Source organism: Salvelinus alpinus, chromosome 14 (assembly GCF_045679555.1).
Source record: "Salvelinus alpinus chromosome 14, SLU_Salpinus.1, whole genome shotgun sequence".
Taxonomy (NCBI): Eukaryota; Metazoa; Chordata; class Actinopteri; order Salmoniformes; family Salmonidae; genus Salvelinus; species Salvelinus alpinus.
The window spans coordinates 45,384,589-45,456,677 of NC_092099.1; the positions used below are offsets into that span (position 1 = coordinate 45,384,589).

General features: G+C 43.8%; 2 protein-coding genes across 5 annotated transcripts; both read right to left on the reverse strand.

Moving 5' to 3' along the window:
• Positions 1-10,378: 10,378 nt before the first annotated feature.
• On the reverse strand, positions 10,379-32,448 carry LOC139538952 (cyclic AMP-dependent transcription factor ATF-2-like). 2 transcript variants are annotated; one of them, XM_071341541.1, is made up of 11 exons: positions 32,398-32,448; positions 32,159-32,226; positions 31,576-31,666; positions 30,830-30,948; positions 30,587-30,715; positions 29,511-29,674; positions 29,030-29,135; positions 23,096-23,131; positions 22,299-22,534; positions 17,976-18,078; positions 10,379-10,422 (listed from the first exon to the last, which is right to left on the reverse strand). In XM_071341541.1, exons 3-10 carry the CDS (start codon positions 31,622-31,624, stop codon positions 18,069-18,071), a joined length of 849 nt encoding a protein of 282 aa, XP_071197642.1. In that variant the 5' UTR covers positions 31,625-31,666; positions 32,159-32,226; positions 32,398-32,448; the 3' UTR covers positions 10,379-10,422; positions 17,976-18,068. The 2 variants fall into 2 exon arrangements, with proteins under 2 accessions (XP_071197642.1, XP_071197643.1); XM_071341542.1 differs by lacking the exon at positions 32,398-32,448 and having other exon boundaries at positions 32,159-32,387.
• Positions 32,449-33,688: 1,240 nt separating this feature from the next.
• On the reverse strand, positions 33,689-35,870 carry LOC139538953 (ATP synthase F(0) complex subunit C2, mitochondrial-like). Of its 3 annotated transcripts, none has more exons than XM_071341545.1 (5): positions 35,737-35,870; positions 35,446-35,541; positions 34,451-34,525; positions 34,094-34,284; positions 33,689-33,974 (listed from the first exon to the last, which is right to left on the reverse strand). In XM_071341545.1, the coding sequence occupies exons 2-5, from the start codon at positions 35,482-35,484 to the stop codon at positions 33,860-33,862; spliced, it is 420 nt and encodes a 139-aa protein (XP_071197646.1). In that variant the 5' UTR covers positions 35,485-35,541; positions 35,737-35,870; the 3' UTR covers positions 33,689-33,859. The 3 variants fall into 3 exon arrangements, with proteins under 3 accessions (XP_071197646.1, XP_071197645.1, XP_071197647.1); XM_071341544.1 differs by having other exon boundaries at positions 35,650-35,776; XM_071341546.1 differs by having other exon boundaries at positions 35,698-35,743.
• Between the last annotated feature and the right edge of the window lie 36,219 nt (positions 35,871-72,089).

Here is a 72,089-nt window from a genome sequence, read left to right on the forward strand (position 1 = left end):
AAGTGCATCGACAATATCTTCCACAGAGTGACCGTAAGTACATATCCCAACCAGAAGCCATGGATTACAGGCAACATCCACACCGAGCTAAAGACTAGAGCTGCTGCTTTCAAGGAGTGGGACACCTATCCAGGCACTTATAAGAAATCCCGCTATGCCCTCAGACGAACCATCAAATAGGCAAAGCGTCAATACAGGACTTAGACTGAATCCTACTACAGTACACCGGCTCTGACACTCGTCAGATGTGGCAGGGCTTGCAAAATATTATGGACTACAAAACGGAAACCCATCCACGAGCTGTCCAGAGACGCAAGCCTACCAGACGAGCTAAATGCATTTTATGCTCGCATAGAGGCAAGCAACACCGAATCATGCATGAGAGCACCAGCTGTTCCGGATGACTGTGTGCTCACGCTCTCCGTAGCTGATGTGAGCAAGACCTTTAAACAGGTCAACATTCACAAGTCCGCGGGGCCAGACTGATTACCAGGACATGTACTCAGAGCATGCGCGGGCCAACTGGCAGGTGTCTTCACTGACATTTTCAACCTCTCCCTGACCGAGTCTGTAATACCTACATGTTTCAAGCAGACCACGATAGTCCCTGTGCCCAAGAAAGCAAAGGTAACCTGCCTAAATGACTACCGCCCTGTAGCGCTCACGTCGGTAGCCATGAGTGCTACGGGTGCATTGAAAGGTTATGGCTCACATCCACACCATCATCCCGGAAATCCTAGACCCACTCCAATTCACATACCGCCCCACCTGTTGTACAGATGACGCATTCTCAATTGCACTCCACACTGCCCTTTCCTACCTGGACAAAAAGAACACCTATGTTAGAATTCTGTTAATTAACTACAGCTCAGTCCCCTCCTGTACTTCCTGTTCACCCACGACTGCATGGCCAAGCACGACTCCAACGCCATCATTAAGTTTGCTGACGACACAACAGTGATAGACCTGATCACTGACAACGATGAGACAGCCTATAGGGAGGAGGTCAGAGACCTGGCAGTGTGGTGCCAGAACAACATCCTCTCCCTCAATGTGAGCAAGACAAAGGAGCTGATTGTGGTCTACAGGAAAAGGAGGGCGGACCACGCTCCCATTCACATCGACGGGGCTGTAGTTGAGCGGGTCCAGAGTTTCAAGTTCCTTGGTGTCCACATCACCAACCAACTATCATGGTCCTGTCTCTGGCTTGTCATTAAATGTGAAGACTGTTATTTTATCAAATCAGTTCTCTGTAATTATTATTATGTGATTAAACTGATCATGTACATTTAATTAAATAGTTGTTCAGATTACAGATATTTTAATATCTGATCAATTAGTCTTCTATTAATTAATTATTACCTCATCAGTTCTCATTCCAAACGTCGTAAAATTCTTGACTATCTGCACGAACCCAGCCTTTACTTATGAATCATTCATACACAAATTGGCTACATTATTTATTTACTTATGAACTAAATAATCACAGAAATACATAACAAACAAATAGTAGATATTGGTTACTAACAATGATAGGAAATAGTCTCTATTGGGCTAAGCCGATATGACGGCTTGGTAGACAAAGGAAAGGGGGTGTGGACTGAGAAGGAGCGGGAAAGACAAATGGATTCATTACACACGGTCTATAATTATATTAATTGAAATGCTAATCCTTTGCCCATGAACAGCCGCTCATTCGAAAAGAAATTGCAATAAATATTTACGCCCGGATGTCGTTGTTGTCTTCTCTGTTGGATTCCGGTCCGTCTGCTGGAGAGTTCATCAGAGTCTCTCATTGAAGTCACAAAGTCTTTCGTGGTTAGAATGGATACTTCAGAGTACCATTCAGAAATGTTCTCATAGAATAGGTGTTTCGACGGTTGTCTGTATTCTCATCCTCGGTTTACATAATTTCTAGCTGCAGACTAGTAATTATTATCTAAGATTTGCTCTTATTTTGTAGGGATTGATAGTCTCAGAGTTTAACCATTTCCAGCCGTGTAACCAATGCTCCATGTGGAAAAGTCTTGTCCTTTGGTAGAGTTGTAGTTTAATCCACTTCACACACCAGCATCACCCGGCATGTTTTGGTCTTAGAAATTCAACCATTTGCAACCTTAGCTTACACCGGGGTTTGCGTGGTCTGGTGTGAATTTCATCAGGAGTGGGTTTTATACGTTTCAGTAGAAAAGAGCGGTCCATGACGCATAATGTGATGTCTGGGCTCACGGGGGTGTGGCCACTGACTAGTTAATCTTTATATGAAAATCCATACTCTCACTTTGAAGGTTAATATCATATTAAATATTTTCACAAATAGTTTCATGTTAATCACATACTTTTCACAATATTTAGATGTGGACCTGACAGCTGGGAAATGTACACTTTAAGAGATACCGTTATGTGTGTTTCCTGTCCTTCATGAGATCACCAAATGTAACACAGTCATCATAACTGCCCCTATAGTGTCCACGGACCCTTCCCACATTCTCAAAAGTAGAAATTGTTTAATTCTCCCATTTTGGGGATATAGGAGTTTGGCCAAGTGAAGTCCTTTGTTCTTTCTCTGTGCTCTCTCCCTCTCTTTCTGCATGACCAGGGGGAGAGAGTCTCTGCCAGGAATTTATGACCTGAGATAACAAAACCTTAGGAGAGAGGGGGGAAGCCACAATCTACACCCAGAAAGGGCCACGTCATGACATGTGGTATATGGCCAATGTACCACAGCCCTTAGCCGTGGTATATTGGCCATATACCACACCTCCTCTGGCTTTATTGCTTAAATATAACATGACATTGTCAAATACTCCTTTCTGATTGGCTTGATTGGGCATCCTAGAGTGTACATTCTTTCCCTATAATGCATTGTATTTTTGCATGGTAGAATTCAATAACTACAGTTCATTTTTACATGTCTAGTTTGAGCTGCTTTTGAAAGCAAAAGTCGAATTGAAAATTGAATTTTATTTTCAAAATAGCAAGCTAGGAATCATGGTTTGGTTAGCTAAACTGTCACACCCTGATCTGTTTCCCCTGTCTTTGTGATTGTCTCCACCCCCACCAGGTGTCTCCCTTCTCCCCTCATTATCCCCTGTGTATTTATACCTGTGTACTCTGTTTGTCTGTTGCTAGTTCGTTTTGTTCATCAAGCCTACCAGCTTTTTCCCCTTCCTCCTGTCTGTTTCTAGTTCCTGTTTTCTAGTTTTCCCGGTTTTGACTATTCTGCCTGCCCTGACCCTGAGACTGCCTGCCATTCTATACCTTGTCCCACCACACTGGAGTATTTGACCTCTGCCTGCCCTGACCCTGAGAATACCTGCTGTTTTGTACCTTTTGAGACTCTGATCTGGATTACTGACCTCTACCTGCCCTTGACCTGTCTTTTGCCTGCCCCTTGTTCTAGTAATAGACTTTGGTTACTTCGACACTGTCTGCATTTGGATCTTCCCTAAAACATGATATAAACTAGCAAGTCTGTTTGTTTGGTTACCACAGCAACTACTGTATCTGTCACGCCCTGGCCATAGAGAGGCTTTTATTCTCTATTTTGGTTGGGACAGGGTGTGACTAGGGTGGGCATTCTAGTTTCTTTATTTCTATGTTTTCTGTTTCTATGTTTTGGCCGGGCATGGTTCTCAATCAGGGACAGCTGTCTATCATTGTCTCTGATTGGGAAACATACTTAGGCAGCCTGTTTTTCCACCTTAGTTGTGGGTAGTTGTCTTTGTTAGTGGCCTGTATAGCCCTAGTCAGCTTCACGTTCATTTTTTGTTGTTTCGTGTTTTTGTTGGCGACATTCATAATAAAAAGAAATGTGTACGCTTACCACGCTGCACCTTGGTCCGGTCATTTCCACCTTGATGACGATCGTGACAGAACTACCCACCACAAACGTACCAAGCAGCGTGGTAAGGAGGAATGGACATGGGAGGACATCCTGAATGGGAAAGGATCCTGGACGTGGGAGGAGATCCTGGCGGGAAAGGATCGCATGCCCTGGGAGCAGGTGGAAGCAGCGAGGAAAGCGGAGGCAGAGAGTAAAAGGGCCCAGGATTACACAGGGTCACGGCTGGCACGAAAGATCGGGAGGCCACTCCCCCCCCAAAAAATGTGGGGGGGTACACGAGGGGATTGGCTGAGTCAGGTTGGAGACCTGAGCCAACTCCTCGTGCTTACCGTAGGGAGCGCGGTACTGGTCAGGTACCGTGTTATGCGGTGGAGCGCACGGTGTCTCCAGTGCGCGTTCACAGCCCGGTGCGCTACATTCCAGCTCCCCGCATCGGCCGGGCTAGAGTGGGCATTCAGCCAGGACGGATTGTGCCGGCTCAGCGCATCTGGCGGCCAGTGTGTCTCTACGGCCCAGGATATCCTGTGCCGGCTCTGCGCACTGTGTCTCCGGTGCGTCTGCACAGCCCAGTGCATCCTGTGCCAGCGCCCCGCCTTTGCCGGGCGAAGGTCACCATCCAGCCAGGACGGGTTGTGCAGGCTCCACGCTCGAGACCTCCAGTGCGCCTCCACGGCCCAGTGTATCCGGTGCCTGCTCCAAGAACCAGGTCTCCTGTATGTCTCCCCAGCCTGTTGAGTCCTGTGCCTGTTCCCAGAACCAGGCCTCCTGTATGTCTCCCCAGCCTGGTAAGCCCTGTGGCAGCTCCACACACCAGGCTGTACATACGTCTCCTCACTCCAGTGATGATACATGGCACGAAGCCTCCAGTGATGATACATGGCACGAAGCCTCCAGTGATGATCCATGGCACGAAGCCTCCAGTGATGATCCATGGCACGAAGCCTCCAGTGGTGATCCATGGCACGAAGCCTTCAGTGGTGATCCATGGCACGAAGCCTCCAGTGATGATCCATGGCACGAAGCCTCCAGTGATGATCCATTGCACGACGCCTCCAGTGATGATTCATGGCACGAATCCTCCAGTGGTGATCCATGGCACGAAGCCTTCACTGATGATCCATGGCACGAAGCCTCCAGTGGTGATCCATGGCCCGGAGCCTGCAACGAGAATCCATGGCACGAAGCCTGCAATGAGAATCCATGGCACGAAGCCTCCAGTATTGATCCGCGGTCCGGAGCCTGCAGCGACGGTCTCCAGTCCGTAGCCTCCAGCGACGGCCTCCAGTCCGGAGCCTCTAACGACGGGTCTCCAGTCCGGAGCCTCCAACGACGGCCTCCAGTCCAGGGCTTGCAGCGAGGGTCCCCAGTCCGGGACCTGCAGCAAGGGTCCCCAGTCCGGGACCTGCAGCGAGGGTCCCCAGTCCGGGGCCTGCAGCAGAGGGTCCCCAGTCCGGGGCCTGCAGCAGAGGGTCCCCAGTCCGGGGCTTGCAACTAGGGTCCCCAGTCCGGGGCTTGCAGCGAGGGTCCCCAGTCCGGGGCTTGCAGCGAGGGTCCCCAGTGCGGGACCAGCAGCGAGGGTCCCCAGTCCGGGGCCTGCAGCGAGGGTCCCCAGTCCGGGGCCTGCAGCAGAGGGTCCCCAGTCCGGGGCTTGCAGCGAGGGTCCCCAGTGCGGGACCAGCAGCGAGGGTCCCCAGTCCGGGGCCTGCAGCGAGGGTCCCCAGTCCAGAGGTGCCACCAAAGTGGGGGGAGCAGGAGATGGAGCGGGGTCTTCGTCCTGCACCGGAGCCGCCACCAAAGTAGATGCCCACCCGGACCCTCCCATATAGAGTCAGGTTTTGCGGCCGGAGTCCGCACCTTTGGGGGAGGGGGGTACTGTCACGCCCTGGCCATAGAGAGGCTTTTATTCTCTATTTTGGTTGGGCCAGGTTGTGACTAGGGTGGGAATTCTAGTTTCTTTATTTCTATGTTTTCTGTTTCTATGTTTTGGCCGGGTATGGTTCTCAATCAGGGACAGCTGTCTATCGTTGTCTCTGATTGAGAATCATACTTCATCAGCCTGTTTTTCCACCTTAGTTGTGGGTAGTTGTCTGTGTTAGTGGCCTGTATATCCCTAGTCAGCTTCATGTTCGTTTTTTGTTGTTTCGTGTTTTTGTTGGCGACATTCATAATAAAAATAAATAATCCCTCACCACGCCTCACCTTGGTCCGGTCATTTCCACCCTGACGACGATCGTGACAGTATCTATCTAGTAAACTTTCTAGCTACTTCAGTGGGTGTTGAGCACATTTCTACCAAAAATGAACACATTTCTAGTGGCAAAAGTGTTAAATTATAGCCATGGTAGGTCCAAGGGCATTGGAAATCAGGCTTCAGCTGTCATATTTCAACTTGGATGAGAACCCATGGGACTGCAACTGCAGAATATTTTTTCCTAAAAAGATGTCTCGAGACAAGCAGTAACAGACGTCTCAGTGTTTCTGTGAGGTGCTCCAAACCTGAAACTCTGAGAGGGCACTACCTGGGTGCCATAAGCACTTCATTGATCGACAGCATGTGCAGTGATGCACTCCCCCATGTCAGTTCTAGTTTAGCTAACCAAACCATGATTCCTTTGCCAGCATGACATGGCTGTCAGAGCTAAACATTGTCAACAGTGAGGAAACAGAGGGGAGAACCAGACTGCTACTCCTGTTGTGATCATCATATAAACATTGAGTTGTTATTTTACCTGAAATGCACAAGGTCCTCTACTCAGACAATTAATCCACACATAAACCAGTCAACCGAATCGTTTCTAGTCATCTCTCCTCCCAGGCTTTTTCATCTTTGAACTTATATGGTGATTAGCATCTAAACTTTCATAGTATTATCATGACGACCGGCAACAAAGTTCGTATTTCAATCACCCACGTGGGTATAACCAATGAGGAGATGGCACGTGGGTACCTGCTTCTATAAACCATGGAGGAAATGGCAGAGGCAGGACTTGCAGCGCGATCTGTGTCAGAAATAGGAATGACTTCTATTTTAGCCGATGGCAACGCAGACGCTCGTTGACACGCGCGAGCAGTGTGGGTGCAATAATTGAATAACATATATTCCTAAATTTATTTTGCGACGCGAGCGGTGTAGTCAGGGTATTAGCGTTGGGTGAGTAGCTACCGGAATTGTTGTTGAATCCAATGGGTTGCTTTAGAATTAGCTAGCCTAGCATGCTGACAAAAATGGCAGTTTAATTAAAAACAAGCAGTATTTCAATCTTCTCGATTCACTTTTTAGAATTTCAGGATAATTAGGAGTACAACGACATATTCCATCCCTGGATTAGGGTATGTTTTCCTAGCCATATACCTTGCCAGGTTCTGGCTGTCCACATTCCAGCATCGCACTGTTTCGATTCGAGATAAATGAATGAGTGTCAGATCCTTGTGGCTGCTCCTGTGTGCTGGGATACCAATGTCTGATGGCAACTTGGATTCAAACTAACAGTTCCCATACTGGCACCTATCAGGTTGATGCCATAGACCTGCCACCTGCACACTAAACATGAATCTATCTACATGTTACCATACTTGGGTTGCAATTACCATTTATTATCATATATGTTTTCCATAGTGTATGTGATTTAGATCATTTAAAAAAGTATCTGTTATATTTGTCATTGAAACGTATACTTCACTGCATGTTTTGAGGGAGTTTGTTGCAAGTTTTTCTATATTCACTGACCCATAGCAGACATAATAACCACTATCCACCTGGTGGCAGAATGCACCACAACAAACTTACACAGAGAGTCTACTGTCAGCCAGCAGTAACTGTACATACACTAAAGGAGCAAATTATGAAATGTTGATATGGTCCAAAGAAAACATGCTTGAATCAGAAAGAAGCAACTATCTAGTGGTTGTATACAGATAATTCAATGATTCCCTGCTTGACATCTCTGCCTGTCACACCTCCAACAGGTGCCTGTAGACACCATTTGTCCTGACAGGTAGCCTCGTGGTTATTGTTGGGCCAGTACCTGAAAGGTTGCTGGATCAAATCCTGAGCTGACAAGGTTAAAAATCTGTTCTTCTGAACAAGGCATTTAACCCACTGTTCCCCAGTAGGCTGTCATCGTAAATAAGAATTTGTTCTTAACTGACTTGGCTAGTTAAATCGACCAGCTACACAGGGTCATTAGCTGAGAACCACCTCTCCTCATTCACTCCCTGTGCCATTATACCTCCTGGTGGTGGAGCAGGGGCTTGCCACCCTCTGCAGCTGGCCTTCCTTCAGATGTTAGATATTTGTTCTCACCTCCTGTCCTTCCTCTTTACAATAAACAAGCAAATAATGAAATGGTCAAAAGAAAGCATGCTTTGAGTCAGAAAGAAGCGATCATCTGGTCTGCACTCCAACTGGTTCTATCCCATTAATACAGAAAAACATAGGAGGCAAAAATGGATTTAAAGAGATATTAAAATATTTATTACAACATCTTATCCATTTATAACACTTTATTCACAACCTAAGTTCTCCTGAGCTAAGGAATGCCTTACCACAGATGCTACATACCTTTCACAAGTTTACTGCCAACACAATTTCACACACCTTTTAATCAGTTAAGCAGAGGTAAAACAATGGACAAAATATTTTATAAAATTAGGACCATTTAGTTTACAACTCAAGGTGAAACATGTTCAATGTTACTTCTTGACTGAGACATTATTTAATAACAGTTTAATTCTCTTAAAAAATAATGATTTAATCATGCAGAGAGAGCACACAACAGTGAGAGTACTTTAAATGAGGAACAGATGAAACCTGCTCCTGTGTGGCTCAGTTGGTAGAGCGTAGTGCTTGCAACGTAGAGTACTGATCTGGATTACTGACCAGTATGAAGAAAAACAAAAATGTATTCACAACTGTCAGTTGCTCTGGATAAGAGTGTCAGATAAATGACTAAAACCTGAATAAAGTTCACTTCAAAACTACACAGTATTAAGCCAATACTTGAGAGCAGGCCATTTGATTTAAAATAATTGTGTCACTATGCCTAAAAGCAGTATTAGTAAGTAAATTATTAACTTAAAAACATACATCCTGGATTCCTCGTTAAGTTTCTGGCGTGGCGGTATGTGGTTCAATGTTTTTAAAGGTACTGTACAACAACAGACGAGCAGGCCAATAAAAGGTTGATCTTTCATTGATCATTTTTAATTCTTATTAGGATAAAAGATTAAAACTATTCGATAAAAATAAAATAAAAATCATATCTGGAAAGGTAATAATGTTATTTATAATGTTTCCTAAAAGTGTCATGTTCTGTTCTCAAGGAGTAACTGTAATATTTCCCAAGAGTGTTCAGGGTCGAACATGAAAGCAATAGACTGTCACTTCGTAAGTAGAAACATTACTCAGAAGCATGATATCTCTATACCAAGCAATTATGTACATTGAAACGCCCTGTGTGATAAATAACTGTAATGGCACATGGTTAAGTCAACATCAACATGTTTGTGTAATGTAAAATGTACTGCATTCCTACAATCACTGCTTCATGGAACAATCAGACAACAGATGGAATGTTGGTTAAAGAATATACACAGAATTCTACCCAAGCTCCCCCCGAAGAAGACTATTTTACAAGTGGAGGAATCTCTGAACATTCAAACCACATTATGCTACCGGCAGATGCAGCGAACTTACTCACAAAAAAAAGTTGCCTGTTCAGATCTAATCAAATCACTGAAGTTTTGTAATGAGACAGGTATTTCAAATCCACCTCTTAACACTGCCAGTACTTTGCATGAACAGTCAAACACTACAAAACGTAAACCCTAATCTTTCATTATGTGCAAAATGGAAAAGGCAAAACAATAAAAGTTTCTTACGTCTCTTCATAAAGATACTTATAAAGGGACATTAAAAACCAAATACATTCCAGGCGAGCCACAATACACTTTTGGTAAAGTCTCATTGACATTGCACTGATTGAGTCATTACAACTTCATAGGTCGCAGAGGTCCAAAACAAAAAGTATGGGTATACAGTCAATAAATTAAATAAATACAAGAGAATTAGACAATCAGTTCCATTTTCAACAACAATTTCCTAAAATGATTTGTTCTCTCGCATATTTACCAATTTTCCACAAACTATCATGTTGTGCTTTTCAGGAACGTTGCATTTCAAGAAAATCAAAAGACAGGAAAAGGCGCAACGCTCGCTCACCATTAAAAATCCATTGTTTTATAAGACAAGTTTTAAAAGTCAAAAGAAACAGAAAGGAAACAGTATAGTCCAAACTGAAGCGGGGTGAGAGTTCCTTTCCCCAGTGAGGGTGGGCTTGATCAGCTTCCCGAGGGCTGAGTCTGTGTGGTGAACAGGGCAGCACCCCCCTGTGGCTGGTCTTCCTCTGTGCACTGGGCTGCTCTGGTTGGGACGGGGGCCGAAGCGAGGGCGGAGACCGCAGGGGTCATGGAGGAGGAGCTGACTCCGTTGGATATGGTGACGGAGCTGTGCTGGATGGCCTCGCTCTGAAGGCTGTCTGGGACTGACATCTCCTCACAGCTGTCCTCCTCAGACGCTGCAAACACACAGTGAACACACAGTGAACACACAGTGAACACACAGTGAACACACAGTGAACACACAGTGAACACATACTGAACACACAGTGAACACACAGTGAACACATACTGAACACACAGTGAACACACATACTGAACACACAGTGAACACACATACTGAACACACAGTGAACACACATACTGAACACACAGTGAACACATACTGAACACACAGTGAACACACATACTGAACACACAGTGAACACACATACTGAACACACAGTGAACACACATACTGAACACACAGTGAACACACAGTGAACACACAGTGAACACACATACTGAACACACAGTGAACACACAGTGAACACACAGTGAACACACAGTGAACACACAGTGAACACACAGTGAACACATACTGAACCACAGTGAACACACATACTGAACACACATACTGAACACACAGTGAACACACAGTGAACACACAGTGAACACACATACTGAACACACAGTGAACACACATACTGAACACATACTGAACACACATACTGAACACACATACTGAACACACAGTGAACACACAGTGAACACACAGTGAACACACAGTGAACACACATACTGAACACACAGTGTGTCTAAAAAAAGCCTATTTTGGCTTTGTGGTTTGATCATTACGTTTTTTTATACAGTACATCTACTGCAGCAATAGTGCTTGCTAAAGTACAACAATTAATCAAAATGGATAGCTTATATTCAATACACTGTGCTGATATTCCAAAACAGGATCAGGAGTAGGGTTGCTAAGGCAGGATATATTACTGGAAACTTTTAAAAGTTAATCAGTCAACTACAATCATTTTTTTTAACTTTCAAAAACATTTCAGGAATTTTATCAGTGGCCTGTTTGGGAACTACAGATTATCAAATCAAATCAAATTGTATTTGTCACAAGTGCCGAATACAACGCCTTTTAAGTGAAATACTTCCTTACAAGCCCCTAACCACCAGTGAAGTAAAATTTTTTTTAAAAATACAGATAAAAGTAACAAGTAATTAAAGAGCAGCAGTGAAATAACAATAGCGAGACTATATACAGGGTGGTACCTATACAGAATCAATGTGCGGGTATGTGACTGTGGTGGTATGTAAACAGCTACAAAGAATACAGATGAAAACCCTCTCGGTAGGTAGTGTGGTCCACAGCTTATCATGAGATACACGGGATGCTGGCCTTCGAGGCAGAGTTGCAAAGAAAAAGCCATATCTCAGACTGGCCAATAAGAAGAAAAGATTAAGACGGGCCAAAGAACACAGACGAACTCTGCCTAGAGGGCCAGCATCCTGGAGTCGCCTCTTCACTGTTGACGTTGAGACTGGTGTTTTGCGGGTACTATTTACTGAAGATGCCAGTTGAGGACTTGAGGCATCTGTTTCTCAAACTAGACACTCTAATGTACTTGTCCTCCAGTTGTGCACCGGGGCCTCCCACTTCTCTTTCTATTTTTGTTTGAGCGGTCCTGTGAAGGGAGTAGTACACAGCTTTGTACGAGATCTTCAGTTTCTTGGCAATTTCTCGCATGGAATAGCCTTCATATCTCAGAACAAGAATAGACTGACGCGTTTCAGAAGTTCTTTGTTTCTAGCCATTTTAAGCCTGTAATCGAACCCACAAATGCTGATGCTCCAGATACTCAACTAGTCTAAAAAAGGCGAGATGTATTGCTTCCTTAATCAGAACAACAGTTTTCAGCTGTGCTAACATAATTGCAAAAGGGTTTTCTAATGATCAATTAGCCTTTTAAAATGCTAAACTTGGATTAGCTAACACAATGTGCCATTGGAACACAGGAGTGATGGTTGCTGATAATGGGCCTCCGTACGCCTATGTAGATATTCCATTAAAAAAAAATAAAAAAATCTGCCATTTCCAGCTTTGCTTTTCTTTCAAAAACAAGGACATTTCCTCGTGACCCCAAACTTTTCAACGGTAGTGTACATGAATACAATGTTACCATAGATTGCAATGGATTTTGGTAAATTACTGGGATCTTTGCAACCCTAATTAGGAGTAACCTCCGTTGGCCAATCTATTTAGAACTGATACAGTGCATTTGGAAAATATCTTGACTTTTTCCACATTTTGAAATTTTTGCAAATGTATAAAACATTTTTTTTACTGAAATATCACATTTACATAAGTATTCAGACCCTTTACTCAGTCATTTGTTGAAGCAACTTTGACAGCGGATACAGCCTCGAGTCTTCATGGGTATGAAGCAACAAATCAAAGTTTATCACATGCGCCGAATACAACAGGTGTGGACCTAACCAACAGCGCAATATTTAAGTAAAAAATAGGTATTAGGTGAACAATAGATAAGTAAAGAAATAAAAAAACAACAGTAAAAAGACAGTGAAAAATAACAGTAGCGAGGATATATACAGTAGCGAGGCTATAGCAGTAGCGAGGCTATATACAGGCACCGGTTAGTTGGGCTGATTGAGGTAGTATGTACATGTAGGTATGGTTAAAGTGACTATGCATATATGATAAACAGAGAGTAGCAGTAGAGTAAAAGAGGGGTGGGGGACACACAATGCAAATAGTCCGGGTAGCCAATATGCGGGGGCACCGGTTAGTCGGGCTAATTGAGGTAGTATGTACATGAAAGTGACTATGCATATATGATAAACAGAGAGCAGCAGCAGCGTAAAAGAGGGGTTGGGGAGGGGCACAATGCAAATAGTCCAGGTAGCCATTTGATTACCTGTTCAGGAGTCTTATGGCTTGGAGGTAAAAGCTGCTGAGAATCCTTTTGGTCCTAGACTTGGCGCTCCGGTACCGCTTTCCAAGCATGGCACACCTGTATTTGGAGAGTTTCTCCCATTCTTCTCTGCAGATCCTCTCAAGATCAATCAGGTTAGATGGGGAGCATCGCTGCACAGCTATATTCAGGTCTCTCCAGAGATGTTCAATCGGGTTCAAGTCTGGGCTCTGGCTGGGCCACTCAAGGACATTCAGAAACTTGTCCCAAAGCAACTCCTGCCTTGTCTTGGCTATGTGCTTAGGGTCGTTGTCCTGTTGGAAGGTGAACCTTCGCCCCAGTCTGAGGGGCTGAGCACTCTGGAGCAGGTTTTCATCAAGGATCTCTGTACTTTGCACAGTTCATCTTTCCCTCGATCCTGACTAGTCTCCCAGTCCCTGCTGCTGAAAAACATCCCCACAGCATGATGCTACCACCACCATGCTTCACCGTAGGGATAGCGCCAAGTTTCCTGAGGATTTGTATTTATTTAATCAATTTTAGAATACGGCTGTAACGTCACAAAATGTGGAAGTCGTCAAGGGGTCTGAATACTTTCAGAATGCACTGTATGTACTATCCTAGGCCTATTTTGTCAAGGCCTCTTACAATTTTTGCCTTTAATTAAAGTTAAACTACAATGTCAATTTAAACCAAAGTCATAAGGGGACGTTATATTATGGGGTTCGTGGCAGTGATTCCCAATCCTCACTGCGTTCTCATTCGTTTTTTCCTACCTTGCCAACTACTGTAACAGATGATTACAGCACCTGATTTTAATGATGCTCACACTGGAAAATACACAAGGCTTAATCTCGAAATGCCACCAACTGCTAGGCAGTTGTATTGAATTAACTGGATCCTGACTCAATCATGCTCTGACTCAAAAAGGAATGAGGAAGACCACTATGATAATTAATATAGCTTATGATAGGTAGTCAGTTGAAATGACACTAGGTAATTAATGATTGGGCTTGGTATTTGAGAACGTAAGACACAGATCCCGAAAAGTTGCAATAATATTGCATTTAAAAAGGCCCTCTGTGTGGGAGGGCTCCCGCTGCCTTCGTACTGACCACACTTTGATCAGGTGATTTAGTGCAAATCGCTCTGACATTTGTCCCTGCATAAGGCTGACCCCAGAGTAAATCATAAGGCTGACCCCAGAGTAAATCATAAGGTTGACCCCAGAGTAAATCATAAGGTTGAGCCCAGAGTAAATCATAAGGTTGAGCCCAGAGTAAATCATAAGGCTGACCCCAGAGTAAATCAGCCTGGTCTTTTTGTACATATTCCATTGTGTATTATTACTCTTAATGGCATTAAGCACAGGAGCGGAAGGCTGATATTTTATCATACGCAGCTTTACTGGTTCCCCTAAGCAGCCCTTTACATTATTTCTGATGTGGTTTTTACCAGAAGCAAATGGACAATTTGGTGTGCCAAGAGGAAGCACGGCCTGGTATGTTTGTAGGGTAGGCTGGGTAATTTCCTCCCACCTGCTGTAGCTGAGTGCCTGGACCTGAGCCTGGGGTTGGATAATGAAACATGTTACCAGACAGAGACGGAGGATGCTGGGAGCCCGGGGTTGGATAATGAAACGTTACCAGACAGAGACGTAGGATGCTGGGAGCCCGGGGCTGGATAATGAAACATGTTACCGGACAGAGACGGAGGATGCTGGAGCAAGATTGAGCTTTTCCCTGATGTGGAAACTGCCTGGAAATTCTTTCATGATGGTTTTTCCCAAATAGTAAACAAACATGCCCCATTCCGCAGGTTCAGGGTTAAAGGGCGGGATAATCCATGGTTTTCTTCGGAGCTGTCTGTTATTATTCATGACCGTAATCTAGCCTGGGCTAAAGCAAGGAAATCTTGTTCTGATGCTGATTGGCTTATTTTTAGGCAGTTAAGAAACAAGTGTTCTTTTCTTCTCAGGAAGGCCAAGTCTGAATTGTTATGTCTGTTACCACTGATAACCTGAATGACCCTAGAGTTTCAGACGGCTTTTAAGTCTATGTCTGGAAACAGTGATGTTAACGAATTACCGTCGTGTGTATTGAAGGACTTTGTTGCTGTATATGACAAAACTGAAATTCTGAATTGTTTCAATGAGCACTTTGTATCATCTGGTAGGCAGTTTGATTCAGTGTCCGCTGTCTCTGTACAACCCTGTGTGGATGAACCAGTGAGAGCTGGTCAAACTTGTAGCTTGTTGCCATTCTCAGTGCAGGTGGTACATAAAGCCCTGAAATCCTTAGATCAAAGAAAGCCTGCAGGTCCTGATCTTTTGGATCCCTGCTTTTTAAATCTGGCAGCTGATTTCATAGCTGAACCACTTACATATCTGTTCAATCTAACCCTGGAATGTAATGAAATTCCAAAGATCTGGAGATCAAACTCTTTAAAAAATTATAGGCCAATCTCTAAGCTGTCACCCCTGGTGAAAATACTTGAAACCCTTGTGAGTGAACAGCTAAAAGAGTTTTTATTTACTAACATGTTACCAGACAGAGACGTAGGATGCTGGGAGCCCGGGGCTGGATAATGAAACAAATCAAATCAAATCAAATTTTATTAGTCACATACACATGGTTAGCAGATGTTAATGCGAGTGTAGCGAAATGCTTGTGCTTCTAGTTCCGACAATGCAGTAATAACCAACAAGTAATCTAACCTAACAATTCCACAACTACTACCTTATACACACACAAGTGTAAAGGGATAAAGAATATGTACATAAAGATATATGAATGAGTGGTGGTACAGAACGGCATAGGCAAGATGCAGTAGATGGTATAGAGTACGGTATATACATATGAGATGAGTACTGTAGGGTATGTAAACATAAAGTGGCATAGTTTAAAGTGGCTAGTGGTACATGTATTACATAAAGATGGCAAGATGCAGTAGATGCATGTTACCAGACAGAGACGAAGGATGCTGGGAGGCCGGGGCTGGATAATGAAACATGTTACCGGACAGAGACAAAGTATGTAGGGAGCCCGGGGCTGGATAATGAAACATGTTACCAGACAGAGACAAAGTATGTAGGGAGCCCGGGGCTGGATAATGAAACATGTTACCGGACAGAGACGGAGGATGCTGGGAGCCCGGGGCTGGATAATGAAACATGTTACTGGACAGAGAGAAAGTATGTAGGGAGCCCGGGGCTGGATAATGAAACATGTTACCGGACAGAGACAAAGTATGTAGGGAGCCCGGGGCTGGATAATGAAACATGTTACCGGACAGAGACGGAGGATGCTGGGAGCCCGGGGCTGGATAATGAAACATGTTACCGGACAGAGACGGAGGATGCTGGGAGCCCGGGACTGGATAATGAAACATGTTACCGGACAGAGACAAAGTATGTAGGGAGCCCGGGACTGGATAATGAAACATGTTACCAGACATAAGGAAGGATGCAGCATTTTTTTGTCACAGTATTGACAGTATAGTAGAGCATGTACAGGCTGATGTTGTCTACCACAACCTCACCTTTCAAAAATAGAATGCTTCCGTAAAGTAACAGGATGAGTCGAGTCTATTTTCTCCACTGTATCAACTAGCTGCAAGGGATCATCCTTCACAGAGGTCTAAGAAGCTGGGGGGACATTCTATATACCTGAGAAAGATTATTATTTTACCTTTATTTAACTAGCCAAGTCAGTTAAGAACAAATTCTTATTTACAATGACGGCCTAGGAACAGTGGGTTAACTGCCTTGTTCAGGGGTAGAACAACAGATTTTGACCTTGTCAGCTCTGGGATTCAATCTAGCAACCTTTCGGTTACTGGCCCACCGCTCTAACCACTAGGCTACCTGCCGCCCCAAAAGATGACCCAATTCATCCACAAATCGTAGTCGAGAAACAATCTCAGACAACCAAATGATTCTCGTCTGTGACAGGTCAATACAGCCTGGGAGCCATTCAGCCATCAGTCCCAGAATAAGCACGAGGCGTGTCAGCTATGGTTAACAATAGGAACGCAGGATGAACAGCAGAGCTGCGGCATCTCTCATTGACAAAGCTCCACGGTCTTGTCAAGCTCTCCTCTCAGCAATAATGGACTCATCTTGGAGGAAATCATTGTCAATCCAATCCAGACGTGGCTCTGGATTACACATTCTGCATATTGACCCATCAAAGAGAGATGGTTAGGTATGAGCTCAAAGCTGACAAAAAAAATCTAGATTCTAAAACACAGAGAGGCAAATGGGGCTGAAATGGTGGAAATTAAAAAGTATAACATGTTCTTACAGAAGTGCTTACACAATGACTGATGACACCTGGCAGCCAATATGTTTTACAACAAGCACCTGAGAAACAGGCACTGCTGGGCAAAGTGAGTCAACCATCGTCTCCCAACTGACAACAGCAAATTTAAATGAAGAGGCTGGATATGACAGACACGATGCACAGATTTGCAACATTAAAGAATAAAAACATAAAAAATTGGAGCTTAACGTATATCTGCTAATGCCTTCACTCATGTAGGCTTCCATAAAGATGAAGGTAAACCACATTTAAAACAATATGACACCTCAAAACACATGACTTGCCTAGATACAAAAAAGGCATACGAATAGCTCAATTTCTCAGAAGTTTTTCAAAGAGAGAACGGCCTTATGTGTCAATAGCTCAGGAGGTTTTGGCCCTGGCGATGAGTGAGACGTGTCCCTCTGGCGAGCGGTTAGCAGGGCTGGTTTTGGATGTATTTAGCGGGCGGCCCCGGGGTGAGAGTAATGGAACATTACTCACTGTGATAGGCAGATTTCTTCTTCTTGGCGGTTACAGGACAATCTTTATCAGCCAGAAGATACTTCAGCTGATCCACTTCATTTCTCAGCAGGGTCACTTCATTCTGCCAGAGGGGAAACAGACAACACACAATCAATAAAACATTCTCATACAGACTTATAGTACATTAGGAAAGTATTCAGACCCATTGACTTTTTCCACGTTTTGTTACGTTACATCCTTGTTCTATCCCACAGCTGAAAAAAACTTCCATAAAATAAGCCATGAAGTCGAAGGAATTGTTCGTAGAGCTCCGAGACAGGATTGTGTCGAAGCACAGATCTGGTGAAGGGTACCAAAACATTTCGGCAGCATTGAAGGTCCCTAAAAACACAGTGGCCTCCATCATTCTTAAATGGAAGACGTTTGGAGACCACCCTTATCTTCCTAGAGCTGACCAAACAGGGGAGAAGGACCTTGGTCAGGGAGGTAACTAAGAACCCTACGGTCACTCTGACAGAGCTCCAGAGTAACTCTGTGGAGATGGGAGAACCTTCCAGAAGGACAACCATCTCTTCAGCACTCCACCAATCAGGCCTTTACGGTAGAGTGGCCAGAAGCAACTCTGCAGCAAAAGGCACATTACATGCCGCTTGGAGTTTGCCAAAAGGCACCTAAAGGACTCTCAGACCATGAGAAACAAGATTCTCTGGCCTGATGAAACCAAGATTCAACTCTTTGGCCTGAATGCCAAGCCTCACGTCTGGAGGAGACCTGGCACCATCCCTACGGTGAAGCATGGTGGTGGCAGCATCATGCTGTGGGGATGTTTTTCAGCAGCAGGGACTGGGAGACTAGTCAGGATCGGGTAAAAGATGAACAGAGTAAAGTACAGAGAGATTATTGATGAAAACCTGCTCCAGAGCGATCAGGACCTCAGACTGGGGCGAAGGTTCACCTTCCAACAGAACAACGACCCTAAGCACACAGCCAAGACAATGCAGGACTGGCATCAGGACAAGTTTCTGAATGTCCTTGAGCCAGAGCTGGCCGCCCGGCCAAAACTTCCTAGAGCTGGCCGCCCGGCCAAACTGAGCAATCAGGGGAGAAGGCGTTGGTCAGGGAGGTGATGGTCACTCTGACAGAGCCCAGCCAGAGCCCGGACTTGAACCTGATCAATAAATCAAATGTTTTATAAAGCCCTTTTTACATCAGCCGATGTCACAAATCTAACATCTCTGGAGAGACCTGAAAATAGCTGTGCAGTGACGCTCCCCATCCAACCTGACAGAGCTTGAGAGAATCTGCAGAGAATTGGAGAAACTCCCCAAATTCAGGTGTGCCAAGCTTGTAGCGTCATAACCAAGACTCGAGGCTGTAATCGCTGCCAAAGGTTCCTCAACAAAATACTGAGTAAAAGGGTCTGAATACTTATGTAAATGTCATATTTAAGTGTTTTAATTTTGAAAACCTGTTTTTGCTTTTTCATTATGGGTATTGTGTGTAGATTGATGAGGGGGGAAAAAACAATTTAATCCATTTTAGAATAAGGCTGTAACGTAACAAAATGTGGAAAAAGTCAAGGGGTCTGAATACTTTCCAAATGCACTGTACATACTGGAACTTGGGTCTGATAACCATTGGTATACCATGTCTCTGATTGAAACACAGAGGCTAAACCTTCACGATCCCTAACCTTATGAGGAGCGTGATTTGCCAAACCATCAGCCAGCCATTTCCCAGTTCTGAAAAGTGAAAGCATTCAGGCTGTGATGGGACTTTAGCTACTATTTTCCCAGTACCAAAACCATAATTATTTTTTATTTGACAAAGGGAGATGAACCTCATTTAACCACAAGTTATTTCTTTCTCCTTGTCTGGTACATATGACCATTACATTACCTCACACCAGTCTGTATGAGAGGTCCATACAACCCATTACATTATCTCCTATTCCCCCCCAAACCATGAAGAAGAACAGACACTGGGAAAGGTAACTGGATAACGGATGGCAGGTGAATAAAGGACGTTGTTAATTATTATTATAATTATGTCCCTTTACTGGCTCTAAACACAAATTGTCAGGTGGTCAGCTCTTCAGAATGTCAGCACCACTTTGTTGATTCTGCTGTAAGGACTCCTGTGTCCTTACAGCCCCTGTGGGAGCGAGGGATTCAGCATGCCGTAAAGAGAGGCCACATTACGCTCACGGTGACACCCAGCCATGAATAAAGAATGGTACCAACACATCTCCCGAGAGCAACTTCTCCCAACCATCCAGGAACAGTTTGGTGACGAACAATGCCTTTTCCAGCATGATGGAGCACCTTGCCATAAGGCAAAAGTGATAACTAAGTGGCTCGGGGAACAAAACATCGATATTTTGGGTCCATGGCCAGGAAACTCCCCAGACCTTAATCCCATTGAGAACTTATGGTCAATCCTCAAGAGGCGGGTGGACAAACAAAAACCCACAAATTCTGACAAACTCCAAGCATTGATTATGCAAGAATGGGCTGCCATCAGTCAGGATGTGGCCCAGAAGTTAATTGACAGCATCCCAGGGTGGATTGCAGAAGTCTTAAAAAAGAAGGGTCAACACTGCAAATATTGACTCTTTGCATCAACTTCATGCAATTGTCAATAAAAGCCTTTGACACTTATGAAATGCTTGTAATTATACTTCAGTATTCCATAGTAATATCTGACAAAAATATCTAAAGACACCTGAAGCAGCAAACTTTGTGGAAATTAATATTTGTGTCATTCTCAAAACTTTTGGCCACGACTGTACATACTTTAACACAACGGGGATGTGTTTTGATATGGCATTACAAACAGTTCTGAGGTCGTAACGTTAACGGGGAGAAAAACGACAGGCCGAAGCAAGACTATGAAAGAGTCACAGGAGTGAAATGAAAGCAATCAATCCAGCGAGATTTAAGTGAGAAGTGGACTTTGCACCTCTCAAAACACAGGAAATGGATGGCTGAAAAACACAGGAAATGGATGGCTGAAAAACACAGGAAATGGATGGCTGAAAAACACAGGAAATGGATGGCTGAAAAACACAGGAAATGGATGGCTGAAAAACACAGGAAATGGATGGCTGAAAAACACAGGAAATGGATGGCTGAAAAACACAGGAAATGGATGGCTGAAAAACACAGGAAATGGATGGCTGAAAAACACAGGAAATGGATGGCTGAAAAACACAGGAAATAGATGGCTTAAAAACACAGGAAAAGGATGGCTTAAAAACACAGGAAAAGGATGGCTTAAAAACACAGGAAAAGGATGGCTTAAAAACACAGGAAATAGATGGCTTAAAAAACACAGGAAATAGATGGCTTAAAAAACACAGGAAATAGATGGCTTAAAAAACACAGGAAATAGATGGCTTAAAAAACACAGGAAATAGATGGCTTAAAAAACACAGGAAATAGATGGCTGAAAAATGCGCGTCGCTAGTGTCAGTGATAAATAGGAGCGTGCGCACCACAGTGCACATATAAATAGGCTACGTGGCCCGCGCATCACACTTTGGAGTCAGGACGTGAAGAGAACATTATTGTTCCATGTATGAATGGTGATGAAATATAATTAATAAATCGTTAAGTATGATTAAGACTAATGTACCAATGAATTTGGAAATTATATATTGCCTTTCTACATTGTTGAACCAGTTTATTGGTTGCGATTTCCAATTTGGTAATTTTATGGTCCTGGGAGGATCCAAGTGCTTATATGTACCTGTTGAGCTCCTGACAGATTCCATTTGGTTTCTCAATGGGAGGCTGTGCAGTCTTGCCCTCTACCTGTATCCGTTCAGATTGGACAGGTTAAGCCTGATACGGAGGCTATATCTTTTGGGCTACTGCCCGTGAATATCTGGTAAATCTACTTGTATATTTAGTATGATATGGCTCTTTCACCATTGTATCACCAAGACCTGTAAATAAATGTACACTCCGAGCACGTTAACCTGCCTTGCCTTCTGCTGATTTCATGCCCTTATGACTATTACAAGGTCCCTATTTTACAATGACATCATCAAAATGTGTTACAGATAAAATCATGAAAAGGGCTGTCTGGTAGCCTCAATACATAGACACAGATCTGTACTTGAACAAAGCGTCGCATGTATAGATTTCTTTTTTTTTTTTTTTTTACTTGACTTGAGACTTGATTTGAAAAAACAACAACTTGTGACTCGACTTGACTTGCTCTTTGAATGCACGACTTGGACTTGACTCGAGACTTAACCCGTTCTACTTGGGACTCGACTTGAGACATGGACCTTGTGACTTGCTTGAAACTCGAATAATAGTGACTTGGTCTCACCTCTGTCTAATACCGACTGGGAGTATACCTGTAGTTGTCCGTTCATAGAGTTGAGGTCCTGAGTCTTCTTCTCCAGGGTAGACACCCAGGCCTTCCTCTTCTGTCTGCAGCGGGACACCGCTGCTCGGTTGCGTTCCAGGAACTTGCGCCTCTTCTCGTCTGGGTCTTCGCTGGTGGCTCTGCGTTGCCGGCCCCCCTGTGGTTGTGGTGTGCTGGGCAGGGGGCGCCTCGGACGCCTGGTATAGAGACCAGAATGAGCAGCACACATCAGAACCAAACTATCAAAGCTCTATAACCCAGAGACTACAACATACTGTATCTAATGGAAAAACAAACCCTCATTATCACAGAGGGTTGTATAGAGCAGGGGTTTCTTCGTACCAAAGTTTGGGAACCACTGATATAGAGTAATATCATGTAGAATTCATAAAGGTAATACTGTACACTGATACATGTACTTCAAATGACTGTAGTTGTGGAATGGCCGAACTAAGCATAGCCCCCTCTAATGGCCAGTTGTGGTAGTGTACACACAGAGGTGGAGGTGGCAGGCTGATGGAGGGGCTGGGGGCAGGGTTCCTCAAGCGGGGCAGGGGGAGGGACAGGTGATGGGTCTGGATCAGGGAAAGGGGTCAAGGCTGGAGCCAGGGCTGGGTGCAGGGTTCCTCACGCGGGGCAGGGGGAGGGACAGGTGATGGGTCTGGATCAGGGAAAGGGGTCAAGGCTGGAGCCAGGGCTGGGGCTGCAGTGTGGGTCACAACACTGCTCTGGACAACACCAGCATCTCCATTGGTTACCTGAGGGAGCTGCTGGCTCAGTACTGCTTTCAGCTTCTAGCGGGAGAAAAGAACACAAGCCACGAGATAAAACTTTTGTGCAATGTAGAGATGTTATGTTTGAGTTGAAACCAAAATCTTGACTATGTTCATAGATCAATGAGAAAAATCCCAAAATATGAAACCAAAATCATACATTCTGTACGAAACAAACATTCTACATTCTGTACGAAACCAACATTCTACACTGCTCAAAAAAATAAAGGGAACACTTAAACAACACAATGTAACTCCAAGTCAATCACACTTCTGTGAAATCAAACTGTCCACTTAGGAAGCAACACTGATTGACAATAAATTTCACATGCTGTTGTGCAAATGAAAAAAAGGTGGAAATTATAGGCAATTAGCAAGACACCCCCAATAAAGGAGTGGTTCTGCAGGTGGTGACAACAGACCACTTCTCAGTTCCTATGCTTCCTGGCTGATGTTTTGGTCACTTTTGAATGTTGGCGGTGCTTTCACTCTAGTGGTAGCATGAGACGGAGTCTACAACCCACACAAGTGGCTCAGGTAGTGCAGCTCATCCAGGATGGCACATCACGTCTGTCAGCGTAGCGTCCAGAGCATGGAGGCGCTACCAGGAGACAGGCCAGTACATCAGGAGACGTGGAGGAGGCCGTAGGAGGGCAACAACCCAGCAGCAGGACCGCTACCTCCGCCTTTGTGCAAGGAGGAGCACTGCCAAAGCCCTGCAAAATGACCTCCAGCAGGCCACAAAGTATTAAGACCCCTTGACTTTTCCACATTTTGTTACGTTACAGCCTTAATCTAAAATTAATCTAAAAAGATTGCTCATCAATTTACACAAATACCCCATAATCACAAGGGAAAAAAGGTTTAGACATTTTTGCAAATGTATTAAAACTAAAAAACACCTTATTTACATAAGTATTCAGACCCTTTGCAATGAGACTTGAAATTGAGCTCCGGTGCATCCTGTTTCCATTGATCATCCTTGAGATGTTTCCACAACTTGACTGGAGTCCACCTGTGGTAAATTCAATTGATTGGACATGATTTGCAAAGGCACACACCTGTCTATATAAGGTCCCACAGTTGACAGTGCATGTCAGAGCAGAAATCAAGACATCAGATTGAAGGAATTGTCAGTAGACCTCCGAGACAGGATTGTGTCAAGGCACAGATCTGGGGTACCAAAACATTTCTGCATCATTGAAGGTCCCCAAGAACACAGTGGCCTCCATTTTTAAATGGAAGAAGTTTGGAACCACCAAGACTCTTCCTAGAGCTGGCCACCCAGCCAAACTGAGCCATCGGGGGAGAAGGACCTTGGTCAGGGACTTGACCAAGAACCCTACAGTCACTCTGACAGAGCTCCAGAGTTCCTCTGGATATGGGAGAACCTTCCAGAAGGACAACCTTCTCTGCAGCACTCCACCAATCAGGCCTTTATGGTAGAGTGGCCAGACAGAAGCCACTCCTCAGTAAATAGCACATGACAACCCGCTTGGAGTTTACCAAAAAGGCACCTAAAGGACTCTCAGACCATGAGACACAAGATTCTCTGGTCTGATGAAAACAAGATTGAACTCTTTAGCCTGAAGGCCAAGCGTCACATCTGGAGTAAACCTGGCAACATCCCTATGGTGATGCAGTGGTGGCAGCATGACACTGCGGGAATTTTTTCCAGCGGCAAGGACTGGGAGACTAGTCAGGATCGAGGGAAAGATTAAAAGGAGCAGTACAGAGAGCTCCTTGATGAAAACCTGCTCCAGAGCACTCAGCACCTCAGACGGGGGCGAAGGTTCACCTTCCAAAAGACAACGACCCTAAGCACACAGCCAATACAAGAAGGAGTGGCTTCGGGACAAGTCTCTGCATATCCTTGAGTGTCCCAGCCAGAGCCCGGACTTGAACCTGATCGAACATCTCTGGAGAGACCTGAAAATAGCTATGCAGTGACGCTCCCCATCCAACCTGACAGAGCTTGAGAGGATCTGCAAAGAAGAATGGGAGAAACTCCCCAAATACAGGTGTGCCAAGCTTGTATCGTCATACCCAATAAGACTCGAGGCTGTAATCGCTGCCAAAGATGCTTCAACAAGGTACTGAGTAAAGGGTCTGAATCACTTATGTACATTTGTGATATTTCAGTTTATTTTATACATTTGCAAAAAAAAAAAAAATCTGTTTTTGCTTTGTCATTATGGGATATTGTGTACAGATTGGTGAGAAGAAAAAAAAAACTATGTAACCAATTTTAGAACAAGGCTGTAAAGTAACCAAATGTGGAAAAAGTCAAGGGGTCTGAAAACTTTCCCGAAAGCACTGTATATATGGAGACTGCTTAATGCCAAATAAAAGGATTTAAATACATGTCAGAAAAACAAACATTTCCTGATATTTATTATATCTCTCAGGTATAGTAGAGACACTTCAGGACAAACTTCCTTTTGATGTTGTTTTGGGAATATCTTTTTTTTACTTCAAGGGGTCTTACAATTAGCCAAATTATCCTTGGTATGACTTTCTTAAAACAATTCCAGATAGCTTAGTAGAACCTCCCCCTCCCCCGACTTAGACAGGGTTTAGACTTATGGGTTTTAAACTCCGTCCCCCACCTCACCCAATCTTAAACTCAAGCTAATACACAGGGCCAGAAGCCGGAGACTCTACTAACACACAGGGCCAGAGGCTCTACTAACACACAGGGCCAGAGACTCTACTAACACACAGGGCCAGAGACTCTACTAACACACAGGGCCAGAGACTCTACTAACACACAGGGCCAGAGATTCTACTAATACACAGGGCCAGAGACACTACTAATACACAGGGCCAGAGGCCGGAGACTCTACTAATACACAGGGCCAGAGGCCGGAGACTCTACTAATACACAGGGCCAGAGGCCGGAGACTCTACTAATACACAGGGCCAGAGGCCGGAGACTCTACTAATACACAGGGCCAGAGGCTCTACTAATACACAGGGCCAGAGGCCGGAGACTCTACTAATACACAGGGCCAGAGGCCGGAGACTCTACTAATACACAGGGCCAGAGGCCGGAGACTCTACTAATACACAGGGCCAGAGGCCGGAGACTCTACTAATACACAGGGCCAGAGGCCGGAGACTCTACTAATACACAGGGCCAGAGGCCGGAGACTCTACTAATACACAGGGCCAGAGGCCGGAGACTCTACTAATACACAGGGCCAGAGGCCGGAGACTCTACTAATACACAGGGCCAGAAGATGGAGACACTACTAATACACAGGTCCAGAGGCCGGAGACTCTACTAATACACAGGTCCAGAGAATGGAGACACTACATTTTGAGGTGGAATTAGCCCAAAGTATTCACTACATTGTCTGTACTGTAAATGTAGAGTACATAACATTACATTGTGGATCAATTTTTATATTACACATTTGAGGGAGTTGGGGCATGATGTTAGGTACACAAGAGAAACATTACCAGCTTAGCTTATGATTGGAGAGCTTGTGGCGAGTGGGGTCCAGGGATTCCAGGGCCGTTAGGCACTACAGTGACGGGTCTGACAAACTGACAGCACAGACACACACAGAGACAAGCACAAGGAGAATTATCTTTCCCAGTTAGAAGTAGGCAGCTCCCTCCCCATCCCCTCCCAATGTACACACACACACAGCGCCGTACGCTCAGAGTTTTCCTCATATCTCAGCCACATTAGGCTGGATGGCCTGTCTGTGTGGAGAATACATAGAGATGCACCATGCACGCTAATGAGCTCCTGCCCGTCTGTGTGGAGAACACATGAAGAGAGAGGCTGAGCAAAAAGGTGAGGGATGGCGAGAGACGAGCGGGAAGGCCAGAGCTGGGATCTCCTGACAATGATATGGATGGAAAAAGGGAGAGAAGAGTGGATGGAAAAAGGGAGAGAAGAGGAGGCCCAGCAGGGGGATCTCTTCTTCTCTTTTTTGATCAGTGTTCCCCACAGACTGGGAGAAATTAGGTGTTTTCTCCACCATCAGCAGATAATCATATTCTGCTCAGCGTTCCCCACAGATAATCATATTCTGCTCAGCGTTCCCCACAGATAATCATATCCTGCTCAGCGTTCCCCACAGATAATCATATCCTGCTCAGCGTTCCCCACAGATAATCATCTTCTGCTCAGCGTTCCCCACAGATAATCATATCCTGCTCAGCGTTCCCCACAGATAATCATATTCTGCTCAGCGTTCCCCACAGATAATCATATTCTGCTCAGCGTTCCCCACAGATAATCATATCCTGCTCAGCGTTCCCCACAGATAATCATATTCTGCTCAGCGTTCCCCACAGATAATCATCTTCTGCTCAGCGTTCCCCACAGATAATCATATCCTGCTCAGCGTTCCCCACAGATAATCATATTCTGCTCAGCGTTCCCCACAGATAATCATATTCTGCTCAGCGTTCCCCACAGATAATCATATTCTGCTCAGCGTTCCCCACAGATAATCATATCCTGCTCAGTGTTCCCCACAGATAATCATATTCTGCTCAGCGTTCCCCACAGATAATCATATTCTGCTCAGCGTTCCCCACAGATAATCATCTTCTGCTCAGTGTTCCCCACAGATAATCATCTTCTGCTCAGTGTTCCCCACAGATAATCATCTTCTGCTCAGTGTTCCCCACAGATAATCATCTTCTGCTCAGTGTTCCCCACAGATAATCATCTTCTGCTCAGTGTTCCTCACAGATAATCATATTCTGCTCAGTGTTCCCCACAGATAATCATCTTCTGCTCAGTGTTCCCCACAGATAATCATCTTCTGCTCAGTGTTCCCCACAGATAATCATCTTCTGCTCAGTGTTCCCCACAGATAATCATATTCTGCTCACTGTTCCTCACAGATAATCATATTCTGCTCAGTGTTCCCCACAGATAATCATATTCTGCTCAGCGTTCCCCACAGATAATCATGTCCTGCTCAGTGTTCCCCACAGATAATCATCTTCTGCTCAGTGTTCCCCACAGATAATCATATCCTGCTCAGCGTTCCCCACAGATAATCATATTCTGCTCAGTGTTTCCCACAGATAATCAGGGCCAGAGAGAAGGAGGCAGGGACCCTTTCTGTATATCATCATTCAGCCAGACAAGGGGGGGGGGGGGGGGGTACTAGGGACAGGGAGACGTGGCTCTGGGGGAACCAGGGAGACGTGGCTCTGGGGGAACCAGGGACAGAGAGACATCCATATCATAGGTGCTATAGAAATATGAGCTAATATCCTCAACGGACACTGAAACGTGATATCCAGATCATCATGTTAATTGATTGTGACACACATCAGGCATAGTCCATCCAGTCTGCCAGAAGTCAAGTGTGGTGATTCAAATTGTACAAGGACAAATGGCAGTGAGGCACTCTGGATGGGGCCAAGTAACCATTTGGCCTACTCAATGTCTTTGCCATGGTGACATACAGCTGCTCTCTTCTAAGGCACATTAGATCCCCCATCACCCCCTGCCTATGCAACACATGCCAAAGACACTTGTGCCAAAGCAGTAAATGGGGACCTCTAGGGGCGGAATGCAGATAAATGACATTAACTACTGGAACGTGCCTATAGGCCTAGTGGAAATGTGCCCGAGTGATTGGGAAAGGGGTAAGGGGGGGATACCTAGTCAGAAGTACAACTGAATGCATTCAACTGAAATGTGTCTTCCGTATTTAACCCAACCCCTGTGAATCAGAGGTGCGGGGTCTGCCATAATCGACATCCACCTATTCGGCGCCCGGGGAACAGTGCCTTGCTCAGGGGCAGAATGACAGATTTTTACCTTGTCAGCTCGGGGAATCGATCCAGCAGCTGGCCCAACGCTCTAACAGCTCATTGGAAATCAACACATTCAAAATACACAATGGAACTCCATAAAACAAGACTTGCAATACTTACAGGAACGGCGGTTGGAATGTGTACACTGGATGCGATGGTTAATGGGATAGCGACGGGCATGGTCTGTCCATTAGGCAGCTGAAAGAGTACAGGGAAAGAGAGAAGACTGGAGAGAAGACAAAAGACACTATGGGTTACACAACAAACAGCAATTATATAGTTTTTCAAAAATATATAATTTAAGAACATTATGATACACTTTACACTACAATATTGTTTTATTAATAAACTTAACAGGCAATCAAAGGAACATAACAGCCTAATTAAATGGATTTGTATTCATACAATATGGTACCAGTCCTGGTCACAGACATCAAAACAAAGAGTAAACTTTTCAATTAACCATCTGACCACGAAATGCAATATCATAAAGACATATTAGCACAAAAACTAATCCAAGAAAGAAATCAAGCAAAAAAAAAAAACATTTAAAAATTTGACCAAAAAATGACTAAATAAAGTTATATTTTGAGTTACTTACACTATTGGCCTTTTAGAGGATGAGGCTTGGGTAATTACAGAGCTAGATGTTGGCGATGTGAGAGCTTGCTCTATAACAACACTAGCGTCTGAGGTTGATAGAAGTACATTGGGGACTTGGAGGGATGCAGGATGGACTATAGTAGAGCTTGGCAGTGAGGACGGCTGCAAAGATAACACCATACGAGACCTTAGCTGCGTTAATAGTTCAATCAAAACCATTTTCTAGATTTCAACTATGAAATAATACCCTAGTTTTGTCTAACTCCTGTAATACAGTTTAAAAAGATAAGAGTACTAACTGATAATCAAATAGTTATTATGGGTCTGGTGTACAAAATATAGCCCAAAGTGATTTCTTTATCCAAACCATTTCTACAGATCTGGTAGTAATGTGTTCGTTTTGTTAAGGAGTGAAACCATCCATCAAAGCAGTGTGGAAGAGAATCAGTGTTTCATCAGATGAAACATGACAGTGAGACTATTCAACGGAAGACAAAGCTCCCAGAAAAAAAGTCGTTAGTCTGAAGAAACTATTCAAAAAAGGTGGTGCAAATGAGTATAAACCTCATTCTGAGATGACAAAATATTTTAAACTGTAGATCAACTCCAATACACTGGGTGGTCATAACGGAGAACAATTCACTCTGAGCTTATTGCAATGTTGTTGAGCAACATCTCTGACAAGCCATTCATTTGGGGTTTCACGGATACCCGTATGACCAGAATTATGGCAGTACGTCTGTATAGTTAGCCTACATGGTAGCAAAGACAATTGCTTTTTTCAGCAATCACATCTGCAGTGTTACTCAACATTCAAGTAACACTGTTTGAAATTAATCAAACTGTTTAAGGTTTAATATAAACCTGGATATTCAAAAGGTGAGACAATAGTTGTTTATAAATGTCCAAAATGTATGTCAAGACCTAGAATTGCCCCACAGACAACTGATGCCGGTGTCACAAGCAACTAATATTGAGAAACTAGTAACTAGCAACTAAAACTAGGATCTAGCCTACATTTATATCAACTAATTCACCTGGATATCACTGTATGAAGTAAACCAAATTCTTTACCTTGTCATCCCTTGTTGTAGATTCCGGATGGGGCAGAGGGCGGTCCCGGTGTGCCGCCACAGCTGAGTGGTCCTCAATTTTGTTTTGTATGATCATCGGTGTGGCAAGAGGCGACAAATCCAAGGGCATCTACATGTCAGAAACAAATGTCAACAGATCAGATAAGATCAAATCTGAAGGAACCTGTACTACGAATGTAAAGAGCATTATTCTTGACAGAACCACTGATTAGTAACTAGTCACCTTTTTGATGTCAGCCACAGCAGTTATTTTGAAGTAATGTTCCATAGGACTGGTAAGCTCGTTGAAGAGTCCAACTTCCTCACAGTTCTTCAAAAAGCGTGCAGGTGTTCGCGTTTGGTCTGCAACAGAAGGCAATCTCTCTCACACATCACTTGAATGAATTCTATCACTTAGCAGTGGTGTAAAGTACTTAAGTAAAAAATAATTTCAAGTTCTACTTAAGTTGTTTTTTGAGGGAATCTGTACTTTACTATTTTGACAACTTTTACTTCACTACATTCCTAAAGAAAAGATGGTACTGTTTACTCCATACATTTTCCGTGACAACCCAAAGTACTCGTTACATTTTGAATGCTTAGCAGGACAGGAAAATTGTGAAAGTAATGGACTTATCAAGAGAACACCTGGTCATCCCTACTGCCTATGGTCTGGCAGACTCACTAAACACAAATGCATATTTTGTCAATATTGTCTGAGTGTTGGTGTGCCCCTGGCTATCCATACATTAAAAAACAAGAAAATAGTGCGATCTGCTTCCTTAATATAAGGAATTTGAAATTATTTATACTTTTACTTTTGATACATAAGTATATTTCAAACCAAATACTTTTAGACGTTTACTCAAGTAGTATTTTACTGGGTGACTTTCTATTAAGGTATCTTTACTTTTACTCAAGTATGACAACTGAGTACTTTATCCACCACTGTCACTTAGTAATTGATTTGAAGCCCCTTGTAGTGCTTACCGGCTACTATGACACTGTTGCCTCTTGCTGGACCAAACTTTAGTGTCATCTCATGTTTGTGGACAGCCAATTGGTCTTCATTTGTAAATCGCTATGAAAAGATGATAAACATATACTTTAAACATATAACCACAAAGCAAACCACAGGGACTTTTAAAACATACCTGACCACATCCAGGTGCAGAACATAAGAACAGTTTGTCATCACTCATATATAGGAATTCCTTTTATACCCTGGAATAAATAAAAAAATATATGATTTGTACTTTAGTAGGTAGAACATTCCAGATGAATGTTCCTCGCCTTATAGGCTCTTTCAAATATGTTATCTTGGGGACAAAGCTTATTGATGGCAAGTTGGCAACTGCCTCTGGTAAATGCATGGTCTTTTTCAATCAGGAGTGAGACATTGTTGGGGTTAGAAAAAAAACCATCTCTATCAAAATGGTTAGCGGAAACTCAAATTATGAAAGATGACACTCTACGTCATAGTGCGCTTATTCAGAAGAAACAGTTGAAAGCCAATTACTTAGAATTACAAAACATGCGCACAAAACAATGTGCGGTGGTTTTGTTTACACACCCCTCCTCCGCACACCAACTAGCGCGCTCGTCCTATCCACACCGCCTTCAGTCAGGGTAACTTAACATCTGCAAGCATAGTACGGTCGCCATATTAACTCTATTTACTAATGTTAATACATGAAGGACGTGCATTTATCACAGACTCGTTTTTCTTAACACTTAAATCCCCACTAATGGCAATAAATCAGTACACGTGCGATATCTTTGCGTACAATCGCCTTGACTTCGTGCACTTACCCACCAGCACAACCCTTCGTATCAAAATCCCTCGTCTGTGCAACTCTCGCGAGAGCAGCATCTCCACCGTACAGACAGCAACCGCAATTTTATAGAAATGAAGAAAAATGAGCACATGAATGAATAAATGAATACATTTTAGAATATGGTCGATTTCAATTATCTTTGTGGCTAGTCATGAGAATAAATGCTGTGATAATTCCAACGACCTTATATGGATGTAGCAGAGATTTGGTGCTTGCAGTATTCCAGGCCAATGCCAACCAACCACAATGAAACAAAACATTTCATAAAGCACACACACAAGCTTCCAGATTATTAGAGGATCCAATCTTGAATGAAGTGCTTGGTGAGCAAAGGAACGATCGACAAGGGGGTCCAGGTGAACAAGGAGTTCTTCAGTTTATGGAAGAACAAACAACTAAAGTTGAAGGCAGTGGGGAATGAATCCCACCAGAACAGTGAGAATTTATTACAGAAGTCTCCTACAAACAAAAGGTAAATGCTATTATCATCTGTGGGGTGGAGAAATTACCTCCACTGGAACACAGGTAAACACCAAACACAACATTTGTCCAAAATGAAAGCGAAAAGGAGAAATCTTGTTGGACGATATCAGGTAGTACCATCCTCAGTTAAATGTTTTCTGTTGTGCCGACTGAACATAACCCTGAACATAACCAGGAGCCGGGGTATGAAGGGTGACCCATCTCCAGAAACTACACGGCATTTGTATGAGAATATTGGAATTATCTTTCAAAATCGTTGCATCAATGACACTATGGATGAATTTCCTCTGGACCCATCCAATTTGGCAATATATTGGATCTGGTGTTCTCAGGTGTCTTAAATCTCTAAGTGATAAGCCAATATTATGCAAGCTTAACATGAACCAAAAACGAATGTAAAATTGTCAAGGGAATCATATCAAGACCTGCAGGCATTTGACAGACTACGCACGTTCATTCAGAGTATCCCAAATAAACTGGACCAGTGACCACTATTTAGCACCATCAAATTGTCTAGGTTTATTTAATGCCATTTACAAAAGCAAGCATTCACTTGCTGCCTACTTACATACTTCTATAGAACTGCACTTGAACCAACAAAAGCATCAATGTGGACCCACAGAAGCGAACATGATGCATTGGAAAATGGAAAATGCGCCAGACTGATTTACAGTAAGTTAAGCAGTTCCTTTGTATAATTCCATGCTGACATTCAATAGAAGCTAGTTGTCTTCATGATTGTAGTGAAACATAATTCCCAACAGAAAACATACTGCCATATGTCAAATACATGCATTTTAATGATGTAATTTCTTACATTTTTACAAAACATGTTTTTGTTATTTTGACTTGAAAATATACATTTCCATGATACCAACACAGAACATTTTTGGTAGACACTAAAATATGTAGTCACATCAGTAATTACAGTGTTTCTATGAACAATAGATTTGTTACATAGCAAACAAGATTAAGAAGGCAACCATCAAACAGAATAGACCCATGGCTTCAGACAGGGCGAATCCCAGGATAGCATAGGAGAACAGCTGCTGCTTCAGAGATGGGTTCCTGCAAAACACAACACAAACCATTTCTATGTAAAAGTCAGCTTTGAATCATATTTTTTTTCCTGAAACCTGACATTGACAAGCACATATCTAGGCATCTATTTGTAGAAGTGGACTTACCTGGCATATCCAATAATGAGACTGCCAAACACTGTTCCAATTCCAGCACCGGATCCAGCCACTCCGACCGTGGCTGCTCCAGCACCAATGAACTTAGCGGCTGTGTCGATGTCCCTGCTCACAGCACTGGACTGGAAGCCTCTCAGTGCTACTTGGGCGAAGGGGCTCTGTGGCATGAGGGCTACATTGTTCTGAAAAACAAAGCAAGCCTCTTTTTAATGATGGGTAAAGCACTCCTACATCATGGACCATTAGGGGGCTTGAAAACTTCCTGCATCAATGACCATTAGGAGGATTGAAAACATTGCATTGTATTCCACAGTGAAGAGCTACAGCAAGAAGAGCGTCTTTCCTCACCTCTGTGTTGACCTCGGGCCTGGACATCATACAGGCAGACAAGGGTCTGTAAAGAGTCCGGGAGCCAGCACGGACCTGCACCAGGGACAAGGACAAAACTGAGTGAAAAAAAAAAAAGCACAAATATTTTGCCTACACGGAAGATCTTGAAGGCAATAAATAAAATGACAAATGAAGTGCACACGAAGGTTCAAAGTTCAAGACAAGTAAACTCCTAAGTGTTATGGTTCCCACCGTGAAAGGCAGAACAAGTGCACCTTGACAGTAGCTAGCCACTGTCATTGTGGTTGTGGAACATCATAGAGCTGTACCAAGACATTACAATTCGTTAATTCCAACATCATAGCTACTTTCCCAGCTTAGTCATCAAAAAAGTATTTAAGATTCGTTCCTCAACGCCACCTGGTAACAGTAACGTTACAAGGATAAAACACTAACCTGCTGAGTGCACTTTGCACAAGCTAATGTCAAACAGTTACGTTACCAGTAAAACACCCTGTTCCGACATGTTTTACCTGAACATGTAATGTTTCTAGTCAAGTAAAACATGACCTTGGGCAGAGAGCCCCAAACACAAAAAGGTGACAGCTCAAGAAAGAAAAGCAGGCCAGAGGGTTAACTAGCGTAGCTATGTCACAAGCTAGGTAACGTTACAGATAGACTTGGATGCTGAAGCAAGCCAAGTGTCATGTTGACCTTATTCATAGCTAACTAACGTTAGGCTATAGCTAAAAAGCCTGCTAGCTAGTTCCGGCTTAGAGTATAGAATGTGCAAACAGCTAGGAAACTAAAATAGTGTCACTTACATAATCATAAACGTTAACTAGTTAACGGTAGCAAGTAAGCTAACGTTCGTTGGCTAGTTAGCGTTAGCCAATACCCTTGTCAGACAGTTCCATTCAAGTTCAACACAGGCCCATACGAATACAACCGGAGAATATGAATTCAGATGTAAGATAAATAATGGTTTCAACAGATTGATGAAAATAACTCACCAGAGCCGGCGTAGAGACGAACTTTGCGCAGGCGTACATTTTCAATTTACTCTGTTTTAACCTGGTCGGTCAAATTTGATTGAAGCCCGGGTCTTTCTGTGAAGACAATACAGATAAGGTCAATAGGTTTGTAAATGCACAACGATACAAAAAAATTATGACAGCCCAATGTACACAATAATCCGTTCAATATGTAATCCTCACTTGTATTGTGCTACGTGTTGTTTTAACGAAGGATTAAAAAGGATTTACAATGGACAATTCTTAGATAGCCCTCCTTTCGACACTTACCGACTGCAGAAGGTCGAACCACAGTACACACAGATGGTACAAACGAGGTAGATATTTCACCGTATATATAAATGTGAAGCATCCGGTTGGCGTTTCCACTCAACACCAAATGTGGTGATGAGAGGAAGTCCAGTGACCGGCAGTGGGAGAAGATGGATTTTGGCCGACATTCTGCTAATTTTCTCATCGATTAAACATTTGCTTTCCATACAATTTTCTGTTTCCAAAAATAGATTATGTAACAAACAGAGTGGGCTGCGTTTGAAGACTTTGTAGATTTACCCTTTGCCAAAAAAGTGCGTTGTTTTGGAGTGCAAGGGCGAATTGAGTTATCGCACAGACAGAGACTAGGCGTTCCCTACCGGAAATATGCAAATAAATGCTGAAACGCACAAATAGGATCTCACAATCACGTGCTTGGCTCAGCCCACCTCCTTGCTTGTTCTGCCCACTATGTTTCATTTGCTCCCATTGGAAACGACAGGCTCTAGTCTATCTTGAGGTAGTTATAAAATCTTCGGTATAGTAGTGCGGCTGCGCAAATCGGTGTTTATAGATTCCCGGATGAAGATTTTGCGACAATGAAAGTGGCATCGCATTAGTGGAAAACAATACTTTTCCCAAGGCAGGCCTGTTTGTAGCTAGATATGTTTGAGTCGCTTCCGGGGCAGTTTTAGAATTTTAACTAATTCTCCAAACCTGCTACGGTAATGCTCGTAACCTGTCATGTTCATTATCCTAACCTGCTGCAAAAAGTTACTTCTGCTAGTCAAAACCGTCAGACTTGCCCTGAGAACAGTCTTGGTTTCCACTAATGCGATACAGCGCCACGCAAGGTCATTTCACTATAACTTTATTAAACCCTATACTTCTTCGAATGACACCTAAAGATGCATGTCATTGACAAAGATTGTTCTGGTTAATTTACTATGAAAATCCATCGGAGCTCCATGAATGAAATGTATATAGTCCTTTTATGTAGAGGCCTAACCTTTTAATAGGTATGTCTTGTCTAAATATTAAACCAATACAAAGAAATAGCAAAACGGGACGATTCAAATTATTTTCCTCAGAACGTCTGGCTTAGAGAATATCAGCATTTGACAAGTATATGATTGAATGGTTGATATTGACAGGAATAGGCTATCATTGATTAGAATGGTCATTCTTTAAAACTAATTTCCTCACCATCTTAAATAAGCATGACTCTTTCAAAAAATGTAGAACTAAGAACAGATATAGCCCTTGGTTCACTCCAGACCTGACTGCCCTTGACCAGCACAAAAACATCCTGTGGCGGACTGCAACAGCATCGAATAGTCCCCGCGATATGCAACTGTTTAGGGAAGTCAGGAACCAATACACGCAGTCAGTCAGGAAAGCGAAGGCTAGCTTTTTCAAACAGAAATTTGCATCCTGTAGCTCTAACTCCAAAAGGTTTTGGGACACTGTAAAGTCCATGGAGAACAAGAGCACCTCCTCCCAGCTGCCCACTGCACTGAGGCTAGGTAACACGGTCACCACCGATAAATGCATGATAATCGAAAATTTCAATAAGCATTTCTCTACGGCTGGCCATGCTTTCCTCCTGGCTACCCCAACCCCGGCCAACAGCTCCGCACCCCCCGCAGCTACCTGCCCGAGCCTCCCCAGCTTCTCCTTCACCCAAATCCAGATAGCAGATGTTCTGAAAGAGCTGCAAAACCTGGACCCGTACAAATCAGCTGGGCTAGACAATCTCTGGACCCTCTCTTTCTAAAATTATCCACCGCCATTGTTGCAACCCCTATTACCAGTCTGTTCAACCTCTCTTTCGTATCGTCCGAGATCCCTAAAGTTTGGAAAGCTGCCGCAGTCATCCCCCTCTTCAAAGGGGGAGACATGCTAGACCCAAACTGTTATAGACCTATATCCATCCTGCCCTGCCTTTCTAAAGTCTTCGAAAGCCAAGTTAATAAAGAGATCACTGACCATTTCGAATCCCACCGTACCTTCTCCGCTGTGCAATCCAGTTTCCGAGCTGGTCATGGGTGCACCTCAGCCACGCTCAAAGTACTAAACGATATCATAACCGCCATTGATAAAAGACAGTACTGTGCAGCCGTATTCATCGACCTGGCCAAGGCTTTCGACTCTGTCAATCACCGTATTCTTATCGGCAGACTCAATAGCCTTGGTTTCTCAAATGACTGCCTTGCCTGGTTCACCAACTACTTCGCAGACAGAGTTCAGTGTGTCAAATCGGAGGGCCTGTTGTCCGGACCTCTGGCGGTCTCTATGGGGGTACCACAGGGTTCAATTCTCGGGCCGACTCTTTTCTCTGTATATATCAACGATGTCGCTCTTTCTGCGGGTGATTCCCTGATCCACCTCTACGCAGACGACACCATTCTGTATACATCTGGCCCTTCTTTGGACACAGTGTTAACTAACCTCCAAACGAGCTTCAATGCCATACAACACTCCTTCCGTGGCCTCCAACTGCTCTTAAATGCTAGTAAAATCAAATGCATGCTTTTCAACCGTTCGCTTCCCGTGCCCGCCCGACTAGCATCACTACTCTGGACAGTTCTGACCTAAAATATGTGGACAACTACAAATACCTAGGTGTCTGGCTGGACTGTAAACTCTCCTTCCAGACTCATATCAAACATCTCCAATCCAAAATTAAATCTAGAATTGGCTTTCCATTTCGCAACAAAGCCTCCTTCACTCACGCTGCCAAACTTACCCTAGTAAAACTGACTATCCTACCGATCCTCGACTTCGGCGATGTCATCTACAAAATAGCTTCCAATACTCTACTCAGCAAACTGGATGCAGTCTATCACAGTGCCATCCGTTTTGTTACCAAAGCCCCTTATACCACCCACCACTGCGACCTGTATGCTCTAGTCAGCTGGCCCTCGCTACATATTCATCGCCAAACCCACTGGCTCCAGGTCATCTATAAGTCTATGCTAGGTAAAGCTCCGCCTTATCTCAGCTCACTGGTCACGATAACAACACCCACCCGTAGCACGCGCTCCAGCAGGTATATCTCACCGGTCATTCCCAAAGCCAACACCTACTTTGGCCGCCTTTCCTTCCAGTTCTCTGCTGCCAGTGACTGGAACGAATTGCAAAAATCGCTGAAGCTGGAGACTTAGATTTCCCTCAGTAACTTTAAACATCAGCTCTCTGAGCAGCTAACCAATCGCTGCAGCTGTACATAGTCCATCTGTAATTAGCCTACCCAATCTACCTACCTCATCCCCATATTGTTTTTATTTACTTTTATGCTCTTTTGCACACCAGTATTTCTACTTACACATCATCATCTGCTCATCTATCACTCCAGTGTTAATCTGCTAAATTGTAATTACTTCGCTACTATGGCCTATTTATTGCCTTACCTCCTCATGCCATTTGCACACACTGTATATAGACTTTCTTTGTTTTCTATTGTGTTATTGACTACGCTTGTTTATTCCATGTGTAACTCTGTGTTGTTGTTTGTGTCGCACTGCTTTGCTTTATCTTGGCCAGGTCGCAGTTGTAAATGAGAACTTGTTCTCAAATAGCTTATCTGGTTAAATAAAGGTAAAATAAAAAGATTATTTAGGGGTAGTTTTAATTAGCTGCTGAGGGGAGGACGGCTCATAATAATGGCTGGAATGGAGAAAATGGAATGGGATCAAACACATGTGTTTGATGTTGTTGATACCTTTCCACATATTCTGCTCCAGCCGTTACCTCGTACCGCCAACCGTGTGCTTTACAGTATTTGCTGAATTAGGCAACAGGCAATTGGCACTAATTCTATACACGTTTTTGTGCACGTTAAATCAAATCAAGTTTTATTTGTCACATGCTATGAATACAACAGGCATAGGCTTTACAGTGGAATGCGTATTCACGAGTCCATTCCCAACAATGCAGAGTTAAAAGGTAAGATAAATATTTGCTAAATACTAAAGGAAGTAGTAGCATAATGAAAACAATAACGAGACTATATAGAAGGAGTACCAGTATTGAGTCAATGTGCAAGGGTACGAGGTTATTCAGTATGTACATGTGGGTAGGGTTAAAAGTGACTAGTCAATCATGATATATAAAAAACGGAGTAGCAGCAGCATATGTGAAGTGTGTCTGTGTGTGCTTGTTGGAGTATCAATGTAGTATGAGTGAGTGTGTGGGTAGAGTCTAATGAGTGTTCATAGAGCCAGTGCACAACAATTAAGATAAATAATAAAGTGGGTCAATGTAAATAGTCCGGGTAGCCATTTTGATTATTACCTTTATTTAACTAGGCAAGTCAGGTAAGAACACATTCTTATTTACAATGACGGCCTACCAAAAGGCAAAAGGCCTCCTGCTAGGATGGGGGCTGTGATGAACTTTTCAGCAATTTTATGTCTTGGGGGTAGAAGCTGTTCAGCAATTTTATGTCTTGGGGGTAGAAGCTGTTCAGCAATTTTATGACTTGGAGGTAGAAGCTGTTCAGCAATTTTATGTCTTGGGGGAAGAAGCTGTTCAGCAGTCATGGCTTGGGGGAAGAAGCTGTTCAGCAGTCTTATGGCTTGGGGGAAGAAGCTGTTCAGCAGTCTTATGGCTTGGGGGAAGAAGCTGTTCAGCAGTCTGATGACTTGGGGGAAGAAGCTGTTCAGCTGTCTTATGGCTTGGGGGAAGAAGCTGTTCAGCAGTCTCATGGCTTGGGGGAAGAAGCTGTTCAGCAGTCTTATGGCTTGGGGGTAGAAGCTGTTCAGCAGTCTTATGGCTTGAAGGTAGAAGCTGTTCAGCAGTCTTATGGCTTGGGGGTAGAAGCTGTTCAGCAGTCTTATGGCTTGGAGGTAGAAGCTGTCCAGCAGTCTTATGTCCTAGAAGTTGGTCGTCTTCAGAATCACATCATAGGGCAGTTGATTCAAGAATACATGTATTGATGCCAAGCAAATTTTCCTATGAGACATTAAAGTATTCAGTCTTTCATTGTCATAAAAAGCCATTATTTTGATGTAGGTCTATATATAAAAATGTCTCCCTTGTAAAACAACTCTATTGAGTAGACAGTGCCTTTCAGTCATTTTCCCCTATTCTTTCCAGAGCACCTGTTGAGATGTGAATGTAACACTCTACCCAGAAGGGATGTCTAGCTGCATACCAGGTGAATTTGTAATGTTGTGGAATGGCTCGCCAGCAGCTGAGGCTGGAAGGTAGATGTAACAGGGATGGGGAGCCCCTCTTCGTTGCCTGTAGGCAACGAAGGTTGCTCTAAGGGAGGAATCCCCTACTGGTTCTTCATGTATGATCTTCCAAGGGAGGAATCCCCCACTGATTCTTCAGGTATGGTCTTGTAAAGGAGGAATCTCCCACTGATTCTTCAGGTATGGTCTTGTAAGGGAGGAATCTCCCACTGATTCTTCAGGGAGGGTCTTGTAAGTGTAACCGATGTGAAATGGCTAGCTAGTTAGCGGTGGTGCGCGCTAATAGCGTTTCAATCGGTGACGTCACTCGCTCTGAGACCTGAAGTATTTGTTCCCCTTGCTCTGCAAGGGCCGTGGCTTTTGTGGTGCGATGGGTAACGATACTTCGTGGGTGTCAGTTGTTGATGTGTGCAGAGGATCCCTGGTTCGAGCCCAGGGAGGGACGGAAGCTATACTGTTACATAAGGGAGGAATCTCCTACTGGTTTTTCAGGTATGATATTTCCTGGTGCACGGGGGTTTGAAGTCAAAATCATAGCCTCTCGATGTCATGAGTAGAAACAGTCTTACTAATGTAGCACATAAACCTCCAACGCTCTATGGAAATAACAGAATCAACAGTCACTGGAGGATCCATATAGTTCCGATTAAATAAGAATGTTTGCACAGAGCAGCACTGAGTTGCAGTGCATTCAGATTCACCAAAGAGACATCGATATAAATTACATTTAGATGCGTTCTGATATATTTTACACAAGCTTTCCGTGTGGAATAGAAGGACATAGGTACATTTTGTTGTTGTTGTTATAATCAGTTCAACGACCTGAAACAGCAGGATCAAGTTTACAATCACATCCTGTTACATGTCATGCCTGTAGCTAGTTGAAGCTAAAGTATTTATATTTACAGGGATTTTATATCATCATCATTACATCATTCATCACAGTGTCATGCACCATCTTGTTACACGTTAAAAACATGTCCTCCGGTGAATCATTGCATGTCCCCTGTCCCTGAATGTTGTCAGTGGGATTCAAGTCCAGCAGAGGGTGCCATTGAGACCTAATGTGATGTATGTGATCATAACCATTTGTTATCAGTAGTCAAGAGGACTTCAATTCCACTAAAGGAATTTCATAGGCTTCATGTTCTCAGTCATTCATGCTGTCATCATTTCTACACGATCATATCCACTGCTGACTGAATTTTATATTCCACATTACAAATGTATTTCATTTATCAAATGCATGTGGTATTTAGGAATATACTGTATCACTTCTTTACAACGCAACAGAATGAATTGACGACGTGTGCACAATGTTTTTTGTTTTTTTTGTAAACTCGTATTGCAATCATGTATAGGCTACATGATAGATACAATACTATGTATGCTCTACAGCCAGAAGCAGAGTGTTTTGAAGTAGAAACATTTAACAATATAGTTATTGCAACAGCTAGACAGATAGCATATTAATGTTGTGCTTAACCACCTGAGGTCACGGTCTTAGTGTCTAATGAACAGAGCTGCTGTAGTAGGGGGCGGGAGGAGACTCCCGCCGCTTCCCTCGTCCAACAAGGTACTTACTGCTCTCCCTGTCTGTGGTGTTGCATAGAACACTCAGAGACATTCCATCTGCACGCCGGCCCCATCAAGCTGGATGCGCTCAGACTCCTAATAAAAATGACCCCCTTAACCTTTTATGAATGACAATTTGTGCCTGCAGCACGTCCTGTCAGAGGCCTCAGAAATATGGGCACCTCAGCCGAGGGTGTGTGCGTGTTGTTTTGTTGGTATTAAGGAGAGGGGGAAAACATTTTTACAGCTCCTCGGCGGAGCTGCTGATTACTGGGAAGAGACGAGGCGCTCTGACAGCGGAGGCAGCCCAGACAAGGAGGGACTGCAGGCAGCGCTGCTGCTGATGGCTCCATGCTAACCTCTAGCTCTGGATGCTCAAATAGTGTTTATAGACCCACTCATATGTCTGGCAAGGCCATGGCTAAGAAGAAAGGGAACTGGAGTTTATCTGCGGTTTACTAACAAGCCCTTATTGGTTACTATCATCTTATTTTCCACCAAACTCATGTTCATCTGTAATTGCATTTTCACTGTCTACTTCATTTAAGGGCTGTCTCCTAGATGGCCTTCAAGCAGCTGGTCCAATAATCCATAGCACTGTGGGAGGTGCAGGCAGCTCAGTGATACAGCTGGAAATCATCCTAAAATATCCAATAGACAAGCTTTCTCTGAGAAAATGCAAAGATTTAAAGTACATTAGTATTCACAAATAGATTTTCTCCACAAATCCATAATAACAGTGGCCTTTGTGCTGCTGGTAAGCGGGGCCATTGGATTGAGATAAGAAGTTCTGAGGCTTGCAGTATCCTCATCATCATCCTGACTGGTCTGTAACAACTCTATAAGCAGGCACCCCAGCCTGGTCTCATAAACTAGACGTAATATAGTAAATGTAAATCTGGAATACTCAATAGTATGATATGTTACGTTTTGGCATGGTTACATAAGGCAGATGGTTACTTAAAACTTATTTGGGGTAGGTGGCAGTATTTTCACGTCCGGATGAAAAGCATGCCCAGAGTAAATGGCCTGCTACAAAGCCATAAAAGCTAGAATATGCATATTATTAGTAGATTTGGATAGAAAACACTCTGAAGTTTCTAAAACTGTTTGAATGATGTCTGTGAGTATAACAGAACTCATATGGCAGGCAAAAACCTGAGAAAAAATCCAACCAGGAAGTGGGAAATCTGAGGTTGGTCGATTTTCAACTCAGCTCCTATTGAAGATACAGTGGGATATTGGTAATGTTGCACTTCCTAAGGCTTCCACTAGATGTCAACAGTCTTTAGAACCTTGTCTGATGCTTCTGCTGTGAAGTGGGGCCGAAGGAGAGGGGAATGAGTCAGAGGTCTGCCAGCAGCCACGAGCTGACCATGCGCGTTCACATGAGAGGTAGCTCCTGTTCCATTTGCTTTTCTGAAAACAAAGGAATTCTCCGGTTGGAACATTATTGAAGAATTATGTTAACCTTTACCGAACCTCAACCCCGTATCCGGGATCACCCCCCACCCCCCACACACTGATTAGCATAGATAGCATAGCTTCAGAAGTAGATAGTAGCATCTAAATATCATTAAATCACAAGTCCAAGACACCAGATGAAAGATACAGATCTTGTGAATAAAGCCACCATTTCAGATTTTTAAAATGTTTTACAGGGAAGACAAAATATGTAAATCTATTAGCTAAACACGTTAGCAAAATACACCACTATTCTAACTCCATCAGTTTCTTACTCCTTCAGGTGCTATCACCAATTCGGCTCAACTAAGATATTGATATCCACTAACCAAGAAAAAACCTCTTCAGATGACAGTCTGATAACATATTCATGGTATAGGATAGTTTTTGTTAGAAAAAAGTGCATATTTCAGGTAGAAATCACAGTTTACAATTGCACCGACCATCGCAAATCGACTAGAATTACTAGATAGAGCAACGTGTATGACCAATTTACTCATCATAAAACATTTCATAAGAATAGACAAAGCATAGCAATGGAAAGACCCAGATCTTGTGATTCCAGACAATATTTCAGATTTTCTAAGCGTTTTACAGCGAAAACACAATAAATCGATAAGTTAGCATACTACATGTGAAAACGTTACCAGAGCATCGATTCCAGCCAAAGAGCGCTATAACGTAATCACCGCCAAAAGATATTAATTTTTTCACTAACCTTCTCAGAATTCTTCCGATGACACTCCTGTAACATCATTTTACAACATACATATACAGTTTGTTCGAAAAGGTGCATATTTAGCCATACAAAACCGTGGTTACACAATGAAAATACTAGGAAATCAAGCCTCAATATGTCTGACGTCATCTATCAGAGTGATCTAGTTTAATTAAAAGCTAATCATATACTTGACTAAAAAATACAGGGTTGACAGGAATCGAAAGACAAATTAGTTCTTAATGCAACCGCTGATTTACATTTTTAAAATTATCCTTACTTTTCAATACAGGGTTGGCCAAGTGAAGCTATACAAAACAAAATGGCGATGTATGCGTTTAAAATATTTCGACAGAAACACGGTTTATCATATTAAATATTGCTTACTTTGAGCTGATCTTCCATCATATTCTTGGGCAATGTATCCTTTCTATGTTATAAACGTCTTTTGGTCGATAGATGTCCTCTGTCCTTCGAAATGTCCACTAACAACGACCGAGACCGCGAAACGTTCCCAAAGCTAGAAAGTGCACGACAAAGAAATTCCTCAGAATCGCACTAAACGGATATAAATTGCTATAAAACGGTTTAAATTAACTACCTTATGATGTTTCTAAGTCCTATATCGAATTAAATTACAGACGGATACATTTCAAGTTGATAACCGAGCCTGTGAAAATGGCGTCCGGAGGTCCCATCCTGCGTAAGGGCTTGCGTCGAAAGGGGGGCTACTCTCACTCCTTGGTGTTTTATAACCTCTGAGAGCTACCTAGAAGGCCCATTCCACTTCTCATTGGTTACTGACATCCAGGGGAAGGCGGGTGCAGTTCGTGTCGTGCCATAGGATAGACAGAGACCTTAAAAACTGATCTGAAACCAGAGCTTCGCTCTCAGACCTTTCACTGTCTGTCATGGATTTCGCTGTAGAAATTTTTCTGGGTCACCCACAGACATAATTTCAACGTTGTATGAAACTAGAAGGTGTTTTCTATCCAATATAATTAATAATATGCATATTGTACGAGCAAGAATTGAGTACTAGGCAGTTTAATTTGGAGACGACAAAATGCTAATTCGGAACAGCACCCCCTGTAGTCGCAAGAAGTTAAAAACATCCTAAAGATTGATTCAATACATCGCTTGTCATGTTTTTACGGACTGAAAATATAACTTTTTAACTTTTCGTCCGTACTTTCCGCTGGACTTGCCCACGCGTCGTGAGTTTGGAAAGTGTACTGAACACCAGAACAAGGAGGAATTTGGACATAAATGATGGACATTATCGAACAAAACAAACATTTATTGTGGAACTGGGATTCCTGGGAGTGCATTCTGGTGAAGATCATCAAAGGTAAGTGAATGTTTATAATGTTATTTCTGACTTCTGTTGACTGCAAGATATGGCGGATATATTTCTGTCTTGATTGGGCTCTGAGCGCCGACTCAGATAATTGCATGGTTTGCTTTTTCCGTAAAGCTTTTTTGAAATCTGACACAGCGGTTGCATTAAGGAGAAGTGCATCTAAAATTCCATGCATAACAGTTGTATCTTTTAGCAATGTTTATTATGAGTATTCCTGTAAATTGATGTGGCTCTCTGCAAAATCAAAGGATGTTTTGGAACTTCTGAACATAACGCGCCAATGTAAACTCAGATTTTTGGATATAAATATGAACTTTACCGAACAAAACATACATGTATTGTGTAACATGAAGTCCTATGAGTGTCATCTGATGAAGATCATCAAAGGTTAGTGATTCATTTTATCTATATTTCTGCTTTTTGTGAATCCTCTCACCTAACATAATAGTTCGGTTTGCTTTCGTCGTAAACCTTTTTGAAATCTGACACTCTGGCTGGATTTACAACAAGTGTATCTTTAAAATGGTGTAAAATACATGTATGTTTGAGGAATTTTAATTATGGGATTTCTGTTGTTTTGAATTTGGCGCCCTGCAGTTTCACTGGCTGTTGAAGAGGTGGGACGCTACCGTCTCACGTACCCTAGAGAGGTTAAGGCAAAAACGCACAATGCAAACGTCTAGCAACCCAAAGGTTGCCAGTTCGAATCTCCTCACATACAACTTTAGCAGTTTAACTATATAGAAACATTAACTACTTACTACTTTCCATGCTAACTAACCCTTAACCTAACCCTAACCTAGCTAACATTAGCCACCTAGCTAGAATTTAAAACATCATGCGTTTTGCAAATTGTAAAATATAATACAAATTGTAATTTGAAATATCATATGAAATGGGTGATGGACATCCACAAATTAATACATACCATACAAAACGTAACACCCCATTTAGAATGCTATCAAGGATTTACGTACGGAATCATATGAAATGCTCTGAGACCAGGTTGTATAAGGGCACAAGGTGAGACTCAGTTGCAGACATGGGAGGCAGATGGTTTGAGTATTTTGATATTTATTAAACAATCCAAAAGGGTAGGCAAGAGAATGGCCGTGGACAGGCAAAAGGTCAAAACCTGTTCAGAGTCGAGGAGGTACAGAGTGGCAGGGAGGCTCGAGGTCAGGCAGGCGGGTACAAAGTCCATAAAACAGGCAAGGGTCAAAACCAAGAGGACTAGCAAAAAGAGAATAGAAGCAGGAGTACGGGAACCGCTGGTTTACATGAAAAACATACAAGACAAACTGGCACAGAGAGACAGGAAACACAGGGAGATATATACACCAGGGAAAATAAGCAACACCTGGAGGGGGTGGAGACAATCCCAAGGACAGGTGAAACAGATCAGGGTGTGACAGGTTGGGCACCTTCCTGCATCCTACGGTCTGTTCTGACAGTGAATAGGGAGGGGCAAGGCTGGTTAAACCTCACTCTGCTTGGAGGTTCTACGTTACGACAGATGCACCAAAAGCATTTGCACAAACTACATAAACAGAGAAGGAATAAAATGGTGTAAAGCTGAAAAGAGAAAAGAAACATGGACATACAGTACGTTTATAATGGAAATGAAAAAAGGACCAAAAGGTCTTAATTTCACACACTGTGCTCGGTTACACAACATATAAATCACACTGAGTTTACAAAACATTAGGGACACAGTCCTAATATTGAGTTGCGCCCCCTTTTGCCCCCAGAACAGCATCAATTCGTCGGGACACGGAATCCACTTTATGCCACTTTATGTTTACATACCCTACATTACTCATCTGATATGTATATACTGTACTCTATACCATCTACTGCATCTTGCCTATGCCGTTCTGTACCATCACTCATTCATGTATCTTTATGTACATATTCTTTATCCCTTTACACTTGTGTGTATAAGGTAGTAGTTGTGGAATTGTTAGGTTAGATTACACGTTGGTTATTACTGCATTGTCGGAACTAGAAGCACAAGCATTTCGCTACACTCACATTAACATCTGCTAACCATGTGTATGTGACAAATAAAATTTGATTTGATTTGAATCTACAAGATGTCAAAAGTGTTTTACAGGGATGCTGGCCCATGTTGACTCCAATGCTTCCCACAGTTGTCAAGTTTGTTGGATGTCCTTTGGGTGGTGGATCATTCTTGAAACACACAGGGAAATTGTTGAGCGTGAAAAACACAGCAGCGTTGTAGTTCTTGACACAAACCTGCTGCGCCTGGCACCTACTACCATACCCTGTTCAAAGGCACTTAAATATTTTGTCCTGCCCATTCACCCTCTGAATGACACACATACACAATCCATGTCTCAATTTTCTAAAGCCTTAATAGTCCTTATTTAACCTGTCTCCTCCCCTTCATCTACACACTGATTGAAGTGGATGTAGTAGGTGACATGGGGATCTTATCTTTCTCCTCGATTCCCCTGGTCAGTGAATGTCATGGGATAGAGCAGGAGTTCCTAATGTTTTGTACACTCAGTGGAGCTTGAGACAGAAGGGTCGCTGTAAAACAGTTGGTACTTTTGCCTGCTCCCACAGACAACATTCCAAATTATTAAATAATACAAAATCCTATTGTAGCTGGAATCTAAATGCTCAACATTTAAAATTCTCATTCACATTAAAATAGCTCTTCAGGAGTATCCTAACACTCCATTATTTTCAACAGAGCAGACTTTTAGTGTTGAGGATGGCCCGGCAGTGTAAAAGAAATAGAGTGGTGGGGCAATCGTGCATCTAATTGCACAAGTATAGGATACATTCACCTGTATTCTGATCAATATCAAATGGAATTTAGGTCAAGGAAAAAACAAAACAATAGGTAGATTCTTATAAAGATGACAAACTAGCAGCCCCCTCTATCTCCTCCCTCTTTACATGACCATCCCCTTCTATCCCTCGTTGTCTACTCCCTCTTTACCTCTCTTCCACCATCTTTACCTCTCCGTCACCTCCCTCTTTACCTCCATCCCCCTCTATCGCCTCCCTCTTTACCTCTCCATCACCTCCCTCTTTACCTCCATCCCCCTCTATCGCCTCCCTCTTTACCTCTCCATCACCTCCCTCTTTACCTCCATCCCCCTCTATCGCCTCCCTCTTTACCTCTCCATCACCTCCCTCTTTACCTCCATCCCCCTCTATCGCCTCCCTCTTTACCTCTCCATCACCTCCCTCTTTACCTCCATCCCCCTCTATCGCCTCCCTCTTTACCTCTCCATCACCTCCCTCTTTACCTCCATCCCCCTCTATCGCCTCCCTCTTTACCTCTCCATCACCTCCCTCTTTACCTCCATCCCCCTCTATCGCCTCCCTCTTTACCTCTCCATCACCTCCCTCTTTACCTCCATCCCCCTCTATCGCCTCCCTCTTTACCTCCATCCCCCTCTATCGCCTCCCTCTTTACCTCCATCCCCCTCTATCGCCTCCCTCTTTACCTCTCCATCACCAGTTGCAGTCAGCGGCTGTGAGGGACCGTGGCTGACAGGGGCAGCCGTGACATGATTGGTTAACAGATGTGTGCTTCCTCTAGTGTATTTTAAGGTCACTGAGATTTAAAATCAAAGTGTTTAGGGCTCTTTAATAACTGGCGACTGAAGCTGATTTAAAAAGCTAGGAGTTGGCCACCGTAATGGAGTGTGCTTGACCTTTTTTTTATTCACCCCTTTGTGGTACCAAAGAAAGGCTCTGAAAATGCAGTTTCACAAACAGAAGGAGAGCAGGGAGTCTGTTGGAGCAGGCAGGCTGCAAGCGTATGGGGACGTCTGTTCATGGACAGAAAATATGTGGTACAGGTTAAAGAAAGCTTTGTTGAAAGATGTATTTTCTTTGCAGTTTTGAGGGGGGGGGGGGGGGGGGGGTAGTTAACGTGCAGTAATGTCAAGAGTCTCAAAACAGAGATGAAAAAGTTATGGCTTAAATATATTTATCAATTTGTGTAGTTAGTAGGAAGATACACATATTTTAGCATTCAAACCATTGTCAGTGTGAATGAGTCAAGTGCAAGTTTTTCTTGACAAGCACAGATCTTCTTAACATGCAGTGGCAGTCATTCATAACATTGTTGATTTTAAGAGGACATATATGGTTGGAATTTATTGTGCTCAATTATATGGTTTAAAACAGGGATTAGCTTTGAAGGGCCACTCCATTATCAAATGCTTCCTTGGGAAAACCTATTCACCAGAGATCCCTGCAAATATATCACTGGTCCCACATCAGGTGCCATATATGAGGCTGCCTCAGTATTTAGTGCACAAACCCTTCCTGCCTTTAATGACCTGACCTACAGCCCAGTTCAGAGAGCTAATGAAGATCTGGAGCTGCAAAATGTCAGTAGCAGATACCCAACTCGGCATGTTCCGGAATGTTCAATTAGTTGCTTTTATAGGCTCCATTAATTAGAGGATCAATTATTCTCAGCCATCTATTTCCTGTGTTTTGAGAGGTGCAAAATCCACTTCTCACTTAAATCTCGCTGGATTGATTGCTTTCATTTTAGTCCTGTGACTATTTTATACTCTTGCTTGCAGTGGTGGAAGAAGTACCCAATTGTCATACTTGAGTAAAAGTAAAGATACCTTAATAGAAAATGACTCAAGTGAAAGTCACCCAGTAAAATACTACTTGAGTAAAAGTCTAAAAGTATTTTGTTTTAAATATACTTAAGTATCAACATTAAATGAAATTGCAAAAATATATGTAAGTATCTAAAGTACAAATATAAATGATTTCAAATCCCTTCAAAAACGGGACGGTACAATGTTCTTGTTTTGTTGTTATTGATGGATAGCCAGGAATACCCTCCAACACTGAGACATAATTTACAAACTAAGCATTTGTTTTTAGTGAGTCCGCCAGACCCGCCAAGCCGGGAGTGTACTGCATTGCTGTTTAAGCCGGGAGTGTACTGCATTGCTGTTTAAGCCGGGAGTGTACTGCATTGCTGTTTAAGCCGGGAGTGTACTGCATTGCTGTTTAAGCCGGGAGTGTACTGCATTCCTGTTTAAGCCGGGAGTGTACTGCATTCCTGTTTAAGCCGGGAGTGTACTGCATTGCTGTTAAGCCGGGAGTGTACTGCATTCCTGTTTAAGCCGGGAGTGTACTGCATTGCTGTTTAAGCCGGGAGTGTACTGCATTGCTGTTTAAGCCGGGAGTGTACTGCATTGCTGTTTAAGCCGGGAGTGTACTGCATTGCTGTTTAAACCGGGAGTGTACTGCATTCCTGTTTAAACCGGGAGTGTACTGCATTCCTGTTTAAACCGGGAGTGTACTGCATTCCTGTTTAAACCGGGAGTGTACTGCATTCCTGTTTAAACCGGGAGTGTACTGCATTCCTGTTTAAACCGGGAGTGTACTGCATTCCTGTTTAAACCGGGAGTGTACTGCATTCCTGTTTAAACCGGGAGTGTACTGCATTCCTGTTTAAACCGGGAGTGTACTGCATTCCTGTTTAAACCGGGAGTGTACTGCATTCCTGTTTAAACCGGGAGTGTACTGCATTCCTGTTTAAACCGGGAGTGTACTGCATTCCTGTTTAAACTGGCAGTGTACTGCATTCCTAAATGTTCATGTATACTTTATGTATGCACTACTGTACAGGCAGGAATATTGAGATGGTGGAGTGAAGCTCTCATGTGACCATACTGTATAAAAATGTGTTCGATTGACAGTACTGCAGGCCATGGAGGAATGTGTAACGTTTAGATGTCTACAGGTTTCCTAAGAACATATTTGATAGACTCTTAAGGTGTTTTCACACTTGGTCCCTTTCAGTCAATTTATGTGAACTCAGTGCGGTTCGCCTTAATATTTGTGCAATGTGAACACTCCAAACGAACTCACACCCCTCAAAATAGCCCCCAAGCAAACTGAGAGGTGGTTTGAGTTTGGTTAGCTTCAATTTTGCATTCTGTTTCCCTTCTGTTTCTGTTTCCCCAATGTGAACACAAAGCACCCCAGATTAGTTTGTCTTTATTCCCGCACCACACACTAGACCAGTTTCCCAAACTCTTGCCCCCCCCCCCTTTCCCGGACTCTGGAGCAGTGGAAACGCGTTCTCTGGAGTGTTGAATCACGCTTCACCATATGGCAGTCCAACGGACGAATCTGGGTTTTTGCGGATGAAGGGAGAACGCTACCTGCCCCAATGCATAGTGCCTTCTGTAATAATGGTCTGGGGCTGTTTTTCATGGTTCGGGATAGGCCCCTTAGTTCTAGTGAAGGGAAATCTTAACGCTACAGCATAGAATGACATTCTAGACGATTCTGTGCTTCCAACTTTGTGGCAACAGTTTGGGGAAGACCCTTTCATCTTTCATCATGACAATGCCCCCGTGCACAAAGCGAGGTCCATACAGAAATTGTTCGTCGAGATCGGTGTGGAAAAACTTGACTGGTGTCACGACTTCCGCCGAAGTTGGTCCCTCTCCTTGTTTGGGCCGTGTTCGGTGGTCGACGTTACCGACCTTCTAGCCATCGCTGATCCATTTTTCATTTTCCATTGGTTTTGTCTTGTCTTACATCACACCTGGTTTCAATCCCATCATTACATGTTGTGTACTTAACCCTCTGTTTCACCTCATGTCTTTGGTGGTGATTGTTTGATTGTATGTTTGTGCTAGTTATGTATTGGTGCGTGACGGGTTTTGTACCCACTTTTATTATTTTGTATATTTTGGTTTTGGAGTTTTGTGAAGCACTTATTAAACGACTCCGTTTATACCAAGTTCGATTCTCCTGCGCCTGACTTCCCTGCCACCAACACGCACTCACTACAGAATCACCAACCCTTCTATGGAGTCAGCAGGAGAAGGTACCCCGGCCATAGAGGTGGAGGAGGGCGTCCAGGAGCATGTAGTAAAGCTTTACCATCTTGGCACCGCCATGGACCGCGTTGTCCAGACAATGGCCCGCTGGGAGAAACAGGGAGTTCTTCCAGCGCCTCCACCAGCACAACCGGGGTCTCCCCTGAGCGCCCCTTTCCCGTCTGAACCCAGTGGGATCTGTCTCTCCTTGCCACAGGAGTACAACGGGAGTGCTGCCAACTGCCAGGGGTTCCTCCTTCAATTTAACATCTATCTTGCCACGGTCCACCCAGCTCCATCGGACCGTGAGAGTGTGTCCGCCCACGTCTCGTGCCTCACCGGGAGAGCCCTGGAGTGGGCCAACGGCGTATGGAGAGAGGGAGATGCGGCGTTGGACCAGTTTGAGGAGTTCACCCGCCGTTTCAGGGCAGTCTTAGACCACCCACCCGAGGGTAGAGCGGCGGGTGAGCGCCTCTACCATCTGAGGCAGGAGACGAGGAGCGCCCAGGAGTTTGCCCTGGAGTTTAGGACCCTGGCTGCCGGTGCAGGCTGGAACAACAGGGCCCTGATCGATCATTACCGCTGCAGTCTACACGAGGACGTTCGTTGGGAGCTGGCCTGCAGAGACATCACACTCTCGTTTGACCAGCTGGTGGACCTGTCCATCCGGCTGGACAACCTGCTGGCTACTTGCGGACGTTCAGATCGGGGTCTGGTGGTTCCATACTCCCGCAACCCCTCTCTGATACCCATGGAGCTGGGAGGGGCGGTGCGCAGGGAGACCGGAGGGGGTTCCCGCTCATGCACATCTGTGGCCGCAGAGGTCACACTGCCGGTCAATGCCGGGTGGGTTCCTCTGGGAATCGAGGCAGCAGTCAGGGTGCTCTGGCGTCACCCCAGGTGAGCTGGCACCATCCTCACCCAGAGTCCTCTGTTGTACATATGTTTGTCTGTCACTTTACCTGAGTTTTCCCCGCATTCCCAGCATAAGGCGCGGCTGGGAATTTCATTGATAAAGCTTTAGCCCATAGTTCAGGGATCCCGATTTTCCCGTGGATGTGCCTTTCGCCGTTCACGCCTTAGATAGTTGACCATTAGGGTCAGGGTTGATTAGGGAGGTCACCGCTCCTTTGGGCATGGTGACGCAGGGGGGTCATATGGAGAAAATTTGTCTCTTCCTTATTGACTCTCCTGCGTTTCCCGTGGTGCTGGGCCTACCCTGGTTAGCTTGTCATAACCCCATTCTTTCTTGGCCACAGAGGGCTCTCCCGGGGTGGTCGCGAGAGTGCTCAGGTGGGTGTTTAGGGGTTTCCGTTGGTGGTACTATGGTGGAGAGTCCAGACCAGGTCTCCACCGTGTGCATTCCCCCTGAATATGCCGATTTGGCTCTCAATTACCACCTCATCGATGGGGCGATTGTGCGATAAATCTCCTGGTAGACGCTGCACTTCCCAGGAGTCACGTGTATCCCCTCTCACAGGTGGAGACGGAGGCTATGGAAACATATGTCTCCGAATCCTTGCGTCAGGGGTACATTCGGTCCTCCACTTCACCCGTCTCCTCGAGTTTCTTTTTTATGAAGAAGAAGGAGGGAGGTCTGCGTCCGTGTATTGACGACCGGGGTCTAACTCAGATCACGTTGAGGTATAGTTACCCGCTACCGCTCATAGCCACCGCGATAGAGTCAATGCACGGGGCGCGCTTCTTCACCAAACTAGATCTCAGGAGTGCTTACAACCTGGTGCGTATCCGAGAGGGAGACGAGTGGAAGACGGCTTTCAGTACCACCTCTGGGCACTATGAGTACCTCATCATGCCGTACGGGTTAATGAATGCGCCATCAGTCTTCCAAGCCTTTGTAGATGAGATTTTCAGGGACCTGCACTGGCAGGGTGTAGTGGTGTATATTGATGACATTCTGATATACTCCGCTACACGTGCAGCGCATGTGTCCCTGATGCGCAGAGTGCTTGGTCGCCTGTTGGAGCATGACCTGTACGTCAGGGCTGAGAAATGCCTGTTCTTCCAACAGTCCGTCTCCTTCCTAGGGTATCGCATTTCCACGTCAGGGGTGGAGATGGAGAGTGACCGCATTGCAGCTGTGCGTAATTGGCGGTAAAGGAGGTGCAGTGATTTTTAGGGTTTGTCAACTACTACCGGATGTTTATCCGGGGTTTTGGTCAGGTAGCAGCTCCCATTACTTCACTGCTGAAGGGGGGCCTGGTGCGCTTGCAGTGGACAGCTGAGGCGGACAGGGCTTTTAGTCACCTGAGAGCTTTGTTTACCTCGGCTCCCGTGCTGGCCCATCCCGATCCGTCTTTGGCGTTCATAGTGGAGGTGGACGCATCCGAGGCTGGGATAAGAGCTGTGCTCTCTTAGCGCTCGGGTACGCCACCGAAGCTCCGCCCTTGTGACTTCTTCTCGAAGAAGCTCAGCCCGGCGGAGCTGTATCACCGCCTGGTACGGCAACTGCACCCCCCGCAACTGCAGGGCTCTTCAGAGGGTGGTGCGGTCAGCCCAACACATCACTGGGGGCATACTGCCTGCCCTCCAGGACATCTACAGCACCCGGTGTCACAGGAAGGCCAAGAAGATCATCGAGGACCTCAGCCACCCGAGCCACGGCCTTTTCACCCCGCTACCATCTGAAAGGTGGAGACAGTACAGGTGCATCAAAGCTGGGACAGAGAGCCTGTTAAACAGCTTCTATCTCCATGCTATCAGTCTGTTAAACAGTCATCACTAGCCGACCTCCACCCAATACCCTGTCCTGAACCTTATGTACATAGTCATTGAACACTGGTCACTATAATCATTTTTACGTACTGTTTTACCCACTTCATGTGTATATACTGTATTCTAGTCAAGGCTCATTCTATATAACTACTGCTGTACACACCTTTTCTATTCAAATACTGTCTATACACACCATTCACAAATGTATTTACATTCTGGACTCTGACATTGCTCGTTCTAACATTTGCTTGTTCTAACATGTGTTAATTAATTTTTCTTTTTTTTACTTTTGAATTTTGTGTGTGTATAGTTACCATATAGCTAGATATTACTGAACTGTAAGAGCTAGAAACAGAAGTATGTCACTGCATCTGAGATAACATCTGCAAAATTGTGTTTTTTTATTTATTAAACTTTAATTTGATATCGTTTTTGTATTTTACTCTATTGCTCAGAGACAATTTGAACTAGGACAAACATTTTCTATATAAGAAATGTACATCTGTCTCCTAGTCATTCATACATACCATTTATGTACATAAGACGGTCAGATCACAATATTGATTTTAATCCGAGCAGTCCTGACGTTACATTTGTCCCCGTGGCAGGGGCAATTGCAACAGTAACTGGGTTCAAATGTAACACCTAAAAAGAATAAACCCTAACCCTTAATTTAACTTATAAAACATACATGTTAATGAATGTTCATATTATCATAGACGTATGTAATGATTTTGCAAGAAATTAGTGTATGTCCATAACCAATAATTACAGTAAAACTCACTTATTTGGCACTATACAAGATCCGAAGGCTATTTAAAGTTACTATTTGTATAATTCATACAATCTTAAAGTTAAAATCACTTGATTTCATAATTTAGCTGTTTGACTCCGGGCCATTTTAACACTGCGTTACAACTGAACCCCAACCCAGCAGCAATGACAAAGCCTAGCAAGAGACTACAATAGTGACATGGCTAAACATTGACATGAATGACAACAGTTAGTGGCGATTTAATGATTCTAGTTTTAATTATTGGACATTAATGCTCTGGGCTTTGTTTCCCAGAGCCTTCGAAGCGTTAAGATCATTGTTAGAACCATCTTACGATGTATCTTTAGTAAGCGATCTGTTTCCCAGAGCCTTCATTAATAACATGTATCTTAAATAACATGTATCTCCCCTCAGTCAGGAGCCGCCAGAGCCGCCCGCCAGTCAGGAGCCGCCAGAGTCAGGAGCCGCCAGTCAGGAGCCGCCAGAGCCGCCCGCCAGTCAGGAGCCGCCAGAGCCGCCCGCCAGTCAGGAGCCGCCAGAGCCGCCCGCCAGTCAGGAGCCGCCAGAGCCGCCCGCCAGTCAGGAGCCACCAGAGCCGCCCGCCAGTCAGGAGCTGCATGAGCTTCCCTCCAGTCATGAGCTGCCATTCAGTCCGGAGCTGCCATTCAGTCCGGAGCTACCCCTCAATCATGAGCTACCCCTCAGTCATGAGCTACCCCTCAGTCATGAGCTACCCCTCAGTCATGAGCTACCCCTCAGTCATGAGCTGCCCCTCAGTCATGAGCTGCCCCTCAGTCATGAGCTGCCCTTCAGTCATGAGCTGCCCTTCAGTCCGGAGCTGTCCCTCAGTCCGGAGCTGTCCCTCAGTCATGAGGCGCCCCTCAGTCCAGAGGCGCTCCTCAGTCCAGTGGGGCCCTTTGTTAGGGTTCCTAGGCCTAGGTCGGCGGCAAGGGTCGCCACTCAAAGGACGCAAAGGAGGTGGACAAAGGCAATGGTGGAGTGGGGTCCACGTCCTGCGCCAGAGCCGTCACCGCGGACAGATGCCCACCCAGACCCTCCCCTATAGGTTCAGGTTTGCGGCCGGAGTCCGCACCTTGTGGGGGGGGGGGGGGGGGGGGGGGGGGGGGGTACTGTTACGTTCTGACCATAGTTCTTTTGGTTTTGTCTTTGTTTTAGTGTGGTCAGGGCGTGAGTTGGGTGGGTTATCTATATGTTGTGTTTCTATGTTGGGTTTGTTGTTTGGCCTAATATGGTTCTCAATCAGAGGCAGGTGTTTTTCATTGTCTCTGATTGGGAACCATATTTAGGTAGCTTGTTTTGTGTTGGGGTTTGTGGGTGGTTGTCTTCTGTCTTTGTGTTCTCTGCCACGTTTGTTATTTTGTATTTGTGTAGTGTTCGCGTTTTTCGTCTTTTATTAAACATGTTGAACACGAACTACGCTGCGTCTTGGTCCGATCCCTGCTATCCCCTCTTCGCCTGAAGAGGAGGAAGGCTGCCGTTACACATACAGTACATTCGGTAAGTATTCAGACCCCTTGACTTTTTACACATTTTGTTACTTTACAGACTTATTCTAAAATGGATTAAAAAAATTATAATTATCTTCAACACAAAATACCCCATAATGACAAAGCGAAAATAAGTTTTTAGATTTGAGCCAAACTGAGCAATCGGGGGAGAAGGGCCTTGGTCAGGGAGGTGACCAAGACCCTGATGGTCACTCTGACAGAGCTCCAGAGTTCCTATGTGGAGATGGGAGAACCTTCCAGAAGGACAACCATCTCTGCAGCACTCCACTAATCAGGCCTTTATGGTAGAGTGGCCAGACGGAATCCACTCCTCAGTAAAAGGCACGCTTGGAGTTTGCCAAAAGGCACCTAAAGGACTCTCAGACCATGAGAAACAAGATGCTCTGGTCTGATGAAACCAAGATTAAACTATTTGGCCTGAATGCCAAATGTCACGTCTGGAGGAAAACTAGCACCATCCCTTTCGGTGAAGCATGGTGGTGGCAGCATCATGCTGTGGGGATGTTTCTCAGCGGCAGGGACTGGGAGTCTAGTCAGGATTGAGGGAAAGATGAGCGGAGCAAAGTACAGAGAGATCCTTGATGAAAACCTGCTCCAGAGCACTCAGGACCTCAGACTGGGGCGAAGGTTCACCTTCCAACAGGACAACAACCCTAAACACACAGCCAAGACAATGCAGGAATGGCTTAAGGACAAGTTTCTGAATGTCCTTGAGTGGCCCAGCCAGAGCCCGGACTTGAACCCGATCAAACATCTCTGGAGAAACCTGAAAATAGCTGTGCAGCGACGCTCCCCATCCAATCTGACAGAGCTTGAGAGGCTCTGCAGAGAATAATGGGAGAAACTCCCCAAACACAGGTGTGCCAAGCTTGTAGTGTCATACTCAAGAAGACTCAAGGCTGTAGAGGTGCTTCAACAAAGTACTGAGTTAAAGGTCTGAATACTAATGTAAATGTGATATTTCAGTTTTTGCTTCGTCATTATGGGGTAGTGTGTGTAGATTGATGAGTTTTTTTTAATACATGTTAGAATAAGGCAAAATGTGGAACAAAATGTGGAAAAAGTCAAGGGGTCTGAATACTTTCCCGAATGCCCTTTATGTGGCTGTCAAGCTGGGAGAGATTCTAGACGGTCATGTACTGTGTGTTTCATCACTCCAGCTTGTTTCTGTTTCGACAAATTCAAGGTGTTACAATTGTCCTCAGTCTCCCCTATCTTGTGCTTACAGGCAGGGTGCACCAATATTACAAAACACCCTGAGAAATGGAAATTAACTGTTGGACCATAGTTCCCACATTCTAGAGGTTACTCTCACCAGGCTGCATCACCCGGCTGTGATTGGGAGTTCCATAGGACTTTGGTCCAGCGTTGTCCTGATTTGGCCGGTTTGTAGAGGTTACTCTCACCACTTACAGTAAATATTGTTATACACCGCCAAGGGTTGTTGTGGCAGTCCCTGCCTCTGACTGACTTACTCTCACCGGGCTGTATCACAACCGGCCGTGATTTGGAGTCCCATAGGGCGGCGCACAATTGGCCCAACGTCGTCCGGGTTTGGCCGGTGTAGGCCGCCATTGTAAATAAGAATTTGTTCTTAATGGACTTGCTTTTTAACTCCGACTGACTTACTGGGAACTTTTGTGTTGCACTAAACGTTCTGTATGGTGACTAATGGGATGCACGAGTCTGTTCTTACCCTCATCACACAAGCCTGTAAATGATATGTATCCCCATTATCACTAATGAGCCGCACTGTAATCAGAGCCTGACGGGGGCCGGATGGCTCTCCCTGTGATTGATAACTACTGTGTTTACAATAATGGAACATACTACAGACAGCTGTCAATAACAGCCTTTATATGCATGTAAATACTTTTTTTCTTTTTTTTTTTAGATAAGGGGGTATGTTACACACACTCAGTCTCCAGTTCCCTGTCAATGTCAGACAAACAACATCAGACAGGCACATTGGACTGACCGCTAGACACTTGATATTACTATTGGCTTTTGCCCCCGTAACGATACAAAGCACCAATACTCGTGTCTGTGCAGATTGCTTCGTATCCCATTTCGTGTAATATTCTAACATTCCGTTCTAACATTTTGGACACCTTTCTCTGTGACTTATTAGAAGTGGGTTTAAGCAGCCTCATTCCTAAACAACAAAGGCTAAGTGGAAGAACATCGCCATGAGTCCCAATTACACATAACGATGGGACCTGGATGGAGGAGGATGGAGCCTGGATGGAGGAGGATGGAGCCTGGATGGAGCCTGGATGGAGGAGGATGGAGCCTGGATGGAGGAGGATGGAGCCTGGATGGCAGAGGATGGAGGAGGATGGAGCCTGGATGGAGGAGGATGGAGCCTGGATGGAGGAGGATGGAGCCTGGATGGAGGAGGATGGAGCAGGATGGAGCCTGGATGGAGGAGGATGGAGCCTGGATGGAGGAGGATGGAGCCTGGATGGAGGAGGATGGAGCCTGGATGGAGGAGGATGGAGCCTGGATGGAGGAGGATGGAGCCTGGATGGAGGAGGATGGAGCAGGATGGAGCCTGGATGGAGGAGGATGGAGGAGGATGGAGGAACACATGCCGAATGTGCACCAGTTCTTTTGTCACGCGAGACAGTCCATAGCATCGTTTATCACTGTCGTCATATCCTGTACTACTCCTCCTAGAGCGCTGAGACAAGGCCTCCCAGATCATCATGAATGGTGATGTTATGTTATTAGTGTTGAACTGCCAGGAAAAGGAAAGCACATTTACAAGGCTTTGTGGGGGTTTGTCTGTTTCCTAACCCAACTTGTCTCTGTCATCAGTAAGGTAATGCGTTCTATTCCACTGTTTAACTCATGGGTTTCTCCAGAGTCCTACCCACAAAGATATCCTCTCATCTTTGGATACTTTTCTCGGTTTTTCCAGTCAATGTCAGCTTTGAAACCCAAATGAGCCAGAAGCGTAAGGTCTTTGTATTACATGTCCAGAGGCAGCGGGAGAGCTCCGTGTGAGATGTGGGGGTTTTGCAGGTCTGTGTTCAGTGGCTTTCTCCTAATCCAGGCCTGATCTGCGGTGTTTGATCTGCAGTGTGTTCCTGAGACAGCATGAGCTACAGCTATTGCTGTCATTTCAAGTCCGTATGCTACTCATGATCCCTCACTCGGGGCTGATGGAACAGCCCCGCTCTGAGGCGGAGATATTCTCACCTGGTGCTTCAAGGTAATCCTCAGCTTGACTAGCTCTCTATTCTTTGGCTTCCGGATGAGATCTGGCCAGACTGAAATTGTGCAGTTGTCATACTGTCTTGGCTTAAGTTCCTTGAGTGAGGTGATGACAAGCTCGGGGTTATTTTTGGTCTGTTCCTTTGCGTTGGTGTCTGATCTGTCTCCTTTCAGAATGCTGCTGACTGTGTAGCATTTTCTTGTGGGTTTTAAGACTCACAGTTCATGATAGAAGGTGATATAGAGTGAGCCATGATGTGGAGATAGATCCTGATAGACCCTGGAGGGGGGGGGGGGGGTTGGGTAGATCAGCTTTAATATTGCAGATAGATTGTAGCTTCCATCAATATAATTGTCTGCATCATTTCCAATCCCCCATATATCATTTTTGTAAATATGGTGTAGCATTCTTTGCTAAATATGTTACAAACTGTAACACTTAACATTGTGTGAGTGATTTGAAATAAACATTGAGAATCTATCAATCATATAGATGTACAGTATTAGTCTACCAGCCTTCAAGACTTGTCATGCATTTACTTCAAAATAATGAATTTATTCAGCATCTATTGTATTAAAATATAAAGATCACTCTAAAGGAACCCCCAATGAACATATACTGTACCATCAGAAATGGGAATTACTCCGTTGTCACAGCTTGCTATTGACTTGTGGTTCTGAATAACAAGCCTATGGTGACATCAAAACATTTGATGGTTCGTTGGACTCGGGGCCGGATCTAAAAATCCCCTCCCTTGTTATAAAAGTGAAGGGGCCATGATGGAATATTAGCAGCAGCAAGGCTTCGTGACCTTTCACCCCAGGACCGTAGGTTCAAAGTCAGCCAAAGAGGAGCGTGTGTAAGGACAGGGGCGGAGGGCTGGAGACACCTCATTAATTAATGTACTGTACAATCACGTGTGGAGCGAGAGGGCACAGGGACAGCCCTATCAACACCGGACGAACAGGGGAATATATTAAAGAGATGCATTATTTTGATGATGAATGTCATACTGTTGTATTTAAGCAATGTCATATCCTCTACTTTGATCATATCGTACCTGCCTTAATAAACCTGTGAATAACAATAGTATCTGAACGTATACAGTTAAAAAATTTGACATTTCCTGCTGAGGAACACGGATCCTGAAACCCGAAGTCTGAGTCAAGCAGTTATTGGATTGTATTTAAGAGCTGTTAACCCATGACAAATAATACTTCATTATCGAGAGCAAGTCTTCATTTGGACGTCCTAATTAGTTAATTAGTTGGTGGTTAAGGACGAAATGAGCGTTTCATCAATCTCTCCATCTCAACAAAAAACTAACTATTAGGGGATCGTTGTGATGCGGAATCATTTGAATACTGATGACTAAGGGAAGTCTGTGAGGATGACAAGCCTGGTAGCGACATCCGACAACACACAGACACTGAATAGCCTGGTAGCGACATCATACAACACACAGACACTGAAAAACCTGGTAGTGACATCCAACAACACACAGACACTGAAAAGCCTGGTAGTGACATCATACAACACACAGACACTGAAAAACCTGGTAGTGACATCCAACAACACACAGACACTGAAAAGCCTGGTAGTGACATCCAACAACACACAGACACTGAAAAGCCTGGTAGTGACATCCAACAACACACAGACACTGAAAAGCCTGGTAGTGACATCATACAACACACAGACACTGAAAAACCTGGTAGCGACATCCGACAACACACAGACACTGAAAAGCCTGGTAGCGACATCCGACAACACACAGACACTGAAAAACCTGGTAGTGACATCCAACAACACACAGACACTGAAAAGCCTGGTAGTGACATCATACAACACACTCACACATGCGTGACAAGTTATACTCATATAAGTAATTGTGACATTGTATTGATGAGAGATAAGAGATGAGAGACCTCCCAGAAACAGAACCAGAGAAGGCCCGAGGGGGTGTGGCTTAAGGCCCAGGGGGGTGTGGCATATGGCCAATATACCACGGCTATTGGCTGTTCTTAGGCAAGACGCAACACCTCCTGTTTTGTACTTTAATCTCAGCTTGTTTTCAGTGCTTTGACACTAACATGTGAGGGTGTAATCCCACATGGCTACATCTTAAAGGTTAAAAATCATTTTAATTAAAGGATAAACCTGTTATTGAACACAAAGTATAATCACTGAAGGATTAACAGGGATATTAATATAGCCTGAACAATCAGTCTGATAATTAAGGTTTAAGTTCTGTACTGAGATCAGAGAGCTCTAGTGATGTGATACAGTTGTTAATAGGGAGTTGTTAGTTTGTGCTTTACTGCAGAGTGTCTGCATGTGTACGCGGGGTGGCTGTGATACATGGCATTCCAGTGGATGGAGCTGCAACAGCTGTTGCTGTCTGAGCCTGGTGTGTGATTGCTTCATCAGTGCTGCTGCCCGATCTCCAAACAGGCGCATCTACATTCATCAAACACAGTTATCAATAAACAACAATTAGTGATCTCTGAGGGGGAACAAAACAGCAAGCCAAGAAAATTAAAGTCCTCCGTACACGTTAATTACAGATGTCGTTAATCAATAAAATGCCTTCATATATTTCAATTAAAGTTGTATTCTCTGTGAATGTTTGGGGAATCTGTTTAAGCCTTTTTTCCATTAATGGAAACAGTTGGGGTTGGGAAATGGTGGTGGCAGCTGCTGATGGCCAGTCACAGTGGGGCACGTCATGTTTGTAATTGCATTTTGTCACCTACAGAGGGGGTTAAGAATCTTTGTTAAAAGCAGGGGACATATCACAGTAACAATTATTGTAGAGCACATTTCCAAGTAGGCAAAATATTTAAGTTGCCAGGGAAGATTAGTAAGAACGGGAGCAAAGGAAATGTACCATCCAGCCATTCGTCATGGCCATAGCTGCTACCAACAAATTTAAAATAGAAGAAAAAAATAAAAGGAGTTTCCCTAAAATGTCAGTATTGTTAGTTTTGATTATCACAGTGATTGACAGGGGGGATGTTTATTCAAACTATATGGTGATGAAGACAGGTGAAGGATAATATGGGACCATATCTGACTTTTCACCTGGTCTCATGACGATATTAATTATGTCAATCAAATCTACCCATGAACATCGAAGTGTTTTTTTTCTCCACATACAGTCGTCTTTAAAAGAGCCGATCTCAGTCCTCTTTTAAAGTGCTCTTTGTGTTTACATTGCCCTTGACTTTAAATGAGGACTCAACTTTTTCACCAGTTCACTTCACCTATTTTGTGGTCCAAGTCCTCTTTGCATTCACGTTGCTATGTTTAGAAAGGAACCAAGGTATTTTTTTAACATTCCTTCAATGCATTCTGGGTTTTTACAAAGTGCAGGACCAGCCATTCCATCAGAACGTCCGGCTAGATAGACCTACTTACATTTTGGAAGCTAATAGATTGCATTTAATTCGAATATTTTAAATAATTATAATCAGAAGACACTGTTAACATGTAAATATAATTGGTAGCAGAATAAATAGCAGAATAATAACTGCAGATTACATAATGCTGTAATTGAAAATTGTCCACCCAATGTAGGCTACTGGCCCTTTAAGATCTACAATAGATTTTGTACCTTATGTTGTTGTCTTTTCACACTATTCAAACCCACAATCAAATAAACAGCTTATGAAGCTCTCTTAGCCTATACAGTAGATCACATATTGCAATCAAATAATCTGAACTAAAATCTCCACACATACACTACGTGACCAAAAGTATGTGGACATCTGCTCGTCGAACATCACATTCCAAAATCATGGGCATTAATATGGAGTTGGTCCCCCTTTGCTGCTATAAGAGCCTCCACTCTTCTGGGAAGGCTTTCCACTAGATGTTGGAACATTGCTGCAGGGACTTGCTTCCTTTCAGCCACAAGAGCATTAGTGAGGTCAGGTACCGATGTTTGGCGATTAGGCCTGGCTCGCAGTCGGCGTTCCAATTCATCACAAAGGTGTTCGATGGGGTTAAGGTTAGGACTCTGTGCAGGCCAGTCAAGTTCTGCCACACCAATCTCAACAAAGCGAGGTCCATACAGAAATGCTTTGTGCACGGGGGCATTGTCATGCCGAAACAGGAAAGGTACTTCCCCAAATTGTTGCCACGAAGTTGGGAACACAGAATTGTCTAGAATGTCATTGTATGCTGTAGCATTAAGACTTCAATTCAAAGGAACTGAGGGGCCTTGTCCGAACCATAAAAAACAGCCCCAGACCCCTTTTTCTTCCTAATTTCGTGATATCCAATTGGTAGTTACAGTCTTGTCCCATCGCTGCAACTCCCCTACGGACCTGGGAGAGGTGAAGGTCGAGAGCCATGCATCCTCCGGAACACGACCCTGCTGTGCCACTCTGCAGGCCCAGTAAGGCCATTCTACTGACAATGTTTATATCTGTAGATTGCATGGCTGTGTGCTCGATTTTATACACCTGTCAGCAACGGGTGTGGCTGGAATAGCCGAATACACTAATTTGAAGGGGCTGTCCACATACTTTTGTACATACGGTGTATATTCCGTCATCGTGGATGCAACTGTCTGAGGGTAATTGACTACCTCTTTGTGTGTGTTTGGGGTAAGCTTAATCATGATGTCAGCTCCCTAATAAAAGGTTATTAAAGAGTAAAAAAACAATGGATTTGGAAATGGCCTTTCTACATTGTAGAACCAGTTTATTGGTTGTGATTTCCAATTGGGTAATTTTATGGTCCTGGGAGGAGCCAAGTGCTTACAGTTGAAGTCAGAAGTTACAATACACTTAAGTTGGAGTCATTAAAACTTGTTATTCAACCACTCCACACATTTCTTGTTAACAAACTATAGTTTTGGCATGTCGGGTTAGGACATCTACTTTGTGCATGACACAAGTAATTTTTTCAACAATTGTTTACAGACATATTATTTCACTTATAATTCACTGTATCACAATTCCAGTGGGTCAAAAGTTTACAAACACCAAGTTGACTGTGCCTTTTAAACAGCTTGGAAAATTCCAGAAAATGATATCATGGCTTTAGAAGTTTCTGATAGGCGAATTGACATCATTTGAGTCAATTGGAGGTGTACCTGTGGATGAAGGACTACCTTCAAACTCAGTGCCTCTTTGCTTGACATCATGGGTAAATCCAAAGAAATCAGCAAGAAAAATAATTGTAGACCTCCACAAGTCTGGTTCATCCTTGGGAGCAATATCCAAACGCATGAAAGTACCACGTTCATCGTACAAACAATAGTACGCAAGTATAAACACCATGGTACCACGTAGCCATCATACCGCTCAGGAAGGAGACGCATTCTGTCTCCTAGAGATGAATGTACTTTGGTGCGAGAAGTGCAAATCAATCCCTGAACAACAGCAAAGGACCTTGTGAAGATGCTGGAGGAAACAGGTACAAAAGGTTGCAGTTGTAAATGAGAACGTGTTCTCAACTAGAATACCTGGTTAAATAAAGGTGAAATAAAAAATACTATTAAAAAAAATTCTCTATATTCACAGTAAAACGAGTCTTATATCGACATAACCTGAAAGCCGCTCAGCAACGAAGAAGCCACTGCTCCAAAACCGCCATAAAAAAGCCAGACTACGGTTTGCAACTGCACATGGGGACAAAGATCGTACTTTTTGGAGAAATGTCCTCTGGTCTGATGAAACAAAAATAGAACTGTTTGGCCATAATGACCATTGTTATGTTTGGAGGAAAAAGGGGGGAGGCTTGCAAGCCTAAGAACACCATCCCAACCGTGAAGCACGGGGTGTCAGCATCATGTTGTGGGGGTGCTTTGATGCAGGAGGGACTGGTGCACTTCACAAAATAGATGGCATCATGAGGTAGGAAAATTATGTGGATATATCGAAGCGACATCTCAAGACATCAGTCAGGAAGTTAAAGCTTGGTCGCAAATGGGTCTTCCAAATGGACAATGACCCCAAGCATACTTCCAAAGTTGTGGCAAAATGGCTTAAGGACAACAAGGTCAGGGTATTGGAGTGGCCATCACAAAGCCCTGACCTGAATCCTATAGAAAATTTGTGGGCAGAACTGAAAAAGAGTGTGCCAGCAAGGAGGCCTACAAACCTGATTCAGTTACACCAGCTCTGTCAGGAGGAATGGGCCAAAATTCACCCAACTTATTGTGGGAAGCTTCTGGAAGGCTACCCGAAATGTTTGACCCAAGTTAAACAATTTAAAGACAATGCTACCAAATACCAATTGAGTGTATGTAAACTTCTGACCCACTGGGAATCTGATGAAAGAAATAAAAACTGAAATAAATCATTCTCTCTACTATTATTCTGACATTTCACATTCTTAAAATAAAGTAGTGATCCTAACTGACCTAAGACAGGGAATTTTTACTAGGATTAAATCTCAGGAATTGTGAAAAACTGATTTTAAATGTATTTGGCTAAGGTGTATGCAAACTTCCGACTTCATCCTGGTTGACAGATGAAGATCACGCTGAGATCAGATCTTTAACAAGAGTTCTCGTTATTAACCAGGTCCCCATATATAATTTATTAACCAGGTCACCATAGATAATTGGCACTTGAGCCTCACGTTTTAAATCTGGCCAGAGTTATTTCTCACCAGAACGAGCATGCCGTCAGAGCTGTAATAAGGCCCTGGAACTGATGAATCAAGATTAAGCCCCAGCTTGAGAGGAGAAGAAACGGGGACACATTTCATAGCGCGTCGTTCAGTATTCAGAATATTAATATGGCGTTATTTCTAATAGGAGAATCTATCCATAGTGAGATGATGGTGGACAGCCTGCAATCCCACAGCATCATGAGTGATTTGAGCATCCCACTGAAAATATATACTGTGTGTCAGGTCTCACCGTCAAGGTAATATGAGAAATTCAGAAATGCTGCCATACCAGCAAAAGATGCCATTTCCCTTTTTAAGATAACATATGATAATACCTTTTCCTGTTCTCTGAACGTTTTCAAAATAAGATATCACCTGTATCCCCACACACCAACTCTGTACCAGTAACCCCTGTATATATCCTCGTTATTGTTATTTAATAGTATATTACTTTTTTTTTAACTTTAGTTTATTTGGTAAATATTTTCTTAACCAACAGTGCAGTTCAAGAAGAGTTAAGAAAATATTTACCAAATAAACTAAAGTAAAAAATTATAAAAAGTAACACAATAAAATAACAATAACGAGGCTATATACAGGGGTTACCGGTACTTAGTCAGTGTGCGGGGGTACAGGTGATATCTGATCTTAAAAACTTTCAGAGAATCAGAAAAGGTATTATCATATCTTATCTTGGAAACATTCAAAGAGTAGGAAAAGGTATTATCAAATCAAACTTTATTTGTCACATGCGCCGAATACAACAAGTGTAGACTTTACCGTGAAATGCTTCTTTACAAGCCCTTAACCAACAGTGAGAAGAGCACTCAACAAGAAGAGTTAAGGGCTTGTAAGTAAGCATTTCACGGTAAAGTCTACACTTGTTGTATTCGGCGCATGTGACAAATAAAGTTTGATTTGATAATAACTTTTCCTACTCTCTGAAAGCTTTCAAGATAAGTTATGAAAACACCTGCATCATAAATAATGTAAACGAGTTAACATGTTTGTTCCATTTGAGAAGCTTATACATCATTTATGGGATTATTTTACTTGATCTCAGTTTGGTTTTAAAGCATCTCCATCATCATACTTGCCTGAAGCATCTTCACCTTCATACTTGCCTAAAGCATCTTCACCATCATACTTGCCTAAAGCATCTCCATCATCATACTTGCCTAAAGCATCTCCATCCTCATACTTGCCTAAAGCATTTTCAACATCATACTTGCCTAAAGCATCTTCACCTTCATACTTGCCTAAAGCATCTCATCCTCATACTTGCCTAAAGCATCTCATCCTCATACTTGCCTAAAGCATCTCCATCGTCATACTTGTCCGTATTATCTGCATTTCCTTGCACATTAATAATTTCCACGGTGCAAAAGGAGATTTGCTGCTGTTTATTCATATTATGTATAATACTAACTCCCCAATAACAACTCCCCAATAACAACTCCCTAATAACAACTCCCCAATAACAACTCCCCAATAACAACTCCCCAACAACAACTCCTCAATAACAACTCCCCAATAACAACTCCCCAATAACAACACCCCAATAACAACTCCCCAATAACAACTCCCCAATCCACCTTGAAATAACAGAGCTCAAGCATATTTCCTAAATTATTCATAGTGTGTCCACACTATAATTGGAGCTATGTATTAGAATATGACTTGCATATGGTCATGTTCAGTTCAATGTGAAACGCCATAACTACTGAACCTATTCCAGAGGTAACGCTGGCTAAGTGAATTAGATGTATTTTCATCATGTTCCAACTCCTCCCAAACCATCTCAATTGGGTTGAGGCCGGGTGATTGATACCCCACATACTGTGGTCTCATAAGAGTGCTTTCACCCAGTTACTTTGCGGTTGTTTAACATGACAGTGTGGGTGTGTGTGATCTCCCTTTTATTTCACAGACCTATACTTACTGTAAGTATATCTATTTACAGATGGTGGGCTGGTGATCAGCTGCAGGTATGGGAACCATCCTGGGCCTCTTCCAGCCCTGCAGCCCCAGCACCCCCTTGCTTGGTCAGTCATGTTTGGCAGCGTTTCTGCTCCCTGAGTCTCCAGCTGTCCAGTGGGTTGTGCCAAGTCACAGCAGGAACGCCTGCCTCCGTCTATGGCCTGTGGGGGTTTCTCTCTCTGCTTCACATTACTCAGCACCCAGAGTGTCCGCCCACACACTGCTGCCCTGGCCCTGCCAGTCAGACCTCTCGGCTGGAGGAGATGATGGACAGAATCTGGGTTCCAGGAGGGGGAACCGGGGTTCCGGGAGGTGAAACCTGGGTTCCGAGAGGGGGAATCTGGGTTCCGAGAGGGGGAATCTGGGTTCCGGGAGGTGAAATCTGGGTTCCGGGAGGTGAAACCTGGGTTCCGAGAGGGGGAATCTGGGTTCCGGGAGGTGAAATTTGGGTTCCGGGAGGTGAAACCTGGGTTCAGAGAGGGGGAATCTGGGTTCCGAGAGGGGGAATCTGGGTTCCGGGAGGTGAAATCTGGGTTCCGAGAGGGGGAATCTGGGTTCCGGGAGGGGGAATCTGGGTTCCGGGAGGTGAAACCTGGGTTCCGAGAGGGGGAATCTGGGTCTCCTCATTGGGGTGGGGGCTTTGAGGGCAGTTGGGGGGAATGATAGTTAAACTGATAATGAGATGATTTTGAGCAAGTGTTGCACATTTATTTCTCTAGAATGTAATGTCAAATAACCATACATTTTAGTCATTTAGCAGACGCTCTTATCCAGAGCGACTTACAGTAGAGTGCATACATTTTATTACATTTTTTTTTACATACTGAGACAAGGATATCCCTACCGGCCAAACCCTCCCTACCGGCCAAACCCTCCCTAACCCGGACGACGCTATGCCAATTGTGCGTCGCCCCACGGATCACCCGGTTGCGGCCGGCTGCGACAGAGCCTGGGCGCGAACCCAGCCCAGCCTGGGCGCGAACCCAGAGACTCTGGTGGCGCAGCTAGCACTGCGATGCAGTGCCCTAGACCACTGCGCCACCCGGGAGATACCATGTTTATGAGTTGCTTTGTGATTTTAACCAAGGACCGTTTGACCTAATTTAAACGAATAACTTCAAAGAATTTATGAATGTACAAATGTTTCATTCACGGGACATTTCTCAAATAATGTCATTGAATTACTTGCAGTAAGAACTCATTTGAGTGACAACCGTTAATCGCTTGAAAGCTCTACATCACGTGTCAATCTCAATCCACGGAGGGCCGAGTGTCTGCGGGTTTTCTCTCCTCCCTTGTACTTGAATAATTAATTAAGGCCACTAATTAGTAAGGAACTCCCTTCACCTGGTTGTCTAGGTCTTAATTGAAAGGAAAAGCCCAAAACCAGCAGACACCAGGCTCTCCATGAATTTGGCACCCCTGCTCTAAATCTTCCTGTGGAACAGAGAGATTATGAGTAAGACTTACATTGCAAGAGTCTGTTCACTTTTACCATATCTGTCTACTCTCAATTACAGAGTTTAACTGTAGTTGTTTAACTGTAGTTGTATAACTGTATTGCACATGTAGTTTATTAACAGAGATAACATTACATTCATCACATTTCAAATGTCTATTGTTTTAAGTATCCATGTGAACATTTAAAGGGTTGAACTAAATTTAACGTAGAAAAATTATTGTTATATTGAGCAAACAAAATCATGCAAACAAAATAAATGAATAAAGGGGGGGGACATGTCCGCCCCTGGCTCCTTGCACCATATAATTCAGCTGGTATTACTTTCATGTGCCCAAAGGGGGCTCTAGTGTACCATAGTGGCCACTGTCAGGAGGACCATAACCTGCCTCTAGCAGACTGAGGAGAGACTGACTGTGCTGGGCACTGTGCACTTTAACGATCTGAATGAACGAAACAGAATGATACAAAAAAGAATAGTAAACATTTCACCTAAAAGAAGTAGTACATATTTACCATCAGCACAATCTGATATATTTTAATTTAACCAGGCAAGTCAGTTAAGAACAAATTCTTATTTACAATGATGGCCTACCCCAGCCAAACCCAGGCACCACTGGGCCAATTGTGCACTAACCCTAACCCAATCACAGCCAGATGTGATGCAACCTGGATTTGAACCAGGGACTGCAGTGATGCCTTAGACCACTGCGCCACTCAGGAGCCACTATATAAACTGTTGTGTAAAACTACTGTGAATTCTACTCAAACGGTTTCAGCACAATAATAACAGTATAGTTTACAGCTATGTCTGTATCTATCTGTATTCCAAGGTAGTGAACAGTACTTGATGAGCTAGCTCAG

What these genes read in the sequence shown, in the direction of transcription:
- LOC139538952 (XM_071341541.1), bottom strand. Translation starts at nt 31,624, where the DNA reads ATGACACTAAAGTTTGGTCCAGCAAGAGGCAACAGTGTCATAGTAGCC. An exon ending in TCCTCTAAAAGGCCAATAGT is followed by an intron (nt 29,136 to 29,510) that starts GTAAGTAACTCA and finishes TCTTCTCTCCAG; the next exon opens with TCTTCTCTCTTTCCCTGTAC. An exon ending in TGAGCCAGCAGCTCCCTCAG is followed by an intron (nt 22,535 to 23,095) that starts GTAACCAATGGA and finishes TCTCTATACCAG; the next exon opens with GCGTCCGAGGCGCCCCCTGC.
- LOC139538953 (XM_071341545.1), bottom strand. Translation starts at nt 35,484, where the DNA reads ATGTACGCCTGCGCAAAGTTCGTCTCTACGCCGGCTCTG. An exon ending in TCGTCTCTACGCCGGCTCTG is followed by an intron (nt 34,526 to 35,445) that starts GTGAGTTATTTT and finishes TCCCTGGTGCAG; the next exon opens with GTCCGTGCTGGCTCCCGGAC. An exon ending in CTCATTATTGGATATGCCAG is followed by an intron (nt 33,975 to 34,093) that starts GTAAGTCCACTT and finishes TGTGTTTTGCAG; the next exon opens with GAACCCATCTCTGAAGCAGC.